We start from the raw sequence: 72089 nt of genomic DNA, 5'->3' as shown, positions 1-72089 counted from the left end.
AGGCCCAGATTTGCCCTATTTTTCTTCTTCATCTGACCTAGATTCAAATTTACACACTGTGAAATAGCTAATAAATCCCCATTAAGGTTGTAAAAGGTGAAGGTTCAACCAATGTGCAAGTCATCAAGTTCTAATGTAAAGCTGAATGAGCCTTGATATTAGCAGCAGTCTCAAAAAGTGAGGCTGAAAGGCTCTACAGGTTTCCAGCTTTTTTATGGCTGGCTATGCGTAAGGCACCTAATCGGAGACTACACTGTTAAGCCTCAACAACAGCAGTGACAACAACAGGCCTTAAGAAGAGTGAGAAAAAAAATACTGCTGTCCCCAAAACTTAAACGTCAGTGCTTTTCCCTTTGCGCCTGGAAGCCTGCCACCACGGCACATTTTATGCTCGACACAGTCTGTATATTTTACTGCAAGTAAATACTATTCAATAAATATTTCCCTATAAAAATTACAACTTCTAAACACAAACATTCACACAAACCCCTGCAAAATACATTACTTTTGTGCATCTCTCCACGTCATTGTCACCCTCCTGAAACAGGATGGGGTAGAGATTAAGGGTGGTGGGTTTGCTTCACTATTGAAGTCTAGGAAAAGTGGTTTGTCAGTCCAGTTTGAGAGTGCTGCTTTTTTTTTTTTTTTTTTTCACTAGCCATAGAAAGTATTACAATGATTTACAGAGACATGCTGAAAGTAAATTATGTTGTAAATGCCGGTCCCTTGGGTCGACAAAGAATCACAGGGAAAAAATGCAAAAAGTTTGAAATTCCCAACAGCAAAGGTTGACAGGAAAATATGGTGTTGTTTTTCTATGAGTAAAAGTAACTTTTATGTTGTGTTTTCCCATGAGAAATTATAAACTTTCAAAGGAATTTTAGTCTCTTGTATGCACACATAAGAGCAATTTATCTGGTACTGCCCCAGTGAAAACACTGTTAAGACTTTAAAGCTGTTAGAACTATGGCTGAACTTCATCTAGGCTGCTACTACTTATTTGTTCTTGCTGCCTCTTCTTGTCAAAACATTTACTCAGACTTCGAAGAGTTGCAAGTTGGCAACGTGTTAATAATATTAGAATGCATTTGTGTCGGCCATGTGGCTGCAATATTTAAGTAAATTCATCACTTATTTAATGAATAATGAATTCACGAGAGTAGCTATGGAGACATGGAACCATATGCAGTAAATTAAATGGGAACTTGTCAACGTACAGTAACAGTGAATGTCACCAAAGTAGTTGTGTCTGGTTTATAGCAGTGGTGGTGCACTTACGCTGAGGCTGGGGTGTATGTATTTCTTAGTAGGTATATTACAGCCACATTTTTCACATCTAAGGTGTAACAGTGATTTCTAACAGGTGTGGTAATAAAGTGAGGATTTACACAAGTTGCTCTTTCGTATATGCTGGAAAGGTGGAAGAATCTCAAGATACTCAGTCTGTAAATTAATATTTCGAAATAAAAGGCAGAGAACTGCAGGGTTTTTTTTTTCTGATGGGAAAGTGTCACCAAAGAAAGGGGGATGGGTGTTACTCAGCTCAGTTCTCACCTGCCCTAGAGCGTAATGAAAACTCCAGACATCAAGGTTGTCTTCCAAGACAATTAACAGGAAAAGTCAGGCCTAAAGAATAGTAGAGGATACACAAGAAGCTTGTAAACAGGAAATTTTAAAAAAGGGGATAGTGTGTAACTAAGTCCATCTTTCTGTCTGGCTTCAGAGCCACAAGCAGTCTTTTGGACATTGTATCAGGACTCCCTAAAGTAAGAGTGTCAACCTGGTGGCCTTATTTATGATGGCCAGTGGTTAGAAGGCCATCTAAAAGATGGTGGCTGAATTCCATGAGCCTGCTTACCTCTTTCCCACATGCAGGAGAGTCTTAATTCCCCCAACCTGCTCTTGGGTGTATCCTCATGCATCTTCTACTGAAGCCGCATCATATTGACTGGGGTATAACTTCCAGCTAATGTTTTAAAGGATTAAAAAAGGCTCAGCATCAAGAAAGGAGAAATGAGCAGTAGAGTACACTTTCAGGAGTTATCTTAGGATAGCACAGACTTAAATTCAGGTCTGTGGTGTCAGTAATATCAATCATACAGGTAAGGAAGAATTTCAGGATTGCTAGTATGCAGCTTCCATCTCTGGTTCTGCAATATCCAGAGCTCTCTGATAAACTGGCTTAAATGGCAGAATGGTTTAAGAAAGCTAGTGATTAATCATTAGCCAAATCTAGCTATGGAACTGCATAAAATTAGCAAGCATACAATATTTGGTTATGTATATGACTAAAAGCGTTTCATTTACCTGAAAAAAAATCTATGGTACAATCCTGGTGGCTAAAGAATTTGGTTCTTCCAGTGAAAGCTTCAGATGATGAGAGGACTTAATTTTTCATGCTTAGGTGCTGCCTCTTAATGGAGATATCCTGTTGCTGATTTAGCTGAAGATCCTTTTTGTGTGCAAATAGGTACATCATCGCTACTGTCAATAAGAATAAATAACATGACATTATATACAACACAAACACTCTGCTCCTGATAGTAAAAATGCAGAAAAAGAGATAGCCATTAGAAAACAAGAGCAGAGCTCATAAAGATTGCAACCATCTTTATTTTAAATATGTTAGAATACCACATCCAACTAAATCCTGGCTTTTACTAATATTTATGTTTAGGACATCTCCTGAGGTTTCAGAAATTTTAAATGCTATAAAACACTTACAGACATACGAGCTTTAAGGCCAGAGTTCCAGTATTCCAGGCATAAGATTCAGCTTTCCAGCAAGGTTTTCTTTAAGAACTCACGTTTGTCACCAAGCCTATTGACAGACTCATTACCTCTCTCACCAAGTAACTCAGATCCCATCTTCATGAAGACATAGATCATTCAACTGACCATTTTGAAAACATAGCTACTGGGATCTTAGTGACATTCATTAAAATATAATTTCTGGAATCCATGTCACACCTACAAAACATTTCCGTTATTTTTTCAGCTGTTGACTTGCGTTATATCTCGTCATGTCACGTCATGTTGAATAGCATTATTGCCTTCAGAAATGATGGGCTAGAGCATGATTTAATGTGTTTTGAATGATGTGACGCAATGTGACATATGTCATAAAATCAGTCATCCATTAAAAGAAGTGACAGATCAAATTCAAACAAAGCTTACCATACTTTTAGTGGCTACCCAATCAACTAAAAACAAATATTTCAAATTGTGAGCCAAATGTGTAGGAGTGTGACTCATTTTTGGTCAGTCCTTACATGCCTAACTTGGCAGTTTACATTTCTTCCACATTTCTTCACACTGTACTATCCATTTGGTGGGAAGAAAACTTGTTTATTTCTATTATTCATTCTGCACATTTGTTAGTCCATTACTTCTAAGTATGTTCTTCCAGTCCCTTTCATGAATAGCCTCCATTTACCTTCTATTGCTGGATCCATTTGAGCTATTATCATATTATTCAAGTAACAACATACAGAAAAGGTTGAATTTGTCATCTTGCAGTGTTGTACCACAAGCCAAACTATCAAGAACAAGGAAATTATTTTCTATAATTCTACATCTGAAGAACACACTATCTATTCAAAAATATCCTAGTGTTTTATTTCCACTCTACATCTTTGCTTATTAAAGACTTCTAATAAGTTATTTAAGATAGGTGAAAGAAAATAAAATGTACCTTTGCCTTGTAAATGAATTGCTGCATCTCTGACTAAACCAATATCAGTGTGGGAATAAGCCCAAACAGCTCTTCAAGGCTGGAGTTGGGACAACTGACAATATTCAGTAGTGCCATAGCATTACCATTGCAGTGTTTGTAGAGTGAAATACTGAAGTTGTTTCCAAAGGAGAAAGGCAGCATCATTCAGTGAAGGGATGTGAAGGATGATGAGGGTGCAATCCATTGTTGTGTTCACATAAGGGAACCTTGAAATGTCATGAAATCCCACTCTGATCTGTTGTCACTAGTGTTGGTTGTATAGAAAATTAACACATTTAATTAACTGCCTGACCAAAGCAGCTGTTACCTTATATAAAACCTTGAACACTGATGCCCGGCATATCCCACTAGGTGTTTGAATGTGCCAGTGGCATAAAACTGATTATAGTTTTGTACCAAGTGGCACAGCATGACTCCCCTTGCAACATGCTCAAGTCAAGATCTTCCTTAAATTCTTCATGGGGCATAATGATGCTCCAGCTCAAATTGCTTAATAATGTTGTTATTCAGGACAGCCAGCAAGATACACCACACACAGCAACTCATGTCCTGGCCAAACCAACTCTTTTCTCTGCTTTTGTTCCTGACATATGAAAGTATTCCAGCTGCCTAGACTGTGGAGATATTTGGCATATGATTTCCATCAGAACACTACAAGTACTATTTTATTTATATTCCATTTCTATCATTTATGGCAGATGGTTACTTGCCTTAAATTTTTAAAAAATATTTTGGCTGCAGAGTTCCACATTAAAAGTACACTATCCAAGTCAGAAGCAAGCTTAAGTTCAGTTACTTTTACAAAAGTTGATTCAGGTTTTCTAAGTGCTTTTCCTCTCCATGCAAGTTTGCATTGCATGCAAGCATACATGTTTATTTATAATTTTTGATGGTTGGAAATACTCTTCTTGTATACGTCTATATACATGTGTATACAGATTTCTATACACATTTTAAAGGAAAACCATTGTAGCTATTTCAGGCTCAAAAAGCTGAAATAGCTACAAATTATTACATTATTAAGGATTATATCTTGAGCATTTTCTAAATGCAATTCAAGTTCTAAATCAAGATTTGTAATACTCTAGACATGGAGAATTTTCTCCTTTGAAATTTTTACAATTATCTTTCCATTCCCCTTTCTATGCTGTGATAGCCACAAATGCGTTGCATCTACAGAGTATACACTTACATAGAAGACAGCAGGTTCTCAGCCAGTACAAACTAGCACAGCCCCACTGATTTCAGCAGACATATTCAGGCTTAATGTGCAGCCATTAAATAATGTCTAACTTACATACAGTATTTTCTTCCATAGGTTTCAAATCACTGTGAGAGAAATAGACCCCAATCCTGCAAACACTTATGTGTTTGTAACTACACATATGGGAATAATCCCATTAAATCAATGGGATTACTCGTGTGCAGAAAGTTAAGCATGTGTGTAAGTGCTGCTGGAGCTGAGCCTGAGGGATAAGTCAGGATTTTTGAACCATTTGTACAGTCAGTGTGAATGTTCATATTCCAGTTTTGTGGCTTCACATGCTTCTTTCAATGTCAAATGGTATTTGTGAAGGAAGAATTTGCCCTCTTTTTCATCAAGCCAGGACATTTTAAGAATCCATAAACAATCTATTGTCATAGCACAAGAACCACTTATAAGAAGTTCTCCATAAAGTTGAGCAAACTAGTTACAGCATATAAATTACCTGACAATTCTGGAGCGTTCTCTGCCTGCAAACTCTTTTCACATATCCCTTCATATTTGCAAATTTATGTAAACAAATTTGAATCTACAAGTTGTAAACAGTATGTGGTTATTATTCAGTGTTTTTTTCTTGATAATCTCAAGTGGAAGGATTCCTGGCCTAGATATATGAAAATTCAAAGAAGCAAATAGAAACAGCTCTTATGAACTCAGGAAAAAAAATGCATAGAATCATAGAATAGTTAGGGTTGGAAAGGACCTTAAGATCATCTAGTTCCAGCCCCCCTGCCATGGGCAGGGACATCTCACACTAAACCATGTCACCAAAGGCTCTGTCCAACCTGGCCTTGAACACTGCCAGGGATGGAGCATTCACAGCTTCCCTGGGCAACCCATTCCAGTGCCTCACCACCCTTACAATAAAGAACTTCTTCCTTATATTCAATCTAAACTTCACCTGTTTAAGTTTTAACCTGTTACCGCTTGTCCTATCACTGCAGTCCCCAAGGAAGACTCCCTCCCCAGCATACCTATAGGCCCCCTTCAGATACTGGAAGGCTGCTATGAGGTCTCCACGTAGCCTTCTCCAGGCTGAACAGACCCAACTTTCTCAGCCTATCTTCATATGGGAGTTGCTCCAGGCCCCTGATCATCCTCGTGGCCCTGCTCTGGACTTGTTCCAACAGTTCCATGTCCTCTTTATGTTAAGAACACCAGAACTGCACACAATACTCCAAGTGAGGCCTCACAAGAGCAGAGTAAAGGGGCAGGATCACCTCCTTCGACCTGCTGATCACGCTCCTTTTGATGCAGCCCAGGATACGGTTGGCTTTCTGGGCTGTGAGCGCACACTGAAGCCATCTCATGTTCATTTTCTCATCAACCAACAGCCCTAACTCCTTCTCTGCAGGGCTGCTCTGAATCTCCTCTTTGCCCAATCTGTAGCTGTGTCTGGGATTGGTCTGACCCAGGTGTAAAACCTTGCACTTGTCATGGTTAAACTTCATAAGGTTTTCATCAGCCCACCTTACAAGCGTGTCGATGTCCCTCTGGATGGCATTCCTCCCTCCAGTGTATCAACCAAACCACACAGCTTGGTGTCATCAGCAAACTAAAAACTACATACACAAATTGAAAATAACAATTCAGCTAAGGGAGGGGGTACAAAATTTCCCTGTGTAGGAAATAAATGGTTTGGCAAAAATTATTTTAGGAAAAGAGCAAAAATGCAAACAATACAGTGCTCTGCCTGGAAAGTCCTATTGTCTTTCCAGGGAGCAGCTAAGGGCTTCATCAGCTTAATATCAAATAAGGAAAGATCTTTTCTAAAGCTCCTCTTTCCTGCCATGCGAACTAGTCTGGTTCCTTGCACACTAGGCTAGGAGCCGTCTCGAAATGGGAGAGAATAATATACAGGTGTCAAGTGGTTTACAATAATACACTGTGGGAGAGGAAGGGGAAGAAAGAAAGAAAAAGTTTTGGCAACAGGGTTTCTAATCTGCAGAATACCAATGAAATCCCAGGTAACTATTTCCATGGAACTTGGCTGTACATAATCCTGGATACATATTCTCAAGGATTTAAACACTTCAGCTCTTACAGTCTTTCAGAGGCAGATTTTCACAAAAAGGGGAAGTTCTGCACATCAAATTCCCAGTTCTATTAACTGGGTGATGTTGAGAGCATCTCTTTTGTCCCACAAAGGTCAAGAATTGGTAACAAACTTGAGAAAGTCAACTCAGCCTTGGACCATTTAGATACTGATTCACTGAATGAACTGAGAATTTATACCACAGTTTTTCTGATCCTCATGGTCCAGAGTAAACCCTTGGCTATAGGCAGTATATAAAACAAATGCAAAAATATTAATATATGAAATATTACAGTGAAATATCAAATATTAGCATGTGTATGTATGTATGTATTAATATATACCTATTATATATGGCAGTGGAACCCTGATACTTTATATTCCTGTCATCAAAGCTGTTGAGAATAACAGAGGAAAGTATGTGACAGTAAAAAGCACAGAGTGCATAACAAGCTTGACTCATATATTACAGACATAAAGCTGGAAAATTGTGTGTGGTCTTCCTCTGATGCCATACCCAAGATTTTTATTGCAAACACCTTTCTTCAAACATCCATTTAACATGCATCCATCTGTCAAGCGATGTTTTCCACAGCAGTGTTAATGTGCATGTGCCCCCTTCCACTTTGGTAGTTCACACCTTTAACTAGGGCTGGAGCCAGAGTGCAATAAACAACCTTCCACAGTTTTGAGTATAAAAGGCTCAAAATGTGAGAGACACTTCATCAAAAAAAACAAAAGACCAAGATAGAGTAGTTTGTAGGTTGGAAATGCATGGGGAGTGATGAGCTTTAAGACCTTTCTTGCAAATACCTCTCCTAAAAAGTAAGAATGATGAATAATAGTTCAAAAGAGATAACAGAAAGTAATATCTGATGGGAAAGATGCATTCACATGCTAAAAGTAGAAGCACTTGCTTAGCTCCCAACCAGGTGCTGTGTCTTAACTTGTTTAAGAATGCTTCTGGTTATGTTTAATTAGTTATGACAAAAAATCTTCAAAAACTGTTCAAGCTTTAAGTTTGCCTACAATATTTCACCTTTGTTCAGAAAAGAAGTTATCAGTGAGATATAAAAACTTGAAAAAATATAGTATGAAAGTTACTTCCTTAATGAAATATTAAAAATGCATCATGAATACTGTTCTGGCATTAAAAATAAACAATAACGTTTCTTCCTAGTTACGGTTCACTTCAATTCTTTAAAAATTAATTATTACCTCTTTAAATATTTGATTAAATTAGATTTGGGTGGGTTATCGCTATCCACAAAATACACTTTGTTGTGTATAAATTTGATTTCTTCAGTTTCTGACATGCACAAGCATGTTATACAGTTGTTTGATTATTAGAAAGCTACATCCAACTCTGTTTTGGAGTCTGCAAAATACATGCTATTGAATCCTGTCACTTTGAATGAAAATGCAGTATTATGTTAGAAATCTCTAATAAAAGAGGAAAAGTAAAGCAGCAAAATTGCATTATATGATATTTGGTATTTTTACATCTTATCATGTTGCTATGTCTCACACTATAGAAAGGCCACATTATTTTTAATAATGGTTAACTAGGATTTGGGGATAATAGCTTAGAAATCATAAGAAATTGCTAGGCATATAGAATCTATTCTGCTTTCAATGCATGAGGATTTATGAGTATAACTACTTAGCTATCAAAGGGAGAATAAGCCCTGTAGCATGTCCTAAGAGAGGTAAGACAGTTATTTCTCAAGTATTATGATAAAAGTAAATTAGTATGTCCAACTGGATAAATAAGAAATGTTACTGGGTGAGTGCAGGGGCTGATAAGAATATAAAACATTAGTTTAAAAGTGAAACACATTATTAAGGTACTTAATAAATAATATTTCTAATTTAAATTAATATTAATATTATTATTTGTCTAGCTTGATATTATATATGTCTTCCTTTTCTGCCCATGTTTACACAGAGAATTAAGGCTGTCGGCATGCTTGCTTTGCAGTCCGTTTTCCCATATGACTAAACAACTGAACAACAGCAAAAGTTTCCTCAGTGGTCTTCGTGGTCTTCCTTCTCCCCTGAGGATGCAGAGGGTTTTAGGGTGAAGAAGAGAGGGGTTGTCAGTCTTTGACCTCTGTACTAGTATTGCCAACAGGAAAACTCAGAGGGGAAGGGATTGTTTTAGCAGGGGGGGTGAGGACACACACCAACTAGGAGTGGAGTTGAGAGTTGCAGTTCAATGTGCATAGACTAGCAAGGAGTCAGCAGGAACTTTTGTCATTAGAGACCAGAACCAGGTTTAAATGTGTGATATAGGAGGTAAAAAAAAAAAAAAAAAGAACCTGTTCTGAATTTTCTAAACCACAGTTGCCTGAATTTTAATTAACAAATTTGATTATTTTATTACTAGCATGTCATTATAAAAAAAAATAAAATGTAGACACAGGCTTTGGGGCTGAAACAGCTGAAAAGATGCATGTAGATTGTTTGAAAGATCAGCAGAAGTGGCACTTCACCTGAAATAATATATTTTGAGGTTCACAGCAGGCCTTCCGTTTCATGCTTCGTCCAGAGAGAAGTGATTGAGTTTGAACCTAACAAGAAACAAGAACATTTGGATTTTGGGGATATAGCTCTCTCCTTTCAACTACATTGAAAATATCCTACTTAATCCTCAGAAAGCCAACATAAAAAAAAAATAAATAGAAAAATCGTCCTTCCCTTTAGATTAGTATCACAATATCACAATGCTAACATCTGGCTCCTGAGCATGTATGATGGCTGCTTTGAAAGCATAATTAACTTTGTGGTGAGGTGCTCTGTTCATTGTTCAGATATTGCAGATGACACTTCCTCTCAACTGGCTTCACAGCAAGCTCCTGCCTTGTGCCGTGCTGGGACAGTGCAGGGAGTGTCTTTGCACTGGTTTATACAGAAGACTTGTGGTCTAAATTGATCATTCATCAAGACTGGATGAAAAATTTTGCAACACCGTATCAAAAATTGTGCAAAACTGAATTGCAAAAGTTAAATATTTTTTCCCTACAGATTTTAAATAGACTTTTTTTAAGGGAAAATACTGGTTTGTTTTCAGTGTTTCTAGAGTTTCTTGCTTTTAACAATAGAGTTTAATGATAGAGATTGCTAATTATATATGCCTCAAAATACTGCAACAAGCACTAAAAATAAGAGGTTTATGTCAGAATAAAAATAAATGTCTTCATGTGAGTGTTCTTCACATGCATCATCAGGATCCCATACTTTTCCTCACTGGCTACGCAAAGAGTTCACTTCAAACACCTATGTAACTGCTAAGGTGGGTAGGATTTCCTGACTCATTATACGTTCATTAAAATGCCTAAATAAACCTAACCACTTCTCTTTTGAAGGAAAGTGCCCATCAGGATGTGTATTTCTTATCTGCTACACCTAACAAAGGACTCGTCTTCCTGTACTTCATGATGCAGCTTTACCTTTTACTGACTTTTCAGCCTGAGATACCTAACTTAACTTTACAGAAAGATTGAGTTATTGGCATGAATTGCTCCCATCTATCGAAGTAACACAGGCTTCTCAAACTAGAACAGAACTAGAGTGGACTGAAGAGGCTGAATGAAGCATTCATCTACCCTTTCCTCTGAAGTGGAGACACCCAAATAATAACAGTGAAATCCGGAGGAATATCAACTTATCGTGTAGAGAATGAGAAAGAAAGTGTCTGGAAAACCAGCCTGCAGATTGAACTCTTCCTGCTTCAGAGTCATCCTCGGGTGCTTCAGCTCAACAGCTATAGACAGCACTGAAGCACTCAAGAGCAGTAGGGCAGGAAGCTGGGCACAGGCAATAGTGCAAGAAAAATGTTTTCATGATTATAAATGTAATAATCCAAGCTCTATTTGCATATTTTGATTTTCTGTTCAGTCAAGTTGGATGCCTGAGGCACTTTATAAGGTCAGCTGGGGGACACTGGGAAATGGCGTATGAGAGGCAATGGGGAGAGATCACCCTTGGCCAAGAAACCTGCCCAAAAGTGGAAATAAATTGTTCATGTTTGGGGGAAGAAAAAGAAGGGAAAAAAAAAAAAAAGAAGAAAAAAAAAGAAGGAAAATAAAAGGAATGGAGAGAAGAAGAAAAAAAAAAAGCAGGTTTGGATGGGAAAACTGTTTCCACAGCCAAGAAGAATTATTTAAGTTGGCTAATATGATGTGTCCAGTTGATCCTTTGCCTTTCATATTCCTACTTGCCTGCCTCCCTCCTCCTCAAGAACATCTCAAGAAAGGGAAGGAGCAGACAGATGTTCCTGGCTCGTGCTGGTGGGAGTTCAGGGGCACATCTGAGCTACTTTTCTCTCTTCAGAGGCACCCAGCTGGGAACCATGACTCACAGCTGGGTCATAAGGGTCCTGCCATCAACCTGGGAAGATGATGAATTCTCAAAACATTTGCAACTGCAAAAGAAAGTTAAAAAAAAAATTACATGAAGGAAAAGAAAATTTATTCATCTGCTCTGCAACTTCCATTCCAAAAGCAAAGGAAGTATGGTTGTAGATCTGAGGAACACTACAGTTCTTTATAAAAAGTCTGCATTGCGTAGTTGGACAACCAGTAATAAGAAAAATATGACAATTTGCAGTGTCGTGTGGTTCATAAAGAAGGAAGAGGAAAGTAGAAAATGGACTGGACTACAGAAGAATTATGGGGAAGATGAAGGAGCTGATGAACAAGAACGAAGCCAAGAGTGTTATCCCTTTGTGTCCAAAGATACTTTTCATTCAGTTCTTCGTAGGGCAGTAAAAAAAATAAGGCACTGTAGGAAAACTTACTATATCGCTGATGTTAAAAACTCAGAATACGGCAGCTCCCTATTTTTTTTGTCCACCTTTCTTCTCTAACCATTGCCATGTGAAGCAGTATCCCAGCCTGAACACATCATGCTATTACTTTTTGTCTCTCTGCAGCTCATATTTCCTTCATTCTCACACTGTATTTAAAATCACCACACCATTCATTTTTTGTAGGAACACTTTTACTCTGCTGTATTCATCCCAGAGAAGGAAAAAAAAATTAATGTAATTTTTTTCTGGCAGTGTTCATTCTTGCACCTTTTGCCTTTCACAGTGACAGGCAGGCTTCGTCTGATTCATTCAGAAAGAAAGAATAAATGCTGTCACATCATTCTTACTGGTATATTTCCTTATTACTAATATATTACTGATATATCTATCACGGTTTTTAACTTGGGACCTCTTTTTCCAGCAACATGTTCTTCTGTCAACAGGTTTGTTTCAGGCATAGAAACATAGTTAGACACAAGACCTTAAAGCTTTTTTTTTTTCTTTAGTAGAAGTGCAGAAAAGGATCTATGTGTCATGACACATGAGGATTAAGCCTTTTTAAAAATACAAAACAAAACAAACCCTAAAAATGTTATTTCATGCAATAAATCTGCACAGGTTTCTCAACACAAAGCTCAAGAGACTTTCTGCCTTACCTGTTCTCAGATGAAGTTAACATAGCGCTGTCCTCCTGTTGTCCTTTCTAGCCTTCTAACAGACACACTTGTGCAACCAAAGCTCATCTCAGTAACTTCTGTCCTACCTTAGATAAGCATACAAACCCAAAACCCACTTGCAGTCTCAAGTCCCCAAAGCCAACAAGAGAAATTGTGACTTTCTTTGTTTGAAGGATTGGGATATTTTGGCTTATTTGTTTATTTATTTTTATACATCTAAGATGGGAGCATGAGTCAGTGCTGGAATTAATTACCTGGTTTGCTTTATACAGAATTTTTCTTTTAATGGGTAGTAATAAAAAAAAAATTGGAAGTAAGCTCACACATCTAACTCTGTGTCTTCTGGAAGTGATCTAACTGTTGGATCAGTGTGTCCCTGGCACATTTGTAGAACAAATTCGTATGTTGGCTTCCACAAAGCACTGATAGTGTCTAAGCTTGCCAGCCCTTCCGTTCTACTGCAAATGAAACAAAATTCGAACTTTAAATTCAGCCTCTGCAGCCTGTTCCAATACTGAAATTTAAGTGTGCCGGTAAGAGGCCACCTCTCTGTTGTGGGATCTGGTTAATCAAAAGGTTAAATGGACCCCTTTTCAGATGTGGATTGGATACTATAGAAACCATGAAAAAAAACATATTCTTTGGAAGAAAAATAAATAAATAATCTTTTCAATGTGCCAGAGACGTTTTCAGAAGTATCGATCTCTTGTGGTTTCCATAATTTAAAACACCTCCTGGATCAGGTAAGCTCAACAGACTGGCACACCCACCTGGCCCAAAAATTCATGCTTTATATATATATATATTTTGCATAAACTGAAACAGCAAAATGTTCACAACAGATTTGCTTAGCTGGCCCCACATTAGTTGCTGCTGTGCCTACAAAAACGTCACCAGAAACAGTCTTAACACTAGGGTTTTTTTTAATGAAGCTCCTAATTTTTATCCTGTACAAGGTTTCATCTTATAAATTATTTGAAAAGGCTACCCTGTCCCTAGAGAGTTGATACATGAGATTGTACAGGGTATAATAAATAATATTTTTAAAACTCAAATAAATAAAGTCTCTGAGTTTTATTCAGAGAAAAGTTTTACTATATTTATGACAATTTAAATATGCCTCTTGAGAGACAAACCACGAAGATAAAGAATACAACAGGATCAGACAAGAGAACACTTGCATTCTGAACACAAAGCCATTTTAAAAGCAGACAGATCCTGACACTTGCCCCATCTTTGGATGACCAGAAAACCCATGAATACATTACTAAATAGGCTTATTACAGACTCATTCTGCTTTATCATATGCTTACAACAAAAATTAGTCATATTTCAATTCATGAAAAACAGGTGACAACATATTTGAATTCTGTATAAAATAATGAGCTGTATTTTCATTTGAGATGTGTCAAAATAAAATACCGCTGGGAGAAAGTGTGTCTTACTGAATCCTTTATAATAAGCAACATAACCAGCAATGTGTGAAAGAAGAGAAATTCAAAACCGCATACTACGAATCACCTTTAAAAGGTGGCAAGAGTGGGTTAGCTTTTAATTCTTTTCCAGATCTTCCTATTAGGGTAGGTCAGAGAGGAGAACCTTCAAAAAGACTGGGGTCTATTAGGGAAACAGTTGCTTTATGGCACATACCGGTATTTTGGGTAATGTAATGCTCAGCAGAGTGCTCAAACCCAGAGTGGACATGCCTGGGGTTTTGGCTGAGCACAGACAGACAGGTATATTTGGTCATATCAGTCTGATAGGACCAAATGGGTTTTGGGGCTTTTTTTTAACTTATTACAAACTTTGCTGATCTTGCATGGGGAAGCTAAAGGTTTTCTTGTACCTAAGCTGTTAAACCAAGAATGAATGAAACACGACCATACTTTTCTTCCTATATCAGATGCATGGTCACTGAATGCCCCACTGAAATGATCTGTGTGCAATAAAAGCTTCAGGTAATGTTTTGGATTTTGCCATGAGCATTCACACATCCGTAGCAGACACTCTCTTTTAACTCACATCACACCTGTACTGTAGGTATTAACTGTGCCTGCAGTGCATCAGAATATCTACTTAGTCCCTGCAATAACTAGCTCTCAGACTAACTCACAGTCAATCAATATTCATCCAAGCACACAATAAGTTTTCACAGTGGGAGTGGGATTTATTTTGAGCATTTTGGCCCTCCCATGCAAGCTGTGTTTTAAAGGCTACCTGTGATCTAGCTCCGAGTCCTCACCTTCTACTTAAACCAGTTTCTTAACTTTAAGCACGATAATCAAACTGGCATCAGCAGAGAGGGTGAATGTGGCCTTCAGTGCACAGCACCCCTTTCTTTCCCATTTCAGCTCATCTTTCATCCCTTTTCCAGGTAGCGAGGTGTTCCCATGCCTTGCCACAGGGTCATGAGCAGATCCCTCCTGACCACCACTGCGTTGCGGTGCCCCCAGTGCTGCTACACTGGCCTCCAGCATTTTACCCACTGGCTCAGCACAAGTGTAACTCATTAGCAATGTTCTTGCACCCTCCTGAACTTCTCAGTGTAACACAGTCTCTCTCCAAATTCAGATGGGTGACAGTTGCTTTTTCTCCCCCCACTCCCTTTTGTCAGCAGGATAAAAATAAGTGGTTTTCACCCAACCAGCTAGCCCTGCCTAATATTTGTAGTCAAAATAATCACCATATATGTCAGTGGAATACAAGTTTGTGGCCTTTTTTTCTTTTTCTTTTTTTTTTTTTTTCTAATAGCAGTTACTCCAGCTCTGAGCTGTATTAATTGCCAGTGAGGCCTGGGGACAGACAGTTTTTTCTCTCCTTTTCCTGAGAATATTGACCTCAGAATTCCACCTATACCAGTCAGCATCCCTGACAACACAAGCTGTGCTCATTTCAAGACCCATGTTCACATTCAGGGGCAGCATTGCATGACATTTAGAAAGGTTGACTATTTTGCCATAGAATAAGAAAGACTTACAGCTTCCATCTTCATTTGGAGAATTGGGAAGGAAGAATATTTGCAAAGGAGACATTTGACAGGAAAATCAGTATTAGCCTGTAGGGCAGTAATGGAGCCAGATGAATCCTGTGCTGGCTCTTAAGGCTGAAACCTCACAGAAACAGTTTTAAGGAAACAAACCCTGAAGTGTTTATTTATCCTGTGCCACATTACAAGCAGTGGTGAAGAAAATAGTAGGCAAAAAGAGAAGCAAAAGATTAAAGCAAATACTATTCCCTACAAATAACTTGTATTTTTCAACCTGCTCATACTAAAAAAATAGTGACTCCTCTACCTAGGTTGCACATGCTTCCTTATTATTCCTCGGCCTGAGCACCCAAAAACCTTTATCTATTGCCAAGAAAATTTATAGAGACATGGTTTTGGCTGGCAGACAGAGGGGGGTATATGATATCCAAGCATAGTTTGGTAGAATAGTCAGGGAATACTATTTCTAGACTAAGGCTAAAAATCATACCTGAGGTTGAAGGTAAAAGCGGTTGCTTGGCAAGAATTAAATCTCTGTCTCTGCTGTTTTGTTTCCTCAAACAGATTATGTAAGCAAGTCAAATCACACCTAAAATGTGTCTCAGTTTGTGTTTGTTCTGCTTTTTTATTGCCACATTTGAAAATTAATAATTCAATGTTCTAATATTAGCTGTCATCTTTGCTGTGATAAAATTAATAATTCATCAAACTGATATAAAAAAATGGCACCTTTTTATGCTGGATGAGAAATATGCTTCGCTACATTGGCGAAGCTAAATTTGGTGAGATTCTCCACTTTATTTCAAATCAAATCATATTTTACCAATTAGTACATCTTTTTATTGTCTTCATTCACTGTGAAATTATCTGTAAGGAAGACCTTTGCATAGATGCATAGGTTTTATTTTTACCAATGCATTTTCTCCAGATGAACCAAAGGAAGTTTTGTGAAAAGGCAAGAAACATACAATCATTTTTATGCCCTTTTCTTCTGATTATGTGCTCTCAGCTTTCCCAGGGAGCGTATCCACCATACCTGCATTGCTCTGGCCAAATTCCAGTTTGGGTAATTACATTTGCCTGCCCAAACTCTTCCTGGAGTTTCATTTGGAGAAGGTATTCTCCACTCCCTGCCCTGAGTTGTTGTGCAGTGTTGTGAGTGTTGTTAATCAGGTGCTGTGCTCCTCTCAGCAGGAGCTGGCTGGGCTCCAGCAGTAGGTGAAGCAATTTCTGACTGTGGAGAGCAGCTTGTGCAAAATTTGCAAAGTGTTCAGAGATCCTTTGGGGTGAGAGGCGCTACGTAAATGTAAGGTCACTGCTGCTATCTAGGGTGCAAATGCATCCAGTGCTATGCTCAGAAGCTTAGGGGGATAAGAAAAATAAAAACAAAAAAAAAAAAAGAGAAAAAAAAAAAAGGAAAAAGAGAATAAGAAAAAGACATTAAAAAAAAAGAGGGAAAAGAAAAAAAAATAAAGGAAGGGAAAAGTGAGAAAGGTCTTTTGAAAATGTTTCATGTATATCCTGACACGTTTGAAATTCATTTTGCTAGAGCATGTGTCTTCCCCAAAGGGTAGATTCATAATTTTAAAGATGCTCAGGAAAATGTCCTCCAAAGAAGAAGTGTGTCGGAAGGATGGAGTGGGGACAGATTGTGGCTGACTGAGGGCAGGTGAGTAGATCAAAATGTAGCCCAGAGCCCACTCTACCATGCTGTCTGCCCCCGCATGGGGCAGCTATGGCTGTATAGGAGGACAAAGGACAAACACGTGCTCATACCACCACTCTGCAATATGCAGCACTGCATGTGTCCAGCTTCCTGGGTCAGAAGAACAACATAGCACTGGTCAGCCCAACCAGGAGACCATGAAGCACCTGCTACAGTGCTTGAGAACCAGTATGTAATAATGTGCACCACTGCTGCATCCCACTTGCTGCAATTCAAAAACTCCTGAGCCCTCTTTTCAGAAAGGGGTACTACATCTTCCTGCAAGCCTACATCCACATCCTTCCATTTTTATTTCATATTTGCATTAAAATATTAGATGACATACATTACATATTTGCTTTAGTCCCAGTACCACCTTCAAAATGTAACTGCCTCTTCCCAATACCATAACCAAACTACCATTAACACCTCCTTTTCAATTCATTTTCCCTCCTTTTTACTTTTGCTGCTACTCAGATAGTGCATGAAAACCTGATTGGGGGATTGGGACTGTGATCACTCTCACTTAAGCATTCTTAAAGGGACAGACTTTCTAATGTAAATGGAATCCGAAAGGTTGGATTCCATGGGGAAATTTCAAATTGACAAATTTTCTGAATGGATCTCTCCTAACCTTGTTGCATATAATATATGCATTTATTGAGCTTAATTTTTGGTTAGTATCAAAATGTATTGATCTGCAAGATAAATATTGACTTGACCTCGCTTTCTCTCAGTCTATATTTACTTCTTGAGTCAATAAGTCTAGAAACTGATCTGACAGGAGTCAATAATGGTTTAAAATTCTCAAAATAGAAGCTTTGCTCTAAGGTTGCAATTCTTTATTTTAAAACTCCTGCCTTAAATACATAAAACGCTCAGGAGAACTTAACACTTTACTGCACAAAGCCATTGGGGAAACATGCAAATGTCAGGAGACCTTAATGTGACTTCAGGCCAGCTATGCCATTTCAGCACTGGCCATGCTCAGCTATAAATATTTCAATAGTGATCTACTGCAGTCCATCCTTTGCCCTGTGTATCCCAAAAATGTGAGCTTATCTCTGGAGGCTATGCCTGCATATCACTGATAGGGTTTGTAAAGGCTAAATTGTCTTTAGCCTTGGGAAAATGGAATGGTTGCCACTGGGTAAAGGTTCTCATCATAAGAATGCTCTCCCTACCTTAATTTCTCTGCTTAGTGAGGTGGTAATTAACCCAGGAAAATTTTTAGTGTCAAATGTGGTCATGCTGGTAGACAGCTCTCCAATGTCTGGTACAGTCTTCATTCCTATTTTTCTCATGGTGGCCTAACAGCAACGGTCTTCATGATTCAGAAGCTCAGTTTCTGATTTTGGGGGTTCCTCATGGAGTACCTTCGTTAAGAAGTCATTTGATAGCACTTGTTACTTGAGCACAGGGCTATTCTAATATCTGAGAAAATGCTGTGGTGTAAGGAAGATACTGTCACTGTTAAGTATTGAGCTGTCCCTTAGAAACTAGTCACCCTTCCGTAAACTACAGGCAGAACAATAAAAAACAGACAAGAAAAATACACTGAAGGTGTCCCCAATACTGCTTTTTATAATGAAACTGTCAAATACTCATTTTCTCTCCCTGCTGAAACGAACCAAGGGATGTGTCAGGCATTTTTTAAGTGTTGTTGAAGGGGGTGGGAAATAATCTGTCTATATTTTTTTTTTAACAGGAAATCATCCAAAATTTGGTATCAGTAATTTTCTTTTAGATTTTGATAGGTTTGAGGCTTGTTTAGGGTTGGGTTTGGTTGTTTTTTTATTGGGTGATTTGTTGTTGGGTTTTTTGTTCTTTTAGAGAAAATCGTGTACAAAACCATAAGTCTGCATTAAAAGAGTCTTATATGCTGATACTCATTTATCTGCATATTTTAGAAGTGGGTGAAGCATGAAGTGAAGCATGTAATATACTTAAGAACTCATAGGTATAATTAAATGGTAATGAAAACAGTTACTTTTCATTCTTGTTGTGTTAATATTACACAGGAAGGACTACCAGTGGCTGGAAAACAATTTTCCAAGTTGTATGGGAGGAAAAAGGAAGATGAAAAAATCTCTCATTCCTCTTTCTGTGGGTGCAAGAAAACATACGAAAGTGGGCAAAGCAAAATTCTTAAAGCCAGAGAAAAAAAGCCACTCCAGAATACTTAACAACCCAGGAGACATTGCACGAATTGCGTGAGATATGGTTTCCAGTCCCCAGCTACAGGGAGCTTGAACGAAGGTTTTTCTCAATCAGCCATCCTGAACCCGTTCCATCCTGCTATTTGCTTTAATTAAACACAGATTCACAACTCCGGTAAATTCCCTCCTCCTTGGGCAAAAGCTTCAGTCTTTTGCTGTGCAAATAGTTAATAGAGTCAGCCATGGAGTAAGTCCGACTGGAAAGACAGAAAGGGAAAAGAAAAAAGCAGGGCAGGGCTCAGCCACCACTGAGTGTAGTTAAGGAAGAGGCTGAGCTAGGTCTCCCCCTTTCCATGAGCCTGCCCTCACTGCTTCTGTGATTGGGCAATCCTCTTGCAAAAGAGGAATGATCTTCTGCAGTTTCTAGCTAAGATGAGAAGTCCTTTCCTAGAACTGGAAAAAAAAAATAAAAAAAATAAAGTCATTCCTGGTCTGAACAGGCAAATTTCTATGACAAGAACTCCTGATTTCAGGAATCTGTAGTCTTCCTATGCAAAAATAATTTTGCTGTAAACTTTTCAGTCTCTGTGATTTTAATTTAGCAAAGACCATGTGTAGAAATTCAGTTTCTGTCCCCACTTACTTGTGGGTGTTGAAAAATAACCTTAAAAAAAAAAAAAAGGTTTACTCTTTACTCAGCAACTTGAACAGATTTCAACTAATTTTGTAGTTAGGAGGAATGCTCACAAAGGCAGAGATTTTTTTGACTGAGATCATCAGAGCCCAGAGCTGAAGCAATTGTGCGACTGAAAAATGTATTCAGGCTTATTTCACAAGAATCATTTACTCCTTAAATTCACACCTATGTATAAAAATACTAAAAAATAAAAAGGGCTCAGAGAAACTCTTTATCTCCCCTGATATCTTAAAGATGATTACCTCAACTGAGGCCTGATTTTCTCCAGAAGCCAAAGGCAGAAGAGTGCTTGTCTGAGGCCCTTTAATTCAATAGGCCCTAGAATTGTGCCTTTGCATCTGCATGGCCTGATGCTTGCAGAAGGAAGAGACTGATTTTCATTTTCTGTGCTCTAACTTTCGAATAAACAATAAGCAGATCACAGCCTCCCTCTTTTGTGCGAATGAAAATAACCATTTCTTAATTGTTATTTTTTTAAATATTACAAAAAGGGACAATATGCTAAAAATATGCAGCGAACAAATATCATCTGTACAGACTGGAAGAGAACCTTCATAAATTAACCTTATTAGTGCATTACTGTAAGCGAATGCCAAAAAAGCTCCTAATTTGCATTAAGATAGATTTTTCAGGTTGGCTGCATGATTTAATTAAAGAAAAGATTAAGAATCATTAAACAAGCTGCTCTACCTTGCAATAACAGAATTTATATCTGATTCAGGTTAACGAAAACACAGATGGTGATTCAGTAACTGTTGAGTTGCTGTAACAGAATGAAAATGATCCCATTAGTTCTCTGGAAATGTGAGGGAATTTGAAAATTAGCATGCAGATACATTGTATGGTGCTAGACAGCTTGGTCTGCTTGGATCATCACTGATTACTCTTTGTTTGGGTTGGCAACACTGAACTTAATAAATGAAAAAATGTTCCAGTATACCACAGTTGGAAACTGTTCAAGGTTGAAATAGGTGTGCAGACTTTCAAGAAGAGAGAGTTAAGTAAACAAATGTCAATCAATTTGGGGCTGGCAACATTTTTTTCTTCCAGAATGTCTGTTCTTGAGAAGCAAGTGTCATCAAAATTGAAATCCTTTGCTTGATACATATGTTCATGTGGTATTTATTATTACAAAGGTATTTTAAATGCATATCATTCATTTACAAAGGAAGCTCTACAGTGTTTTGGTACTAAAAGTGGAGAAGAGCCCTTAGGAAAATGGATCAGGGTAAGTATATTACTGACAAAGAAATAAAACTTGCTGCAGAAAAGGTTATAACAAAAGGAGATACAGGTAAACCCTTTCCTAAAAGTATTTCCTGAGTATTTCAGTGAATTCAACAAGCCACATAAATGATCATTGTCACCCCATCTGGGAAAGAAGAGCCTGGGCAAGTGCAGTAGTAATTTCGTTCAGCATATGAAATTTTCAAGGCACTCGCCCAGAGATAACTGCATTATACAGTTTATAATACCTGAATCACAGCAACCTTATGACTCTAAGCAGGAGATTTTTATGATGGCTCTTGCTGAGAACAGTGCATATACTAAGATCAACAACAAATTCTTCGACATATATAGTGACTCATTTTGTTTCATTAACAGATAGACAGCAGAACAGGCAGATATCTTTGAACAAATAGAGATTATTTTTCCTTTTCTTTCTGACTTCTTAATTTTATTGCAAGTGACTTCAAAACCAAAAGGTTGTGCATAGGGTATTACAAAAAAAAGGAGGTTGTAACACTCAGACTTTTAGGTTAAAATGTTCTTTGCTTATCACGTGTTAAGATCTTTCAGAAATGATGTAATGCACCAGGGACTATGGTGCTACATTTGCAAACCACCTTTTTTTTAATCATTAATTGACATCATATAATAATGTCCAGCTCACTACTCCCAAAGTGATGGTAATTAATCTTGTGGAAAAAAAAAGACATTTTTAGCTTTTAGCATAGAAAGGTCATAAACAGGTTGTCTTCAGTTTGACTGGATTTTAACAATCTGATCAAACTTTTAACATTTCTTTAACATTACCTTGGTTTTCTTAACACTTGAATATTAAAAGATTGTATATAGGAGATAGCCTTAGCAACTTGGCAACATTTAAAAGCACTGATGTTATTACAAACAAGTGTGTCTAATTTACAAATGAAATCTTTGCTGTTCTTCCATGACTAGCACTTTTTTATGTCTTTAGAAACTGTTTGGTACATGATGAGTGATGGCACTGCGAAACATTGATTTTTTTTTTTTTTTCCTCTCATTTCTGAGCCATGATATGTTCTCAAACAAGGTAAACCACAGGCAAAAGATATCATTAAATATTTTCCTAGCACTTCAGCTTGTCATATACTGGCTAAGTGTCCTGTCTTTGTACTGATCACGCTGCTTGCAGTTTTCATATAATTGCAAATCCATCTCCCTCCTTGGCTCCTTGAGCAAAAATGTAAAGGACTGTGAACTGTAAGCAGAGTCTTCCCTGTGAAATTGTACAACCGAGGAAGATTTTAAGGGGTTATGCTATGCATGCCAACGTAGAGTGTTAGTTGGAAAGGATTGGATTACTGACTAAAGAGAATAGATCAGGATATTAACTGCCAGCTATCAAATGATCACAGGATATTTTGGTAGTTGCTGCTGCAAAAACTGAGCAGATCTTTTTAATATTCTGTGTTGTTTCCATGAAAGCTACAAGGAGCAAAAGAGGATATTTGATTTATATTTGTACATTTTTGTTTGGATGAGAACTGTGAGAACCCAGTGGTTTTTGGTTCATGGGAGATCTGGCACATTGCTTTTTTGGTTTCAGTTCAAGCGGGTTCACATCCCCTGAGTTTCACTTCAACTTTTGAGTTTTAGCAAATCCAAAAAATTCAAAACAAACCCCCAATGAACCAGCTAACTTTCACATGGTTTCTACCCAAAACTATAAACTTTGCCCCTTCACAAATGAAAGACTGCGTTCAAAGAGATTCGCTTTCCAAATGCCATTAACTGGAACTATTTTTAAGTCAAAAGAGAAGATGACCCAAATTCTTTTATTTCTCCAGGATGCAGGGCCCAGACATCCAACTGACCTTCTCAGAAATCCTATTTACATGATAGTTCTGTGTGTAGGAAAAAATCAGAGCAAGGGCTTGAGTCCTGTCCTGGCATCTTTCTTGAGAAAACATGAATACATCATTCCTGCCTCCACGCTTAAATTCATTTGCACTGGGCATTTCAGTGACAGGTTAAGCACAGCAGACTTTCCGGACATAACTCTGGCCAGAAGAAGCCATTCTCCTAAAAGAAAGTTTTCTCACATTCTGTGGGGTCATCTAAAATGGAAGCTTCAGCAAAGACTTTGGATACTTGACCTTCTTGTAAACAATGTGTCCTTGGCCAGTTCAAGAACATCTCCCATGTAAATAGATCATAGAAAATCGTGCATGCAGTTCTGGCCCCTTTTAAAAACAAACAAAAAACAAACACCCCCCCCCCAAAAAAAAAACCAAAACAAAAAAAAAAAAAACAACACCACAACAAAACCAAAGCAAAACAAAAAAAAACCCAACTTATAATGAAAAGCAGAGAAACCTCTGAACATTCAGGAATAACTTTCACAAATATCCTCAAAGGAGAAGATTACATATTCCAAATCAAACACCTGTGAGACCTACTTATTCCAGTAGGCCCTTTTAAAAAAGGCTATTGTTCGTGTTACTTGCCATTTTCAATTTATGCTTCTGCTAAATCATCATGCTTTACTCAGCTGGTTGGACTCAAATGTCTGTATTCTTTTTTTTTATATTCTTTTTTTTTTTCTGGATTTATATGTTGGCTAAACCAAAAATTAATCGTTTTTACAACAGAAGTTTGTTACTGACATCAACTAACTTACCATTCTTTGGTGCTAATTAACAGTGTTACAGTTACTTTTCCTATAAGGAAATGCAGGTAAAGGCCACATTGTTTAAGTATTAAACTGGAATGCTTAAACACTTTCTCTGTCTTGCTCGCTCTCTTTTTTTCTTCTTTTTTTTTCTTTTTTTTTCTTCTTTTTTTTCTTTTTCTTTTTTTCTTTTTCTTTCCTTCTTTTGGAAGATGTGTCTTGGTATCTTCAGGGTGTTTGGTAGGCCTGAGCAAGAAATTACAGCATCTGGCAGCTCTACCCAGGTTATCACTACGCATCTAACACTAGATATATAGCTGACCTTTCACAGGATACTGGAATGTGCTCCATTATCTCTGTAGAAGCACTTTGTGATCTTGGTTAGGATCCAGTTAAGGAGCCAAAAAACAATACTGTGGAAATTACCTGACCAGTTAAGTCTATAAAAAGGGAGTTACAAACAGCATAAGCTAAAGCCAGTAATTCCTACAAATATTCCTTAAGTACCCCATGAGTTAAAAACAATGTAATTTAGAGTAATGAGGACATTTTAATGTTTTAACGTGAACAAATAAAAAAGTATTAGCTATATTTGTCTGAAAATCTGTCAGCTTTTAATACTTGAGCCAGCCTGATTGTCCATGTGTTTGGGATCTTGGATGCTGGCAAAGAGCATGTAACTTTACACCCTGCACTGAAACAACCTTGTGGGTGGATAATGGGACCCCCGAGAAGCACCAGGCAGTGCCGAGCAGTGCTACCGGATCAGACCTCAATTTATGTTCCCATGAGACTCGAAGGAGGCAAGAGAGCACATGTTCCACAAGTCTGTAAACATAACACAGCTTCAAGCAGAAGTGATGAGAAAATTTCGGAGGGTTTTTTTTCAGTCATTTACTCCATGTCACTGGTGAAAGTTGGGAAAGTAACATTGTTGCAGTAAAATGGAACATAGGCTCTTTATGAAACAGAATGAAATGTTTATATTTGCCTATTATGGTGATGGTTGTTGAGTAAAAAAAAAAGCAAGCTAAGATAAACATATTAATTATGTGTCAAACCACAGAACCTCTCTTAGGACACTGTGATGGGAAGACTCAAATACAAGAGCTAACTTTAATTTATTTCAATATATTTGTTCATGACCTCTGTTAAACTTTAGGGACAAATGAACCTCAGAAATAGTATTTGGTACTGTGACCTTCTGCATTTCTTCCTCATGCTTAAAAAGAGGATGATGTCCATCCAGCAAAGAATCTAGGTGGTGGCAGTATATGTGATCCTTGTGACTTAGATGCATCCTTGTGCTCAGGTAGGTACCAGAAACTAGTGTCTCTATGCCTAAACTGCACTGGAAGCTATTTAGTTATGGAAGGACAATAATATCCATCATTTCCTACTCTTAGTAAGAGAATTTTGAATTCACTGAGCCCTACAATTCCTCTTAGTAACCTAATAAAAAGGATAATTTTTTGATTTTCACAATCAAAATTCAGAGGGAAAATGCAGCCAAATTAGAAGGGCAGAAATAACTTTGAGATTCTTTGATCGAGTGTATAGGAAAAGTCCTTTAATTAAAACAATGCTCTGGTCAAGCCGACACTTCTTTTTAATTGCAGCTTTCTGACACCCTGTAATTTATTTTATTTTAATTCATCAGGGTGTGTGAATGTTTCAGAGTGCCCCAAAGGAACCCAGGGCTGTCAAAAGATGCAGTGCTGCGTCACCACATAGCTGATGGCCAGGAGCCAGCTCTGTCAACACTTGGCTTTGTACTGTCCGGGGGAGAGAAGCTGATTCTTCAGCAGTGTCTAATCAGTTTCAAGCAAATCTGGAAGATGTTACTAGAAGACAAGATGAGATCCAGGCTACAGCAGCCTCTGCATAGAAAGAAGTAAAGATTTCATTTGAGAACAAAATTAAAGAGGTGGAAACAACACTTGACAGTTTCAACATGATTATAACTGTGAATAAGAAGGAGTGCCCTACTGGTTAGGAAATGGTACCTAAATTGGTTCCTAGAGAAAGTACCTTCTTATGTCCCCTCTACTGTGACAACAGAGATACCAGGGGATTAGATTTCCGAGTGGACAATGGAAAATTTAAGTTCAACAGATCCTGTCTAATTCTTTAAAAGAAACCAAAGACAGCTAAGTTAAGAGAGTAAAGATGACAAGGAATACTTACCTAAAAATCACAGCAGGTTTATATATATATATATAATTTATATATATATATAAAAGGCAAATACATACTTTCAATCTGTGGGACAGCTGCCACCTGAGTCCCTTGAAATGTTTCAGAAACTAAATGTTTTCATATGCAACACAGCTACCAGGGAGCTCAACATTCATCTTTCCAGTGAATCATCTGGAAACCTCCTAAAAGACCTGGATCATACAGGTGAAATTCTGAAAATTTTCTTTGGGCTTTTTCTGGAAAACTCTATTTTTTTCTGGCACTATATAGCAAAGGTTTGCCACAAGAGAATGAAGGTAGAAAGACAAACCTCTCCTTCTGCGGGCACCTGACCTGGCCCACAGATCATTACCCCACGTATAAGTAAGAAATACACTTTCTCATTGCAGGACTTAGCTGCAAGAACAAGTGTGTCTTCTCATTACTTAGAACTGGAATGGAAATAGAAAAGTGGTAGAGGAGATCCTGACACCTTCTGTCGCTGCTACTGAGAAGGCTCTGCAGAGGTAAGAGAAGATGTGTCTCTGAGAGAGTCATGTGCTTGACCTAAAGTACAAACCAGAAAGCAATCCCTAACATTAATTTAAACCAGTCAGATAAGGAGTTTTATAAAACAGCTGTTACTGGGAAAAAGCAGGGGAGGATGGGGGGAGGGAGGAGAAGGAGGAAAAAAGAGAGGTTTAGATCCATAGAAAATTCTTCTACCAACCTGAAGGAAGCCTTCAGTTGCTGTTATGGGTTATGAACTAGAGGGAAGAAGTCAGGAAGGAGCGGAAATATGCTGCTTTTGTTGCCTTTCTCCCAGCTGCTCAGTGGAAACAGTGATTTTCCAACATCTGCACCAGTACAGATAACCCCTCAGCAACCAAGGCAGCAGCATCTCCAACAAATGCCCCATCATCTTTTTTATTTTTTTCTCTCCTATCCAGCATGCTATAATTATGAAATTTGGTTTATTTTCTTCTTATGACAGGGAAGAACAACAATTTCCAGTGAAAACAAAATGCTTTCCTTATTTCAGAGACTTAGAGTACCAGGATGTATTCTTCTTCCTAATCATCTCAGAAAAAAAAAAAAAAAACACCTTTTTTCCACACTTCAGATATTTTACAATATTTTGTCTGTTTTCTCTCAGAGATCTCTTTCCTTATTTTCTTCACTTTGATTACTACCCATGTTACTGATGACATGGACATTGGCTCCAATGCATTAAAGGGAGCAGAGTTTATCCTTTGGCCTGTAGGGTTTCATCTATTAAATTTCCCCAACTTTATTTCAGTAAAGCCTGGTGAAATATTCTTTCACCTGTCGTGGCAATTAACCCAAGATCTGAGTTGAGAGAAATTCCCCTACCTCTCTGTAAAATACTGTAATTCATCTTTTTCACTTTACATGAAGATTTTTTTCATGGTCTGTGAAGCAGGTCGGGTTTCCTTAGATACTTTGTCAGTAGCTGAATGGGTAGGATATCATAAACTCTAATTTGCAGTCTCCTGTAACTTACTGTATAAAAAAATACTGAAAGGTTACTATCCACTTCAGTAAAACCTTTAAATGGCTGCATGCTTAGCCAGCTTTGGTCACAGAGTCTTTGCTTTAGCAAAGTCCTGCAGGAATCCTGACCTGACGTCTACCAAACAGTGGGGGCCACAGAGCCTGAGTGAGGTCCTGGCTCACATCTGGATATTTTGGATTCTTGAATTTTCCGTCTTCTATTGCCTGACATCACACATTGAAGTTATTTAACCAAACTCTACAGTCACTGGATCCAAACCTGTTCAGAATTTGTATGTCAGCAGCTCTAAATACTAGTGTTCCAGAGCCCTGGTACATTTTTTTAAATTAGTACACAGCACTGCATCATACTTTAATAATTGCTTTTAGCCTCTTTCCATTGTTCATTCCTCCTTTCAAATGAGTAATTTCATTCCCTTTCTTCTCTTTTACTCTTTTCCCACTTCATTGTCTCATCAACAGGAGTGGTCAGGGCATGACCATTTGAAAGATATGAAAGCTACTGTTCTCGCTTTCTCTACTCTGTTTCCCTCACCAAGGTTTCACATTGCTCATCAAAATATTTTTGGCAGGGATGGCATCCTCTTCATTTGCTTCTGAACCTTGCCCATCCCGGGAGGTGCAGAATCTGTCCTGCCAGGTACAAAATACCCTCTAGCAGCACTCTAAGCATTTTGTTTCAAGACAGACATCAAACTGACTGTGGACCCCAAAAGTTGCTGGAGCAGCTACAATGGAAACTAGGAAACTGGCAAACATGACAGACCTTCCCTGGGAAATGTATAGGAGATCTCAGTGCGGCTCCTAGCAGAAGATTCCCATAACAAAACCTAACACCACAACTGACACTACAAACCTTATTACTAAACTAAATTACAGCTTAGCTGAGGAAGCAAAGAGTGAACAGACATAAGCTATGGTAAGAAAAACTTAGGCTGAAGGTTTGTCTCACCCTGTTTCAAAACAATACTGTCAGAAACCATGAGGTAGTATGGCTGTGTTGCTTACCTTGGAAGAAACAGAGGGAATGCTACAAGTTCATCTGCTTCTCTCAGTTTGGACTACCACAACTTTCTCATCTTTGGGAGATGATCCCAAGCAGCCACTGAATTCTCCATGGTGAGGAGCGTGGGCTGTTTTATACTACAGTTCTCAAGGGGGAAAACTGCCCTGCAGATAAAGACTTGAGTCTGCAGCCATCTTCCACCAGCACAAAGCATACAACTGCGCAAGAAACCTTTTCATAACCAGGAGGAAAATGAGAGAAAAAGACCAACCCAAATTCTTAAACGTATTCAGACTCAGCTGTAATTCGGACCAAGAGATAGACTGGCTCTTTCTTATCCCTGAGGCACATTCACCCCTCTATATAATTAAGCTCTTGGGCTGTTTTGTTAGTGTTGAGAAGCAGGCTTTGCCAAAAGTCATCTGGCTTTCTCCCTTAAAACAGTGACAGTTTTTTTTCCCCCTCCTTGCTAAAGAAACCTTTCAATTTCATTGCTTATGTGCTTTAGGTATAATTATTTTTTTTTTTACCTTTCACAGTGTTGTTTCCTACCCATAAAATTATACAAAAATGGTCATCAGTGAGCTTGCTGAAAAGACCAGCCACCATACACTGCAAAGAATAACCTTAATATTTATAAAAAAAAATAAAGACCATACTTCTTTTAAAGATCTTGCTCTAAACAAACTGAATTATTCATGCATAGAATTGTAGAGCATTAGAACACCTGTTTTCAATCATGCATAATGTAAAATCACTCATTACCTCACAAGAGCCTCTACATCTCCAGCAATCAAATGGCATTGAAACAGCAAAACAGGTGCTTGGCAGGTGGATCCAAACAGATGTTGTGGGCTTGGTTGTCTTTTCTTGTACAGGTGTGGTGATCTTGTTTTCAACGGCATAATTGCTATTTGAATAGGTGATATTTAATTCTTACATGCTTTAATATTTATTTTTTCCTTCTTCAATTCCTTTTTCCACTTTGCAAAGGCACAGGCTCGAAGCAGCTTATGAGATGTGCGAAAGCTCCCAGCTGAAATGTGAGGCAGAGTAGCGCAACGGAAAGTACAGTTCTTCTCACCCAGGCATTCCTACTGACGTGAATCCTCGCCTGTGAAACTTTGTCCCCTTTAGATAACCTGTGTAAAACCACTGCAGAGACTGCCAGACCCTCAGCTAGGGACAGGGGTTCCCTTCCTGATGGATATTCGCACATCAGGTGTACAGAGATAGGATAAACCTTCATGGTGAGACAAAGGGGCACAAAATCACAAAATGGGATATTGAGACAAAGGGGCACAAAATCACAAAATGGGATATAGAAACTTTTATAAGTAGTTTTAAGTAATGTTAAGTTTGATGGCTTTGTAACAGTAGCAATGGAAAATTACTGAGGTGCATGATACATAGAGAAAAAAAAATTAGAGTACAACTAGAGAACATACTAAGAATTCTCACAAGATAAATCGTTATAGTTGGCCTAGTTTTAAGAAAAACAGTCTAGAAGAACAGGACACAGGGATAAGGAGTATCTGGGAATGGCAGGTGTCCAGAATGGGCTACAGTTAAACTAACTAATAAGTAGGAGGATAGGAGGATTATTATGTCTCTGGTGCTAACGAACCAATTAAACTGGTATGAGCATCTACTGCGCGTGCTTCAAAGGCTGCCAGAAGTGATGAAGATTGTTGGAAGAAGTAACCGACCCTCAGAGACCACCACCACAATTCTGTACGCATGCGGGGAACTCTCTGGAAAATGATGTAATCCATACGTAGCCTCATGAATATGTATGTATGCCCAGTGACTATATAAGGGTGGCTTGTATAGCAATACAGGGACACACGTTAGGAGGATTTATCCCCCGTGTCTCCCGGCGCCGCAATAAAGAATACCTGCTTGTCAGCTTGAAAACTTTGTTGGCAAGTTTGTTCCTGGAGTCTTCTCCGAATCAATGGAAATAATTCAGACCTGGGAATGGAGAATATTTCTGCATGTTTTTCCAGGATTCAATGACACATGATTCAAAGGTGTCTGAAAATGCCAGCAGCCCTATCACCCTGATGTTGTAAAGGAGCAATACTTTACAAACCTTGCCTCTGCTTCTGCCCAGACTCCTGCCTTTCATGTGGGCTCAATGGGAGAGTGCCGCAGAGCAGTGGCCTTTGCTAAACCAGCCTGTGGATGCGGCACTTCACAGAAGCTGCAGAAAGTACTGCAACTGCAAGGAAAAAAAAAAAGAGAGGAAAAAAAAGAATAACGACCCCCCCTGTTAAATTTACAGAAAATGAATCAGCAGTGGCCAAAAAGTACTTTGGTGCTTATAGCCTTCAAGCAGTGATTACCAGTTGGCCAAAGCAGACATGTTCCCACTCCGACTTCAGTTTTCAGCAGCAAAGTGGAAAATCATTACAAACAGCTTTAAATTTGACACCTTGTCTAGCTTCTCAACAGACTGGCCAAGGACTGACAAACTGTGGTGGCTGTTTATTGCTCTGACAAATTACTTGCACCCAGGTTGCATATGCTTCTCATGGCCTGCTGTCTCGGGGACAGAGACATAGACATGCGATGCAGTAACTCACATCAGCATTTCACCCAGGTGGTTTAAGAGTAAAACAATTTTTCATGGTTAGTATATAGTGCTTCTAGGATGTGTTGTCTATTATGGACCAGAGCAGTAGTTTTTGGACAACAGTGTGTCACCATGGGATTCTCCCTGATGGCACAGTGGTTTGCTCAGCACTGATGTGCCCTTAAAGATGTGCTCCAGCTCAGTGCAGAAGAAAATTGGCCTCTGGACCAAATCCAGAACATGGGCAAAGGGAAAGCGCTTTCCACAGATAGGTGAAGACTACCCAGTGGTACCCTGAATAGTTGATTCAGGGTGCGAGTGGACTTCTCAAGGCAAGGAAATTTAAAATCCATTTTGGGCCTAATTTTTGGATGTCATAGCTCATTATTTAAAAACAGCCAAATGGTAGGTAAGAAAAACTAGGTCTTATAAATTGGGTAATATTAAGAAGCAGACAAACTATATACAATATAGTCTGTTTGCTTAGGTAACAAAATGACATCTCCCTTACACCCATCACAAAGGCTGTCAAACATCTCATGTTGTTCAACTACTCAGTAACATATAAGGAAACATTATTACAATTTTTATTTTCCTTTTGTTAATTTGGATGCATAAATAAGTAGATAGTGGGATTGTTAGTCAGAGTACCCATAGTTCCTTCCTCTCCTCCCACTCTACCTGGCTGTGAAGGAGAGCAAAATACAGCATGATATTGCTACTAGCAAGGTCCTCCCACAGATAGACTGATATGCTGGAAGAATATATACATATAAAATATGTGTATGTATATATATATGTAAATACTAGAGATAATAATAGCAATATTCATGGAATATGGTCACCATCAGTTCTTATTCCAAGATGACAGAAAATACTTTGTATAACCATACTAATTCAATTATTTTGCCTCTGTATACTGTAAAAATTAACTGTATTTTTTCAGTGTCAGATGTCTCATTTTTATTTGAGTATAAGCATCTCTCATTATTTTCAAGCAATAATGGTGAAAGAACCTGGCAAATTAGGGGATTTATTCTGGATTTACCTCAATGAAATAGGTGCTCAGATGCCAGGGTAATAGGAACAGTTAACGAATCTGTCCTGAACCAAGTATGACAGAATTTAGATGACACAATTACCTTAACAAGTAGGATACTGAGCCTGATAACTACACATAAATATGTACTGCATATATCTATGTAGATCATACTTACACAGACAAGAAGTACCTCTAGCATTAATTTATGTAGCAATTAAAAAAAGTAAAGAAAGACTGAGAAAAAAAAATTCTAACAGTACACGATGGCTTACCTATCCAAATTGAGCGCATGCCTCAAAACAGAAACTCTTCCACAAATAGCAGTACCTGTCACAAGCTCTGTGCACCCTCCTTCACACCAGTCCTTCATCCTTCGCCCAGGCTCCTTCTGTAGGGAGCACATGGAAAGGAGAACCCATTCACAGCTGAAAAGCTGAGTGAAGGCTTAGGCTCCAGAAAACCTCCCTTCAGAACATTTCCTTAGAGACTGTGAAATTCTGGGTCGGATATGTGTGATTTCTGATTTAACAGAAGTTACTTTAAAAGGAAGAACAGCATAGAGAAACAAAGGAAGAATCAGTGGATCCAGGGTAAGATTAAATCTCAGCAAACACTTCCCAAATTCCATTTGAGAATAATCTCTGAACTTCTTTTTTTATCAGAAAATATAAACTCTTACATTTGACAGAACAGGTCCATCTCACCTGCTCCAGCATAACCTCGGCCTCAGCATCTACAGATGTCCCCCAGTGCTCCTCCTTTGACCACCCATCCAGCCCCAGGTGCTGGAGCTCGTTCTCATCTCAGGATGAGGTGTTGGGGATTTTTTTGAACATTTCCACAAACGACTATTTGATCTGGAGTGCTGCCTTCAGGAAAAGAAGCTGCTCTCATTCTCCTTGTAAGAATGTTTGACCACATTTTGCTGCAGGATCTTTTCCTACCTCATTGTCTCCATGACTGAGCTTCAAAGGACACCACACTGCTCTTCCCTTTGACATCCCTTACCAGCCACACCGCTTGGCTTGTGATAGGTCTGTTTTTCTCAGCAATATCTTTCTGTTCATGCCTCATACTTAGTGTCTCAGCTGATCACAGAAACAGCATGGATTGGTCTCTCCAGGATGCTTCTGATCAATTTTCTTTTCACGTGAAGCATGAATTATTAACAACCAGCAGCCACTCAAAACCAACTCAATTCCAAAGTTTTCCACAGTTTACAAAAAATCTAAATAAATTAATAACTCCAACATTTTCCTCAATATTTCTAAGTGTGGGCTGTGTAAAATCAAGGTGAGGGGACATGTAAGATAAAGAACTAAAATGTATTCCATTCACAGGCCAGTCAGCTATTATGTGCCTAAGGATAAAGAATTAATTTAATATCACTGTGACACTGTTTATTAACCAATAAAGTGGTCATATGGATCTTCTCAGAGATGTTACAAGGTGGTTATGAAGTATGTGAAAAAATAAAGCTTTTTCCCAGTTTCAATGCACCATACACATCCCACTCATCTGAGATGTGCATTCAGAAGCTATAGACTCATACTAGAATCATAGAACTGTTTGGATTGGAAGGGACGTTAAAGGCCATCCAGTTCCAACCCCCATGCCACAGGCAGGGACACCTTCCACAGATCAGGTTGCTCAAAGCCCCATCCAACCTAGCCTTGAACACTGCCAGGGACGGGGCAGACACAGCTTTCTCTGGGCAACTTGTGCCAGTGCCTCACCACCCTCGTAATGAAGAACTCCTTACTAATATCCAAATCTACCCTCTTTCAATTTAAAGGCATTCCCCCAGTCCTATCACCCTTTTAAGAAGTCCCTCTCCAGATTTCTTGTAGGCCCCCTTTAGGTATTGAAGATTGCTATTTGTTCACTTAGTACTGCCTCCGGAGCATGGTGGGCTGCACACTCATCCCTATGGTGTGAACAAAACTAGTGGCTTACAGATATTTTGTTTGTTTGTTTGTTTTGTTGTGGGTTTGTTGGTTTTTTTTTTCCATGAAATCAGGTTGTCATGGGTCAGCAAGAAAAGATGAAACCACTGTTAAGAAATCCACAAGCTGGACTTAAATGGGAGTTTTTCTCCTGTTTTTATGTACTGGGTACTGTATGCTGTGGGGAGATCAGATGGCAGCTGACAGAGGCTTAACACACCTCCTGTGCATGCACAGAGGGCTAGGAAATATGGATGGATGGGGACTATTCTCCAAAAGCCTGTCGCACAAGGTATTGAGAAGTTGGCAACTTTAGTGCTTCTCTACCTTGTGCTCCCAGACTCCCAACACAATGTGCCAGGTTTGCGGTGGGAGAGATCAAACCCTGTGGCTGGATTTCACACTTTGCAGCAAAATTACTACCACCTAAACCTTGCTTACAACGCCTAAAATGAAATCTTCAATCAGTTTAAACATGCTTTAGTACTACACATATTGCTGAAGTACAGTATACCTCTACCATAGAACAAAGTTGCAAATCACCCAGTGTTGCGAAATTTAAGCAGGCCTGTGGTATCCAGGGGTTGATTATCCACATTTACATGGGCTTTGCACCCTCTGACTGCAGTGGAGTGACTCCTGCTTTTCCCCTATGTCAGCATGGGGAGACCCGAGTCCCCCTGTGAACACTGAAACTAGGCACTGGAAGTAGTTATTCCAGCTCTTTTAGGTACACACTGATAGGTTTGTCCAGACATGTGCGTATACACACACACACACACACACACACGCTCATACATATTTATATTATATATATATTAATTATACATGTATTTACATAAATGGGAATGAAGCATTAAGTACCCCACTGGGTGCAAACCCTGCAGATCAAGCTGCATGCAAGTGCAGGCTCCCTTGATTTTCACCCGATAGCAGCGGGGCTGGGGCTGCTGGTGGCTCATGGCGCGGGGCCGCCCCAGCAGCTCCTCTTTCAGCCCGACAGCTGCAGATCCCAGGTGGTCTGACATTTGAGATAGGGGCTCCGGGTAAGACTGAAGGTGTTTTAGGAGAGAAGGAGGCTGCGAATAACACCGAGCCCTCATCCAGATGGAATCATTCACAGAACAACCTGAGATACTCTTTTAGTGTCCATATGTCTCCCAGGTTCCAAAGGCCATGCTCCATTGATTTATTAGAAATCTGCTTTTTTCAGCATTAGTTATTTCCTAAACAGAGTATAATGTGAGATTCACTATCATCTGACACACTCTTTTTTTAAGAATCAGTTTTTCGCATAAGATAGTCTTCAGAAATGCTTCAAGTAAACGTCATATTAGAAAGTACTTTGGTGTGGGAGTCGCCTCTTCATGTAGCCTTTAAACAAATTTCTTTCTGACACATTGAGTGACAAAACATTTTACAGGGCATTTCTAAGATGAGTAAATGATTGAAGCCATGGTACCAGTAGAATAAAAGCCATCAGATACAACTATGCTAACAGTTTGCCTTACGCTTATTTCTTCCTTTGTATTAGCCTGAAAGAATTATTTTATTGTTTTAGCACTGCAAACAGTTGTTATTAGTGTATCTTATTTATAGTCAGTTCTTTGAAGCACTATAGTAATATAGAAAAATATCAGTTATTTCATCACACTGGTGAATTTAATGAACCTGAAGGTGTGTGTTATTTTAGCACTTGCTGTAGCTCCTGTGAAAACCCAATGGTGCTAAAATCTGTAAACCTGTCACTGCTTAAGTAATAACCTTGTTAAAAGCATCTTCATTTAACTTATTTCAGCTTTTGCAGAATGCAGGTTTTATTTTATCAGTGTAGGGAATAGGTGTTTCCAACCAAACCACTTACTGTAAATATAGTTAATTGTAGTTCATTAATTTATTCTCAGTGTTATTGCTTTTATTTTAACACTTAATTTAAATTAAGCATTGTCTAGAATTGAGTTCCTATTTTCGATTTTTTTAAACAAACTCCTAATTTATATAAAATATCTTTGGTTAGAACAGTAAATTTTATCCTGCAATATGGAAAATGCTCTTTGAATTCATTAATATCCCTTTATGCTGCAAGAAATGAGCTTTCTTCCTTAACAGTAGGCAGGAAAACAAAATGAGGTGGTTTTTTTTAATCTTACCACTGTGAGATAGGGTTTCTTCAGTTCATTTAAAAATATAGAAGAAATGAGATATTGGTGGCATGTGTTCCAAATTATCAATTGATCCCTGCATATGTACATCTACAATTATTGAAATTCTGGCAATAAAAAAAATGGGAACTCCCTGCTATTTAGCACCATTCAGCAAAAGAGAAGTGTAATGTCCACCATCACTTTCTTATTGCATCAGTGATACTTCCTACATTATTACATTGTGGAATTGTTTGAGACAAATGCTAAAAGTACCTGGTTCCTAGTAAATTCTTACAAGGTGGGCAATTATCCATCTATTAAATACTTTCTTCTTTGAGACCTGCTATGCCACCCAGTGCTGTATGGCAGACACAATGCATCTCAGGGATAAAGTCCACAGAAACTGTTGCTGACTATCGATACAGGTCCCTGCTCCTGAAGGCAGAGAGACCCAAATGTGGTGGATGCTTTGAAATAATTATCAGAATTAGCTACCCAGGTTGCTTCTATTAGGTTAGCATTTCATTGGGGGTTTATTTATCCCTCACAAGCCCATAATTTAACCCTTTTTCTCAATGCGGTTCTGTTTCAGTGTTTATTGCTCCATGCTCCAGTGTAGGACCACAACTAATATAAATCAGAGCACCATCATCAACGGGAGTGCACCATTCTTGATGTTCACTAAGCACAAAGCTGACCTTTGCTATTTAATCACTCCTATCATCAGAAGTTTCTGGCCCAATCTAACTTTGTTTCAGTTTACAAACAAGTCAAAAATGCTTGTAAATTTCATCTTTTTCCTGGTTTTGGTTCCAAAACCCTAAGTGGGAAGGGTGGCAGTGCATTGTTTCTTGAGTGGTGATAGTACCTCTGCTTGGGTCCCTCACAGCCAACAAGAGTGATGCTGTATGAGTTATTCCATACTTGGATATTAGGAAGAAAAGATGGGTGAGAATGGTCAGTGTGCAACCTCTGAGACAGGAATGAAGAACAGAAGTGGGACTGAAAGCATCAGCATCCCTCAGTGCCTTTACAAGCATCTCAAAGCCAAGATGTGAGCATCTAGATCTGATCTTGAACTGGGGAAAAACAGCAAAGCAGATCAAAGAGGTGAGGGGTAGGAGAAGGAAAGACACACTGCCTACGTGCTGTGTCTACTCTACAGCAGCTTCACAAAAGAATAGATCTTTGACAGACCAAAAGAGTGTAAACATTTCTTAAGAGCTATGGCCAGAGAAGGAGGAGGGGAGCCAAGCTACCAGCTCCTGTACCTGACTATAGGATCAGGATTTAGGACAGAAGTTAGGATGCTTCAAATCCCAACATCTGCAGGATGTCTTCAGGATCTGAGAAACCTGACTAAGTAACTGAAAAGGAATCCAGTTATTTAAACTAAGGCTGGGATTATGTTTATATTTGTTTTGCTTGTAACCTTTTTGATAATTGCCAACTATGATTTAGATATAAAAGTAAATCCTCTATAAATACATGCATTATTTTGGAGCAGTTTGTGAGCTTAGACCTGGGAGCTCCACTGCCTCAGAGCCATGGGTTCATGAACCCAGTGTGGCTGGGGTCAGCATCAGCGTGCTTCTGGAGCTCCTGCCTAACTCTGTTTCACCCTTCCATAAATGTGTTTGTGAAACTGGATTATGAGGTCTTACTTGTACTGGACTTAGCTGTATGTGCTGTTAAAAGGAACCTTGAGCTTTTTCTGACCCAAGACCAGAAAACCTTCCTGAACCAAACATCTGGCCTGTTTTCAGAAACCCTACTATTTCTCCTGACATGGTATGATACTGTAATCCATGCAGAAAAAAGAAAAGACAACACACAATGTATACCCAGCACTGATGAGACAGAACTGAGTACAGCTGTTGGAGTGAGGATGGAGAAAAGCAATAATGGCATCACCATTCTTTTGAACCCTGCAGAACAGGGCAGTCCAGCAGCAAAGCTGGGGAAGGGAATTTACCTTTCTGTGAAGACCATCATAAACCAGCCCAGCGATGGGTTTCATACACATTTATACTGTATTGACTTTAGCTGGTTTATAACTAAAGCTACGGCTATTTATCCACAGTATTGAGAGACAGAATAATTCCAGGTAGATTTTCACATTAATGATCTTTTTATAATATAAAGCCAGCACAACATAGATCTGTATCTATTGCTAGTACCAAACTGGAGTTAAGTCAATATTATGTTTATGGCTGTAGTGATAAAAAATGTAAGATAAAATATAAAATTATTGAGCAGAAAATTTGAATTTAATAAGATATTTTTTAAGCCAGAGTACATTTATCCCTCACACTGACACAATTGTAATATCCATTTGACCCACATAACTTTTTTTGTTTATGAAGTTATATTATTACAGACCAATTACACATTCTTTAAAGAAACATTATTAATTATTGAAACATTAAAAAGCTGAAGTCATTGTTTTTGTGCACTTAGCATAGCTTTTAAGACAGATTATAGAGAGAGAATCTTTCAGTAGATAGTCTTAAAATATTCACCAGTGCTGGAACAATTTAATGAAATTCACATTTATTTCAAGGATTTTTTTAATTAAATCTATTGGTTGTTGGTATCCGTAAACCCTTAAGAATAAACACCTGCAGTGTTTTATTATGTAAAAAGGTAGTTTAATTGCATCATATTTATCACAGACAAATCAAGCCCTATTCAGAAGATAATAATGACACAGTAATTGGACCAGTAATTGGTTCAGGATGATTCAATATTGTACTAATATTCATAAATACTGCTGTCTCCTGCTTTGGTACAAGGCTGACACTATATTATAGATTGGGTATGGTGCAATAAATATTTGTGAACTGGGTCTAGTAGTGCCTAGGTCTTCAGTTCAACTGTGTCAGTAAATAAGAGGTATCAAGTAATGTGTCCTACATGAGCAATCATTCCTAGCAGGTGATGCAGGGAATGTTGTGCTTTTTCCACTTCTAGAAATGGCTGGAAGAAGCAACAATTCTTTTGGCTCCTTGCATTAAGCTTTGCTATTTGCCTCAGAGATGTTTCTACTCCAAATAAACTTGGTCACACTCAGAGTCAGTTGCAAAGTAAATCCATTTGGTGTAAATCTTGCTTTCTTTGACTTTCTGACTTTTTGTTGTTTTTTTTTTACATTCCTCACAATGGGAGAAAGGGAATAATTCAAAGAGGCCAAATATGCAAAAAATGCCAAGCATCTAACTTCAAAGGAGAAATAGAAGGGTGGCTAAAGAAACCCAAAATTGGTCACCCCAAACTCCACAGCAAGTCAGGGAATACACGTACTGTGGTTTGTCCCTGGTGCGTCATGCACCTCTTGCGACGGCTACTGATGAGCCCCCATGCGTCACCAGACTCCAGCAAACCCCTGGCATCTCCTGGGCTTATGCTCCCCACAGAAATCAATACTGCTATTGTTTTCTTTAGCCGTATCTTTTTCATGCCTTTCCAATATTTTCTGTTTGGCAGGTCTGGAGAACTACTATCTGAAATCGGGTGTTCACATTGCTCCCTGCCTCCTCCACTGCAGGGATCTTTCTGCAGCATCTCAGGAATCCACACTTTCTATTTTGAATCTGAATGGTTTTCTTTCATAGAAATCATGAACTTTTTTTGCTAAGTAAAATACCTTGTGAAAATAATCATGATAAAAAGACTCTACTGGCTCCTTTTTACTGCCAAATGTGACACGTCAGCAGTTAGGTCTGAACTTCCTAAACACAGGTAGCCCTAAACGGTACTGCTTAGGTTCAATCTTAGGCATGTAAAAAGAGATGTCAAATTTCAAAGGCACTACAGCTTCACTGGATTTCATCTGAAGCTTTGACCAGCACTTTCTAGACTGTCCTGATGTGATTTGAAAACCTGCTTAGTTTTATGCTATAGTGACTTTCTTATCATGTTAATAAAAGGACTAACATATCCCAATTGTCCAAAATAAATAGCATACCAGTACCCAACTGTAATCTACTTTTTGCTCTGTTTTTACTTGTATGTATAATATACCACTTATTATCTTAACTTTGGGGGGGCAGGAGGAGGAATCTAATCAAGTATACACAATAGCATTATGGCAAAGCATAGATGGTAGGAGGTTGCAGTCCTGCAGCCAGTAGCTTGTTTATCATGGGTTGATACAGTATAACATGGCGCATAAAACCACTCACATGCCATTTAATGATAACTGTGAAAATCGTGCCTGTCACCACTGCATTCAGCAGACACTTGGCGGACCTACGGCAGTTACTTCGCCAGTGCTGTGGTCTTTCAGAGAGAGCCAAAAGGGAGTGGAGCCTCATTATCCTGGAAACAATGATCGTTATTCACTAGCCAGAGAAACTTGCCATTCATCAATGCATTATACAGCACAGAGTTGGAATAGAGATAACATATCCCCTCTGTCACGAGAACAAAAGCTCATGGTCTATGCTCCTGCCTTGGAATAATGCCCTCAGCAGCCTAAACTAATGCATTTGTAAGCAGTTACCTCTTTTCCTTTAATTGCCTTGTACTGGAGGGATGGTGCAGTGAGGACCGGGTACCAAGAGAAGATGGACAGTATGATGATGAGCTGCTGTTGCTCTAGCAGAGACACAAGAACGCTGCCTGGCTCCAGTTCTCCTTGATGCACAAACCCACTTTCTGACACTTCCATTCCAAAACAGTACCTGAAGGATGGAGGAAAGGAGGGAGATGAGGAATGCAGATAGCTGAAGAGACAACTCATATTGCAGAAGGTACATAGGGAACCTTTTAAGACTATGTAGTGGAGCAGCCATAGTGTAGGCATTAAGGCTGAAAGCAATCTGTACAAATGAAATGCCATGGCAGACTGACACCAGGGGAACAGTTCACTCATAATGGAGTCAAAGTAATGGAGCCCAAACACACGAGTTAAGCACTTGTCCTGCAACAGTGACTGCTATGGAAAGGCATGAAACTCTGAACCATACTTTTCTAATTTTTTTCCCCCTTGATGCCCCATCCCCAAGCCTTTTTTTTTTATCTTTTTCACTTTGCCTGAGTCTTACCTTAGCGTCGTGCAGGGAGGAGGGAAAGGTGAGAAGACAGGAGAGCTATCGCTGTGCACAGCCAGGCAGGCAGGCAGCAGAGGTAGATGAACAGAATGTGTTGAAAGCATCATGATCCAGCGCCAGGAAATAACAGTTAGCATATCCCTGAATGACATTTACAGGAAACCTATGTTTCCTTTTCAGGGCCATAAGCTTCAACAAACTGGTGTGTTCAGTCAGCCCTTCCCCATGTACAGTATGGATGCCACAATTTTCTCAGCATATGCTCAGCTGCGTCCTTCTGATGGCATCCATGTTGGCGCTTTTCCATCTATAGGCATGGAGGGATGTCTTCATCTTCTGCAGGAGTCTGGGGCTACTGCCAAAGGCAGGCATCCAAGCACCGCAGGCAAGGAAAGTGGATCATTTTGGTTCCTGAATAAGGATTAGGCTTTGCAACACCTGAGCAGTGAAAATCCTGCAGAGCCTTCATGGCCAGAGCCAGGAAACACCGCAGTTCTACTGAATATTGCTGAGTGGAGTCCCGTTTAACCAAGGTGAATATTTGCTGCAGAGCAAATTCGGGAAATTTAGAAAGCAAATGACAAATAGGCAGCCACATGTAATATCGGTATAAAGCCTTCAATGTTTTTGGCTACAATGTTTTCTCAACACGTAAGAGATAAAACATTCATTATCTTAACTCACTTTCAGCTCTCACCTCAGGAAAAAACCACACTGTCTGTGCCTTTAATCCAAGAACTGGTTTACCTATGTGAAGAAGACATCCCTTTGATCTTTTGTTATATGCTACTGAAGAGCCCAATTATACACCATCCTAAGTAACAATACCAGTCAAATCCCTTTTTTATTTCCTTCTTTATTTTTAATCACAAACAGTAAAGAAAATAAATAAATAAATAAATAAAAATTGCTCTATTTTTCTCCCCGAGCTTATCTGCCTCTTGTCTTTTCACAGCATGGGCCAAAATGTACTCTTCTTTCTTGAGAAAGGAGGATTTCACTGAAGTAAACAGGATACCCAGAATTAAGGACAGGATTTTGTCTACACACTATCTTATCCAGTGTACTTTATCATTTCTAATACACTTAGGAGAGGAGAAGGGGATTTATTTAGATATTAAATGGCCTTAGAAATCATTCTCAACAAGAAATAAAAAATTCCTTTTACATAAAATCACATTATAGAGTAACTGTTCAAGTTAATTTAAAGACAACATTTAAAAATAAAAGCCAAGTCACAGCCATACAGAAACTTGCATCTCTCCTGCTTGAGAAAGAAAAGCTGAAATATTTCCTCTCCTTCTTTCTGATCAGCTTGTTTTACTGAAGCAAGAAGGTAATCATATTGATTACCAGTGCATAAAAGCCAGGCATACTCAAAGCAGCAAGAGGTGGTATAGATGTGAGTTAAAAGCATTTTTATGGCTCTGCACCTGAACAGGAAAAATCTTCTTAGCTCTGCCACAGGAAAGAAGTTGTCTCCTACTTCTGAGCCATTCTTTTTTTCCTTCCTCAAACATGTGCCTTTTCCAAAGAAATGATGACAACACATGGCTAATTAACAGCAAAGAATAATTGAACTATGGCAATAACTATCTACCTTTAAATCAAAGGAAGAAGGCAACCAATACTAAAATTTAATCTGTCCTCTGGGGCTGAAGACAGCTTACAGGTTCAAGTCAGATAGCAAATGTAGCTAAATGGCAGTCAGAAAAGATCATGTGACTGGGGGCTAAAAACTAATTAATCTCCATAAAGCTGTAAGTGAGGTAGGTAAGATGACTTGAAATCTGATTACATTATTGCATTTAAGGAGGGAAAATGCAGCATGTATTTTTCATGCTGATTTTAACCACCTGAGCCCTTAATGACATTTTGTACCTTGAAAGAAAACTCATATTTCATTTATATTTAAAAAGATCTACAAAGATGCTATTGTCATCTGCACAGAAATTATAAATTCAGACTAAAAAATGCTGCTATGGATCCCAAAGCGCATTTCTAAACTCTTTTTCCAGTGTAAGTCAGAAGAAGATTCCATATAACTATGGAAACATTAAGCCAAACATATAATAAAAGCAGAAATAAATTTTAAATAAAGAATAATTTTACTATATACTGCAATTCAGGAAGAAAAGAAGAGCCTGCATTCTAACTGACTGCTAAAGATGCATGTGCTTTATGCCTCTGATTTGTAAACAACCTCCAACGCTAAATTTTGAATTAGTGGGAACAGAGCATTGTTTATGATTTCTATTATTTATAAATGGCTACAAAGCAAAGAACAAACAAACAATCCAAAACTCCAGGCAGACAGGAGATCTCAATTCAATGAATCTCATCAAAATATGCACACAATAGACCCACTTAAACTTAATACTTTTTTACTATAGGGGACAGATGTTAGAATAGAAAGGAAAAGAGAGAAAACAGAAAACTGCAACCACATACCAAGCTGAAACAATCCCTGAAGTTGATTTTTTAGGCTTCAGTCATGGCTATGGGTTGTTGTGCCTATTATCTGCTTCTTGTGTAGCAGCATCCGTGGAAATATTACAGAGTGGAAAACACTGCAGACACAAAAAAACCCAAAACTGTAAAAAAACAGAGGTGTTATCAGAGCCAATTATGTGTTTCTGAGATATGTTAGCAGCAGCACCTGCTAACCAACAGTGCACTGCAACTGTCTGCTTGTGCAGGGGACTGAGACAGGGACAGCTTTATGTGATAAAAAAGTGTACTTTTAAAATGTTCATAATATCCTTGATATATACTACTATGCAAGTATATAGCAGCAATAAATAAATGGCATTTAAGTTAACAAGTGTACATTTATGGGCATAATAATGGCATTTTGCACTTCTGCAACACCTTTGATCCCAGAATTTCTGACTCCTTTGCAAGGATTAATTAATTAAGCTTCAACACGCCCTTGCACCAGATGTTATTAAAATACTTTTTATGGCTTACAAATTCTATGAAAGACATGCTTGTATTTCATGTCTTATTGTGCCTCCTATCCAGAGCAATTACTTGGCTGTGTGGTGGGTGGGAAATGATGGTGGGGTCCTCCTGTGTGCTTGGGCTGAGAGATTCCCTTGCAGCGTTTAGCCTCTCACTGCTGATCAGGAAATTTGGGGATTCACATCTGCCCCTTCCCTTGAGCAGCCTTTCCCTTGAGCAGCTCCCTTGCTTTGCCTGTATTGCTCCTAAAGTCTCAGCCTCAGCCTTTACTTCTTTGCCTCCTGTGGTGCTTTTTGCTGAGTAATCTTCCTGAAATGCCCAGGGATTTCTCAATTTTGCTAGTTAGACTTAGGAAGACATTTTTCCCACATGGTGAAACTGCCATGTGGCTGTAAAGTGCCCTCCCTCCCCACTTCTCCATATACCTGTTTTTTGTGTCAGGAATGAAGTCATTACACTTCTACATCTTTGTTCCTGGTTTTGCCAGAATCCAACATAAATTACAGTTCAAATCTTGTTTGTAAGTGATTTAAGGTAGAGCAACTTGGCAGTAAAAATTGCAGGATGAGAGCATGTGTTCGTGAAGTCTGGCACAGATGGATGCACCTCCTTGCATGAACCCTTAGCCTCTATGGGAAAAGACATGGGAATTTGCTCTGAACCCTAACACTCTTCTTATCATGTTTATCTAGAGCTGGCTATACATCCTTCCCTAGATTGTGACTAGAAGAAAAGTCCCACATGAAGCAAAGTTTGGACCTATAACTTAATTAGACCTGGGAGAAGCCACACAGATGCTTGAATTAAGGATTTCATTATTGTTGGTCAGTTTCTAAACCATTCTTCTAAACCATTCTATTTCCTCCTGATTCCAGAACGCTGGTGAATGAGGATGTTAATTTAAACCTCTTTTTCTACCTTTTTTTTTTTTTTTTTTTTTTGCTGATTTTACTGAATTACCTTATTATTTACTGAAACTGCTTGTCTTTGCTGGACATTGGTCAAATTTTAACAAAATTGGGCTGATGAATTCAATTACTGGACCATAAACTGCACAAATCCATGGACAACCTCACTTCATGCACATCACCTTCTAGAAGACTAATAAATGCCACTAATATATGCCAACCAATACCTTAGGTTGATCTCCTCTTAGCCTATATATATATAATGTACCCTGAAAACTAAAATACTTTCTCCAAAGCTGTCCACATCACTAAGTTTCCAGCAGTAACAAGGCTTTTAAAGGTCAGGGACTCAGAAAGGTAGTGTGGATGGGCTTGAATCTTTCAGTTAAGTTTACCCTTAAGCATCAGTGACAACACTCAGGTGTGCACTATGGGTATTCAAATTTCTAAAAGCAGCAGGAGATGAGCCTTTTTTTGAGACCCACCAACCACAAATGTTCTGGTGAACAAAATAACCCACTATGATAACAATAAGAATGATAAGGTTTATGGGCTGTGGCCATGCGGGGTTTGGTGACACACATACACATCTATCCACAACTATTATTGTGATACTGACAAAGCTGTAGACTTTCACCAAGCAGATAGCTTTTGACATCCCCTTACCAATATAATCTTTTCTCACGGTGGTCAGCACAATCTCAGAGTTTACTTTATCTGAACTACCGTCTTGCTGCTGTAATAATGGCTCACCAGAAACCAATTTTAGGTTTCCTGTATTATCCTCCAGACATTAAGCATGAACCACGTCACAACTTGTACTTTTAACAGATGTGCTGTTGCTCTCGGTAGCTGCAGCGCTCCTTTAAACTCACTATTTCCTTTGTAGCTGTGCTCTCTTATTCAGGCCATAAAGAGAAACTGTCTGACCAGTGGTCATACATAACTCAGCTTCAAAGCATAGTTTTGTTTTGCTTTTCTATAGTGCTGTGCCATAACGTTTTGTCGCACGGGGTCTCATGCCAGCTACTCTTGGGAAATTTGCTACTGACAAGAACTGAGCAGAGCCTGTTCCTTTAAAAAGTACTTTGTGGATTTATTTTTTGAGGAAATAAGTTTGTTCCTTCTTCAGTGGAAGGAGAGGGAATCCCCAGGCCAAACTTCAGATTCCTGACATATTTTTCCACCTACTCAACTGCAGTTTTTCCCCAGTACATACACGTTCCCACACAGTTTGCGGACTTTGCAGCTTCCATGTGCCTACAGAGAGCAGCACACCCTGGAGAACGGGAAAGACAAAACCTACCACAAAAGTGTGTTTTACATAGTTGAAGGGAGTACTTTAAAAATAAAGTATGATCTTACCTTTTTCAGGTCACTTAGATAATGTAGCTGAGGCCAGCTGGGCTGAAAAAGTGTTTGTACCATACGGATGTTAATATCACAGCTCTGTGTATTTAAATATTTAGCTACACTAAGGTGTTGTACGACCAAAATACCTAGACTTGATTAGGCTTGCATCTGAAATGATGTCATTTAAGATGCCAAGAAGTAGCTTTCTTATTTTTTACCTTATCTCTTCTCATAAATTTACAATTTCTAGTCAAAAGTTTTAAAGCATCTAAAATTTTTTTTTTTTTTTTCCATAGAAAGATAATATTGCAATCAAAGCACTTGCTCTTGGGCTGCATAGTCCTTGGTTTTATATACTTGAGGCAAAATATGAGATACAAATCTATCTGAACACTCTTTAATAAGAAAGATGGGAAGTAAATTCTGGTTTAATATAAGAACCAATTCAACTATTAATCATGATTACGGATAATTCTTGATGTGGCATGATATCATTCAATTTAAAAAAACAAAACAAAACAAAAACAGAGGAAGTGACAGCATGTGTTTTTTTAAACTGTACCATGTAATAATATCATGCAAAGAAAGCCTTTATAACCTATTCTGTGTATAGGTCATAAATTACCAATCAGACATGTAGATACCATTTAATATTTTAAAGTCTTGTTGCATATATTCTTTTTCGTTGTTCATGCTTTGTCTTAACAAATACACTTGGTCATAATGAAAATAAACCTGCTGAAGTCTCTGTGGCCTGAGACAAGCTATAACACATTTCTGCACCACAGGGTGGGCTCATGGGATACCTACTGAGAAAACGCATCCCCTTTGCGCATGCCCAGACTATTAAAATGAATTGACATGTTAATGCTGACAGGAAAAGAGCACAAGAGAGCTTGCTAAATTACTGCTCAGTCAGGCACTAGGAATTCCTGAGTGGCTAACTCCTGAGCAAAACCTGCAGCAAGGAGATGGGGAAGAAAGGGAGGGGGGAAGAGAAGTGGGTGAAAAAAGAAACTTTATTGTCAAATGCACCAAAACAAACAAACACTAAGGGGTTGTCACGTTAGTAATGCACCTACTCATAAATCATATGGATTTTAATCATACCTGCCACCTCAGCCTGCTTCTCCCCTGAGAAATTGTTTTCTTTTTGCTCCCTCCTTCACTCGCTTTCAATTATCTGGAAGCTGTTTCTCCTGTTTATTTATTTATCTAAAGTTCACGTACAGTATGCATGCACAAATTTCCTCTGGGGGACTGAGACTAGGCAGATCATACAAGGATGCGGTGGAGCGTAGCAGCTAACATCTCAGATGAATGTACTCAGTCTCAGAAAACCTGCTTTGGACCACGGTGACAAGAGAAGGGGAGGACAGAAAGTAATTAGTGTGTGTACCATGATGGATTACGGCTTAATATTCAGGCATTTCACCTTTTGACTGTTACAGGTAGGCCCATAAGATGACAAACAAAGTCCACATTCTCATCAATGAGAATTAAAAAAAAAAAAAAAAAAGAAAAGAAGGGGGGGAGGTAAGGGAGTGAGGGGGGACCAGCAAGGTTTTCAGATTTTCACTCAGCCATGTTCTCTGTTCGGTGTGTAACTTGTCATTAGTTTAGTTGCATTTCAGACCTATTATAGTTTGGAATGCCACATATATGCATAAACACAACTATGAGAAACCTGAGGGACAGCTGCTTAGCAAATTTCTGACAAGCTGGCATAATATTGTTTTTATGTCTCACAGCTTCTATATGTAACTTTAGCACTAAAGAGCAACTCACTCTCTCAAATTTTAAGGAGAGAGTGAACTGCCAGTGACCTTTTCTCAGCTCTGGGAGGTGAATGTGTCGCACAGATTCATCATGACATGAAGATCTTATAGAGAACTTTAAAAAAAAAAAAAAAAAGCTATCATTTTCACAAGCCAGATTGAAGGAAAAATAGACTAGGAGAGTTCAATAAGGAGTTACAACTACAGGTTAAATAGAGTTTTAACTCTAAACATGGATCTAGAGCAGGTTTTGAACTGAAGCTCTGCATGTGTATGTTAGGTCTACAGCAGCTTTTTTAGGGATGCTTGAATCTGTAGTTGCTATGCAGGGTATTGCTCAATTAAAGGAACATCTAGACAGCTCTCCCATTTGGAACACTTGTAGAAATTAAATGGATCACATGCAGTTTGACATTTTGCAAAATAAAAGAATAATTGGGAACCATATTGGTTTTGCCTTTTAAAGTGAAAATTCAAGCTAGCCCTGTGAAGCTCAGCTGGAACCAGAATTTGGAATTTGGGTACAGATTTCATCCCCCCCACTGCTTTCTCAGAAAACTAGAGTTTTTCTTTCTTTGATGCTAGAGTTAACTCTTTCACTGCTACACACTTCTCATTAGACATTTGGTGCACCTCTAGTCCAACGTTTTGAAGTACTGAGAACTTAATCAAATTCATATGAGGGGAAATGGTTACCTAGTATGGCAGACTCTTTAGTTCAAAATTTTCCTCTACAGACCACAGTCTCATTAGCAGACAAGTTCACTGCTTCATGTTCCTAGAATACAGACTTTCTGGAGGAGTTCGACTACCTGCTAAGGTGAGACAGAGGGTGAGGGTGGGTTTCTAAGACCCCCCAGTCTCCCCTCCAAAAACCAATGAGCCCACAGACTTTCACACCATCTCTATCCTGTGCAAACACTGTCAAAACTAAATGGACCGAAACCTTGAGATCAAGGGGTTTCTGGTGCCCTGCAGGTCTCCAATCCTTTCATGTAAATCAAGTGCATGCTGTGGGCAGAGCAGATCATTCACCAGAGAAGCCACAAGTTCTGATGTATGCGCAATCTCTTAAATATTTTAACATCCCCATTAAATGTTGTCTCATAAGATAAAAATTAACTTTTTCTCACAGTCACTAGAGCTGAACCTGAGACAAAACCACAGATGTTCCTAACCTAAGTTCAAAAGTCGGCTTGAACCATTATTTTCCCGAAATGTGTTTCAAAAGAAATCCAAGGACATGGCCCTTGTCCTGATTTAATGGACACTGCCAGAAGCTGCACTGGCATTGAGGGACCCTCAGTCCAACTCACCCTGGACCTTTGGTCCAACTCATATATCTACACTTATGTGAAGGATTCATGTGCTCCACAGAATCCACTGAAGAGTCTAAAACTCATATAAACTATCCCAAAGACACAATGTTCCTTGCCTAATACTGCCATGGTAGCATTATTACCTGACCTGGATCACGCTTACGGCCTGGCAAGGAACATGTTTCCCTCTCTCTCCAAGTTACCTGAGCCAGAACATACCACAGGTTTTTTCCTATGATCACAATTTCTTTTTGAAAAAACATGTACAATTTCTGCCTGCAAATTCTTCCACCTGAAGATCAAAGCCCTAAATTTCATACAGGTCACTTCTCTGAAATGCCAGCTTCGTTGATATAAATGACATATTGCACATTTGGTATAACTTTAATTCCACTTTGTATTTTAATTTGCAATCTCAGATAACAAAGAAAGCCAAGCTGACAAAAGCCATCTTGTAAACCCATTGGAGTGGTGTTTTCAATGGTTCACATAAATCAACCCATAATAGACTTTATTTAAATCTCTAAATGTATAAAAGGCTGCAGTTTGTCAATATGGCATTTCAGGACACGGACTCAAGTTGATGCAGAGACTCAAATCCTCGCTTATTGTCACCAAGCCCTTTTTATCCCCTTGTTTGGTACTTTCCCAACCTGCACATACATGCGACATTCAATCTCATTGACCACTGTGAAACTCTCCAGGTAAATAGTCCAATCACAATGTTACAGAACCTCTAGCCTCCAACTGAGATTCCTGCCACAACTACATCCTGACACATACTCTCAAGGCTGCCTGTTTACCTTCCCTGTCCTTCAACATTCCAACTCGTTGCCCCAAGGCTTGTCAAGCACCACAGAGCTCATTCCCAAATCTTTTTCATGCAAATCTTATCACGTTCACTCCCCACATGTCAAAGCAAGATAGACTAATAGAATCATGGAATCGTTTAGGTTGGAAAAGAACTTTAAGATCTTCGGGTCCAAACATTAAACCAGCACTGCCAAGTCCACCACTAAACCATTTCGCACATCTACACATCTTTTAAATTCTTCTCAGGATGGGGACAACACCAGTGCTCGAGGCAGCCTGCTCCAATACTTGACAACCCTTTCGGTGAAGAATTTTTTCCTAATATTCCATCTAAACCTCCCCTGGCACAGCTTGAGGCCATTTCCTCTTGTCCTATCACTTGTTGCTTGGGAAAAGAGACCTACACCCACCTCACTACAACCTCCTTCCAGGTAGTCATAGAGAGTGATAGGGTCTCCTCTGAGCCTCCTTTTCTCCAGACAAAACAATCCCAGTTCCCTCAGCTCCTTCTCACAGGACGTGGGCACTATCTAAACCCTTCACCAGCTTCCTTGCTCTTCTCTGGACATGCTCCAGCACGTTAATGTCTTTCTGATAGTGAGGGGCCCAAAACAACACAGTATTAAAGGTGCAGCCTCACCAGTGCTGAGTACAGGGAGACAACCACTGCCCTCATGCCACAGACCATAGTATTTGTGATACCAGTTACGATGCTATTGGATGCCTTGGTCGTAATTCTCATTTATTAATGAGAATATAGGAAAGTAAAATGAAGCAACATAAAACAGTACACAGGAGCAGGATATAAACAAAGTTGTGACTCTACTAGTTGCCATCAGTCATAGTGAACCATCTTGGACTACCTGGCCACTGTAGGGGTAGATAGTGGGTCTGAATTTTATTTTAGCAAGGTAATCACTTGCAAACAAACACTCACAAACAAAAATAATTAAATGGAATTTACCTCCACAGTACTGGTGTTACTCTAATCTGGTCCTTATTTTCCTACACACTCTTCTACCAGCTAGTGTTCCAAACCAGGAACAACACAATTTTTTGACTGTTTTATCCTCAGAGATCTATGAGGGTTTGTGAGTTATCAGTCATCCAGATGTTTGCAAAAAGAGCATCTCTAGAAAATAGTCTAGGTAAATAATTTGGCATTGCTAGCAATAAAATTATACTGTATGGGACTTTTATGAGTTAAATGGATTTAGATTTAATAAAAATACCTTACCCTCAGTTTCATGTTACTCAGATGGCAGGAATTAGTGCCAAAGTTTTGACAGACCTTAAATTAAAACAAACAAGCAGACAAACAAAACAAACAGAAAAAATCAAACACAATCCCTAAGCTCTTTAGTTAGCTTCAGTTTCTCCCAACCTTGCAGTAATGTGTGTTTTCCTTATGCGGTTGGGGGGGGAAATGAATAGTTACCATGGAAATTGCCACAAATCTTTTTATTTCAGACTCCTTCAAGCTACAGAGCATGTTTATAAAGACACACATAGAATCCACTCATCATTAAAGCTAGTGATGAGAACTTAGGCAGCAATATAACTACAATGTTTTCCCAAGTTTTACAGTGTTTTTCACAATAATTTGCTCTGCTCTCTTTCTCATTACAAAGGCAATATTAGAATTATAATGACTTACATGCTCTGTCATACTATACTACTCTGACCTTTTCAGTATGCTGCTTTTTGAAAGCCTGACAAGGCCACCAGTTCTGCACGTGTTAACATGGCAGAAAACTGGGACCAGGGAAAGAAGGAGAAGTGGCTGACAGCAACAGACTCTCTGCCAAATTCTTTTAAGCCTTAAATAACCTTACTCTAACTCATCATTTTTTTGTGTGTATTTCAACAGATTTCCTGTCTTTCCTCTGGCACTTTGTATGCCTGGAATTGCACCAGTCACCCAGTGCAATGACTTATCTGCAGTAGGTGCATTGCAAAGCGAGAGGTCTACACTAATACTCTGCTGTCTGGATATGTTTGACTCTCTGAGTTATTCATCAGCTCAGGGAAAACATCAGAATTTGGTCCCAGATGACCAGAGGTCTCTTTTCTCAGCATTTATTACTTCTTTTTTTTTTTTTTTTTTAATGTGTATTGTAGACACTAGGCCTGTCTGCTTAGACACACACAGCATTTCCTTTTGAAGGGTAGGAAATTTTCTTCAGCTGCAACCCCTGCCACAAATTCCTCTGTGAATGACCAGGAGAGAGAAGGAAGCTCCATGTTGTAGGGCCAGTGCACAAGCTGCTGCACAAACATGGAGTCACAGGGAGACACACTCATATCAAGTGGATTTCTCCCACTCCTGGAGCATGAAGAGTCAGAGAAAGGTCCAAGAGAAAGCCATTGCCAGCTGTCCTTCCCCTTGTGTACCTTTTTTTTTAGTGGTACAAGGCCATATAGTTCCTTGAAATGAATGCTGAAAGGGCAAGAGCCTCTTAAAACCCTTGTAAATCTTATGATGGAAGGAAAGGTTGCAGAGATGCTAAGATGCACATAGTGGACAGGATTCCTTGTCTCCTCAGCTGGCTACTCCCCATCCCAGACTTTTGATGTGCAGCACTGGAAGCAACCCAAGGAGCAGCCAGGCTGATACTAATCTCTGGTTTTAGTGATTCAAAGGGACCCCTCAGCCTCCTTCTTATCAGCATTCAGCCTGACCTCCCTCAGACACTCCCCTTACACTGCAATGCTCCCTGCCTTCCTACAGCTGAGATGGGGACCAAGAAACTTTCAGCCTTTCATATTTCCATCTCACATCTGTCCTCTGGGATATTACTTGCAGATGTTTTGAGGTGTTTTCAGACTTATACATGCTTAAGGTTGCCTTTATTTTAATCTTCCAATTCTCTGAAATAGGCTGCTTTGTACATTAGATCTGAAACATTATGCTCCTTGATTATGCCACTACAATAAGAAACAGGGCTTCCACCACTTTTCTATGGGATCCTATCCCACTGTTAGGCATTTGCTTTGCAAAATACCCAATGTGGTGACTGAAGAGTTAATGATCTCCGAGCCTACTGCTTGAAGATTTTTTAGCACACCAGGTGCCTTCTGCACTCTCACTGTTGAGGAGAGCATGGGAACAGAGATGAATCATGGCTGCAGCTGTGCAAAGAGAGGGGTCTGGAAGTTGGTGAGGGAGGTGGTGCAACAATCGCTATCTCCCCAGAACCCTTTTCTATTTACACAATACAGAGCATGCACTGAGGAAGCCCAAGTGGACCCTGGCCATCCCAGCATCCACAGTCTAATATTGCTCAGCACCAAGGGTCCCATCTTCCTGGGGAATGCCACAGTCATCACATTCTAACAGTCCTCAGATACCTGCAGATGCTTATCACTGTCTCTTATAAGATGCTCTGTTCAAGTATGAAGACTTTCTGTGGCTGTAGGGAAGTATAACATTATGCTATGGCTCTCAGTTCCTCTAATTTTCATGAAAGTCAGTATTTAGAGCCATAGAATCATAGAATAGTTAGGGTTGGAAAGGACTTTAAGATCATCAAGTTCCAACCCCCCTGCCATGGCCAGGGACACCTCACACTAAACTATATCACCCAAGGCCTTGTCCAACCTGGTCTTGAACACTGCCAGGAATGGAGCATTCACAACCTCCCTGGGCAACCCATTCCAGTGCCTCACCACCCTAACAGGAAATAATTTCCTCCTTATATCCAACCTAAACTTCCCCTGTTTAAGTTTTAACCCATTAGCCCTTGTCCTATCACTACAGTCCCTAATGAAGAGTCCATCCCCAGCATCCCTATATGCCCTCTTCAGATACTGAAAGGCTGCTATGAGGTCTCCATGCAGCCTTCTCTTCTCCAGGCTGAACAGACCCAACTTTCTCAGCCTGTCTTTATACGGGTGGTGCTCCAGTCCCCTGATCATCCTTGTGGCCCTCCTCTGGACTTGTTCCAACAGTTCCATGTCCTTTTTATGTTGAGGACACCAGAACTGCACACAATACTCCAGGCGAGGTCTCACGAGAGCAGATTAAAGGGGCAGGATCACCTCCTTCAACCTGCTGGTCACGCTCCTTTTGATGCAGCCCAGGATACAGTTGGCTTTCTGGACTGCGAGTGTACACTGAAGCCGGCTCATGTTCATTTTATCCTCGACCAGCACCCCCAAGTCCTTCTCTGCAGGGCTGCTCTGAATCTCCTCTTGGCCCAACCTGTAGCTGTTCCTGGGATTGCTCCAACCCAGGTGTAGGACCTTTCACTTGTTATGGTTAAACTTCATAAGGTTGTTATCAACCCACCTCACAAGTGGCTCCTATTGCTCATCTTCATAGTCCTCTTCTCTGAGTGCATGTTTCTCTTCCTTCAGGGAATGGCTGGTTTGATTTTATTTTTTTTTTGGGGGGGGGGGCTGGTTGGTTTGGTTTTTTTTTTCTAAATGAACACCAAAGGACATAATTTGCTACCATAATTTTTTTTTAATGTTTGTTCTATGAAAGAGTGCGAATAGAGGAGGCAACCTGCCATGCAGAAGAATGCAGAGGAGACTCTCACATGGCATCAGGAGAATAGCCAGAATATCAAAAGGCATGGTGACAGGAAGGAGTCAGGTGTCTTTCTTAAGTTCCAAGCTCAGGCACAGGTAGCTCAAGAGAGGAATGAACCATCCCAGAACTGTCCCTGGGCAGTGGGAGTTCACATTATCTTTTAATCAGGATATGGTCTTTCAGAGTCAGTGAAAAGCTATCCTCAGATCTAGTCCAGTATGGTTTTGTGAAATTCATAATATAAATGACAAACCTGTGGGGTTTCAATCAATTTGTCAAAGAAAATAGTTTGGGTTTGTTGTTTTTTTTTTTCTTAATAAAGCATTAAAGGGGAACCATTATGGAAAACACACTGTACCACTTGCAGGGCAGGAAGTTTTTGACCCATCTGAACATTTTTCCTGTGCTTAACTGTACCAGAGAAATCCCTAGTGATAACCCCTCTCTCTATATAAAAAGTTTGTTCTGAATGAGATAAATATGTTTTCTCTGATACACCACCTCCCTTCTTCCACAGAAGCTAAATATGTTACATTCAGTGAAGGCAATGCCTATCTCCCTTGCACCAAGTGGTCTCATAAAAGAGCATCTCTACCTACAGCCCCATTACATTGGAAGAAATAGAAATGATTTCATGTCAGTGCACCAGGTATGTGGGAGAGAAGCTATAACACTTCTCTGTCTTCTTTTCTGTTTCTTCTCTTACTTATGAAATAAACAAACAAAAATTAATGATGAAAACCCAGCCAACCAACCACCAAAACCCCAAACAAACCCAAACTCCCTTCAGAGGCTGAAAGAGCAGAAAAGAAGATAGCCATGTGACAGCACAAGTCCCCTGGGACTACCAGTCCCAGGACTATACATGTTGTTCCCAAGTGTGGCTCTTTGACATTTGTAGATGCCCTTTTCCATATTTGATACCCCAGAACAGTGTTACTACCTCTCTGCTGCCCCTGTAATGGGTGCTTCTGTATCATCAGCTGGTTTCCCCATCCAGCAGAAATTAGGTCCTCCTTAGAGCATGATGTTCCAGCTGCTGCTGGGGATGAGGTAACCATTCATGGGACATCCCAAAATGATCCCTAAGTGACTCCCACTACCATGTATCCCATATCGAACTTTTTTCCTTTGCTGCTCTCTGTTTCATGAGTTTCTTTTCACTTTCCTCAGTGTTTACTGTATTTTGAATGGTAACGTGGCTACAATCCATAGGAGAACCATGGGAATTGGCAGGCAATGAATGACTGGCATGCAAAAGGGTTTTTTTGGTTGTGGGTTTGTTTTGTTGCTGTGTTTTTTTTTTCTCAATTTTTCCCTTCTTCTTCTACTTCTCCTTCTTGAAAACAACCTTGGCGAGCCATCAGATGAAAAAGTCTATTCTTCTGCCAGCTCCTGCCCAGTGCCAGTGTCAGACTATTTAAAGCTCTCTGAGAAGAGGTTTGGGGGAAGGTTGCATCAAAACAGCATATTGGGCTGCATCTTTTCCCTCCATATAAAAAAAGACCCCAAAACAAACAAACAAAAAAACCCAAAACCTAAAACAAACCAACAAACCAACACCCAAACCAACAAACCACTACTACAAACAAACAAACAAACAGAAAAAGGGAAAAAAAAATCAAACCACAGAAGATATTAAGCTCTCTTTTCTACCCAGACTTGACTTAAATATCCAAACATAATATCCTGACATAAATGTACACTGTAGGAATCCATAATAAGGTACCGCAGTTAAAACTATCAACGGCATTTTCGATGCAAGAGCATAATCCTCATTGTTACTGGAGAGCCTGGATCTTGCCACAACAGAGGGGTTTTTGTTATATTACATGCCTACCAACCAAGTCCTTTTCTTTTACAGCTCCCTATGGTAGGGAAAGGAGAAAGAGTGGATTTAAGTTTCCAGGGAGCTGTCGGCCTTTGTAATAAGGTACATGGCTCACTGCTAGTTCACAAAGGGGGTTAGCACTAGAACTGCAGTGAACTATTCATCCTGCCAGCGAGCTCAGGTGAACACAGCACTCAGAGCCAAACAGGAATGCTTAGTCCCATTCACCCAGTAGCTATATAATGTACCACAAGCTGAAAACTGTTCATTGAGCCAGCAGGAAATTCAGACGTTTAGCAAGCGCTGGAACCAGAGTGCTGTGATGGATGGTAATATCCAGACCTCAGGAACTGTATAGCAATGCTGGGCTGAGTGTGGGGCAGGCGGGCTGCCATGGCAAGGAGCACATTGCTTTCGAGATCAGTGAGCGAGGCTGGGAGTCACAGGAAAACGGGCTGAGGTGTTTCTCCTCTTCTCATCCCTGGGAAACTGCAAGCAAGAAGAGATGAATTTGATTTATTTTCCATTGTCAACTACAGGGAAAGGAGCAAACCCAAGAGCAGAATATGCAAACAAAACAAAAGACTTAACGCTAGGAGGAAAAATGCTTATTCCCAGGAGAGAAATGTGATACTCCTACCTTGCCCGCTACCCGCACTCTGAGACCCACTCCCAGCTGCTCCACATTCTTAGGTTTCATCACTCAAATCTGAATTACATGAGAGCATTAACACCAGCCATGCTGCTCCTGCTGCTCTTCTGGTGTTGCCCATCAAAGCAATGCTCAGCCATCACCAGAGTGATGAAACCTTGAGAGGCTGGCACCTACCATGGCAGCAGCAAGCACAGAGGCACAGACATCCAGCAGGCTACTGACTGAAGTCCAAAACCTGGGGGTCCTAGAGCATACAATCCAAAGCTGAACTTCTTGCAAGATGAAACTGTGTCCAGAAATGGCCAAATAGGAATTTTTAGTATTTTTACCCCCTCGAGCCATTGGGTTCATGTGGAGAGCAGAATCATAAGCTGCTTCTAATGCTTGGATTCCCTGAAGAAATGGGGAGTCGAATTTGGCCCATCCACTGCAGCCTACTGAAACCTTTCACGTTGAGATCCCCCTGGTCACTCTTGACACCTCTGCTTCATTTGACAGTTGTGAATGGGTCATTAAAAGTATAAAAGCTTATGCATATTTGTAGTTTAAAGGAAATACAGTACCCTACCCTGTATTTCTAGAACAGTCATTTGGTGAAATCAAATAACTTGTTAGTTGGGGAAACTGAGGCATGATTACATGAAGAGACTGGCCATCCATAGGGAGAATTTTGTAGGAGGTGGTGATATTCCCCGTTTCCACTCAGATGCACTCGACCCCAGCCACACGCTGCCCAAAGCCAGCACGTTGGTCAGTACTAATAGTGCAGACATGAGCTCTATGTGCAGGAGCAAGTACTGTTCCTACAAGCACCACTATCTGCCAAATCTCCTCCTGAACATTTTCCCCCACCTGCTGATCTTAAGCCTTTCCCCCAGGACTGTAAAATGCATCTCCGTAGCTTCATCATCACCTCTTCAGTGGTTTGGCATGGCCATCTTTGTTTTCCCAGGATCCTGTGCCTGCTGAGAGGGGCGGTGATCACCCTGGCTGCCATTGCCTCTCATCACCACTTGACCTTCCTGCCTGTTCGTTATCGCTGTTGTCCATCCACTGCCAGCTCACACACAGCACTTAATGAAAAGGATACAGAGCAAGCAAATCAGACAGTGACCCAGAGCTCGCAGGGGGCGGGGGAGATGAGGTTCCGATTCCAGCTCTGAGCCTTGGCTGCAAGAGAGGGATTTACATAATAATTAACTCCGGTATTCTTGGACAACTCACTTTCTGTGCAACAACTGCAGATGATTCCCCTGTACACCCTTAAAAATCTGTCTAACTAACGAGTCCAAAAATCAAACACCTGTGTGTCAGCACGAACAGCTGTACACTTGCCACTGCTCCTCTATCTGCAGAGGATGCCACATGCCAGTTGCTTTACTTAGAGCATGTGGGGAGGCCAATCCATTAGAGAGAGAACACAGCATAATTAAGAAGCAACATGCTTTCTTGTTCCTGCTGCCCTAATTATTTTTTTTTCCCTCCCCCTACTTACTTTGTTTAAACAACTCCATCAACTTTATTATGCTGATCTTCAGGCTTGTAGGGCTAGTGAACTTGGGAGGCAGGATCTGTTTTCCCAAGTTCTCACAGCACTCATCAGCTGGCGTGTTGAAGTAGAGAAGCTTCCAGTTGAACTATGTTTTTGGGTTTTTTTCTTCCCCCTTCGTCCTCCCTTCCCTTTTTTTTTTTTTCCCTTTCCCTGAGAAACATCCTCAATAAGAAAGTTCATCTTGGAATAAATAATAGGAGACAAAAGAAGAGTGCAGGATTCCGCACACTTGCTGCACACATTCTGCACACTGTATGACAACAACAAATGATTATATCCACCCCAAAACATCCTCAGTCATGTTTGTTTTCATTGCATTCCATATATCAGTTGCAATCACTCTCTATGTCTTTCTTTCTCTCTCTTGTGTGTATGTGTGTCTGTGTTCTCTTTACAGACAGAAGAAACTTTTTGCTAAACAGAGCTTTATCTTCAAAACCTGTGCTGAGTGTGATGCACACCATATAGAAAAGATGCATGCTAAAGAGAAGATTTTAAAATCAAGCTAAATGTCTCAGGGTCCTTTTGAGCCATAATATGAATTTATCCTCATATGAATAATTTGCACTAGTGTTCCTGATTTGGCAAGCAAAGAATGCAACATAGCTTCACAACCAATAGTACCTTTGTGCTCTTAATCCTCCAGGGGCTACCTATACTTGTCTTTCTGTGCATTGGATCACTGCTACTGGAGGTCTGAAAAGCATCTCCAGCAATCTTTAATTCATGTGATTAAAAATTCAAAAGAAGCCTTTGTACCAGCTGTTAAACTATGTTAGTAAGCTGTAATTCAGAGTTCAAATCCCAGCAAATTGAAGGTTAGGTTAACAGGATCATTCAGTGGAACTGCATTATATCGTAGTACTAGAACAGTAGGTGGACTGTTTTATACATACTCATTTGCAGAAGATAAACTAAAGATGAGCAAACTCATAGCATTGCAAACCTGGCCTTGGGTTTATTTCCCCCCTCTCTTTCTGTGGCATGATTTTTATTTTCTTCTTTTTTAGAGCCTGGCAGATGAAACCAACTGTGAGTTTTGTTTAATCTTTGCACAGATAGAAGCAGAATAAAATCAGCATGAAGTGTTTTGTTTAAGATTATCTGGAATCTGAGAAATGTTTTTCATCTCTGAGACTAATTAGTTTAAATATTACAAAGGTGAAATGAGTTTGATGGTCTTAAGTCTACTGTTCATTCTCCTCCAGTGAATAGAGAGAAAACATATGAGGAAAGAAATTCACCTTATTTAACACAGTTTGATATGATTATTATTTGCTCAGGCTGGTCCCAAGATAAACTTCCAGAAAGTCTGCAAGAATCAAGCTTAAGTGCAAATAAGGCTAAAAGTATTATATTCAATTACAATTAATATTTATTATTAGCACTGCAACAGTCATTAGTTGTCAGCTGAGACTAAAACACTATTGTGGAAAGCACTGCATATAAAAGTGACATTATCTGCTCTACAGTGCTTACAGCCTCTGCAGCTTTACAGAGCTTGCAGGGAGAAGGTGAGAAACAGGATGTAATATCATCTTTAGTTTGCAGACGGGGAATTATGGCACAAAGTGTCTTTCCCAAAACCACACAGGAAGCATGCAGAGCTAGAAGCTGAATCCTGATCTCTTGAAGTTTTTAACAAAAATACCATCCTTCCTGTTCATCGAAAGACTCCCACTTCATATATAATAGGCTGTAAAGCAGACCCTTAATAAGGCCATACTCCAAAACTAGATGTGGTCCTACACTTATGGTACCCACAAAACCAAAACAAACCAAACCAGAAAATCCCAATAAAGTGTATGCACTTGTGTTTCTGATGATGACTTTGATAAGGTAGGCTTTATGCAGAAGAGGGGACCTCTGAAAAAAGAAAACAAGGCTAAGAAGGATTGATATCTTGCTCAAGGTGGCAACAGAGGTAGCGGAAACTGGCCTGTTGGTGTTACTGGTAAGGTAATATTTGAGGATGGCACTTCCCAATAAAAGCAGTTAGGAACACCATGTCTTTCAAATTCAGAAAAGATACCAAATAAGAAAAACTGCTGAGAATGAGTTGGAGATTCTGGTAGAAGGAAACTTGAGCTGAAGGGCCAGGTGAAGAGAAGATTGTTAGGAGAGAAGGTTTAGGGCAACGCCTTTCTTGCCAAAGCACAAGAGTTATTGTATAAGTAACAAAGCAATAAAAAATAAAACAAGACTTTGGAATTTTGCCTCCATTGCATTGATAAGACATCAACTACTGAAAGCCCCAACATGCTTTGCATGTTATCATGACAGCGGTGTACTCACAGGTTTGAAGATGGAAGACAGCTATTTATACATTTTATGTCCATGGTGCCTGCAAATTACTTTTTTGAGTTTGTCTTTCTCGTTTCCCATCTGAGACAGTATTTCTCCTGAAATAACAAAAAGTCCTAGCCATTCATCCCAATTAAGGTTTCAAACAAACTTTAAAAACCCCTAAAAAACAGCAAAAACAAAAAAATCTCCACACAAACAAAACAAACAAACAAAAAAAAATACCCCAAAACCAAACAAAAACCCCCAAAACCATTTGTGACAAACATGCATTTCTTTTCCTACATGTGAATGATGTCTGATAGCTTTCTACCATTAAAACCCTTCATTGGCAAATCAATCCCAATGTGGGTCAGATGTCATGTCGATACACATGGCACTCCCAAAACACTTCTAATGGTACAGGAAATGCAGTGTTTAAAAATAGCTTTGTCTAACCAAAGACTGAGTAAAACTTGTGAAGGACTTGGCCTTGTAATTTAGAGTCATCATCATCAACATGCTTTCACTTGGATAGCACCTTTCATTCAAAGATCTCAGAACACTTAATTTAATTACGCCTTTCAACAATGCCATAATACAGCCAAATGTTATAATAACTGCTTGTAGAGGTCTGAATCTGAGAGAAACAGAGGTTAAATGAGTCTCCCAACATCCCAGAATGAATTAATAACATCGCCAAGAAGAGGCTGCAAAGCCAGACCCATAGCCTTCTACCTCACCGCAAACCACACTCCTTTGCATCTCTCCTACCACAATTCACAGACACGGGTGGGTTTTTGTGCCTGCTGGGGTGCTGCTGGACCTCTTTCATCTTCCCATTAAGGTTGAGAGAACTCTGTGAAAAATAAGCAGTAATTTGTTAGCAGGGCTAGCTACACCCTGTAAAGGAAGGTGATAATGGGAAAATTCCCCCCAAAAAACAAGATGAGAAAAGGTCTCAAGGTGCTTTCCCCCTCATGTCTACTTCCTCTGTGTTACCTTGGGAAGTTAGAGTGTTTGCTCTTTTCCCATGACTAAGATCTGTGGGAACTTTTACAGTACATTAGTGGTCTATTTTATAATCTGTCATCCAAAAGACTAACGCTCGGGGAGCACGCAGTCACCTTAGCCCCGCCTGGGGAATTTCTTCAGCCCAGAGGCAGCAATGTCTTTTCCTTGTACCGGCACAATATGCTGTACGTCTTCTAGGAGGTCCTTTTCATTCAAATACTGACTTGTCCCGATTCCCTTACCCTGGGAGATCTAAGAAGCATACAGGCTGCAGTGGTATGGCTCCAGGCCATACAGCACACACTAAGCATTACCATATGTCACAGAGGCAGCTAGACAAAATCTTCCTTGAAATAAGAAGAGGAGTGCTGGATACATGCAAAACTGTGCTAGTTTAAGACCAAATAGCAAGGGTTTTGTAAGACAAAATTGGTTTACTGCTGAACATCAGCAGCTACTTTAAAATTTACAAATACATTCGTGTTCTACAGAACATAAATGAGAAGCAATTGATTTCCTAGACAGCTGCCAAGACATGAAGTGGGTATTTTTTTTTTCCCAGGCATGTTAAAGGGTTTCAAACACCTTGACCCACAGGTGGAGCAACTGCTGGAGCACTGGGGTCTGTGGCTCTCACCCCACTGCCAAAGGAGAGCTGGATCTTATTGATGTGAATTGCCCTGGGCTCTGTGGGAAGGATTTGGTGTCTATTACACTCAGGATTTCCCTAGCATGGAGAAGCTCCAAGATTAAATATTTTGCCCTTCTGTTCTTGGGACTGGCACAGGTAAGAATTCAGTTCAGGAGATACATTGTGCGCAGGGCACATGAGATCTTATCAGGAAGGCCACATCGCATATTCCTCCAACTCTTCAGTCTCATGAACACAAATATTTAACGTCCATCCCAGCCCCAGATTCATAAAAGACCATATATTAACTGCTTTCACTGGTTCCCAATTAAACTGTCTCCGCAATGGGATTGATGCCACTCATGACTGACGTGACATCTTCAATTTGAGGATAAAATAGTTGTTTGGACTAATTTCCTTGTAGAAAAGCCCTGTGCAATTGAACAGTGTTGAAAACAAGTGGGGCTGGGCCAAATTAAAGCAAGGTCTGTGTTGCTGATGATACCCATTTCACTAGTAACATGCAACTAAAGCACAAGCTCCAGGAAGCGTATCAACAGGAGTACTTATCAACATCAATTTTCACTTTTAAAAACCAACCCCTGGTCCTTATTACGGAGAAGTTCAAAATGTGAGTTTTAAGGCTGAAAAATAAAAAGCAAAGAACAATTCCAATTGTATTTTTTAAATCTAATTATTTTAAGTGTGATTTTGGAATGCTGGGAGTTGAATGCAACAATGTAAATTACACAAAAGTTCCTACAAAAAAGTTTAAATGACATTTAAACAGCTTGAGGTTATCTATATCAATTAAGCATGTAAAAATAAAATATGACTGTTAATATGTAAAACAACATCAAAATATAATAACTGTTTTTTCTTAAAGGTTAAATGAGCTCAATCTTTTGCATGTGCAAATAAGTTTCATTGCATTGCATTAATTACCATCATCTTGCTTGCTCATATTCTTTGAAAATGCAAGTCTCTGTACTTTTAGCATGAGCTTCAGATTTAAGCTACTTGCCATGAAAGACCTTGGCTATGACATAACCCATGTAGGTAGAGCAAAGCCTGCAGACCAGCCTTCACTACTATACACTGCCTGGGTCAACATACAGACCCGATGGAAGGCTCTGAGCTCTGCAGATATTTTCTTTCAGCAGTCGTTCATAGTCTTTGCAGCACATAATGAAACTTGCATTTTAAATTTATTTTAATGAGCTGAAATACGCGGTCCTAATTGGTGTACACATAGCTTGCTTTTAGTTACGAGATAAACAATTTACTTTAGTATCAAGGAAACATCGGCTAAGATTTTATTAGACTACCAAATATGCATGATAAACCTACGCCTCTGTTTGTTGCAACAGCTATGGTAAAATAAACTCCCAGTGCATACCTCGGTGTAGAGTTGAGCTCTTTGTTTCAATGCACCCTGCTCCCACCCACAGCACACTAGCCTTGCTGCCTCCATTGGCATATTGCACCCAGCCCCGGGTGGAGCTCGGTGGAAATACTGTGTGTGCTCCTACAGGTGTTACATTTTTTGCTCCCCACAGTGACCAATAACAGTGCTATTGGACTAAAAAAATATATCTAAAAACAATGTGCTGGCATCACTGAGAACATACATAAAAGGCCAGTGAGGTCCCCACAGCAAGGATTGCACAATAACCCATTAAAATAAACATTTGCAACCACAGATAGCTGGACTGAAATCCCTGCTCTGATACAAATAACATCTGGACAACTTTTGCATGCATCTTCCAGCATAAAACACCCTTGAGAAAAAATAGAAGGCAGGCTAAAAGACAAAGGACCACTAAAGATTTTATTATGCTATGGGTGTGGTGCCATAAATTTGAGGGGATTCAGGCAAGAATTGCCAAGCTTGAATTTAAACAGCATGTTGTTTTTAAAAGTTGTAACATTAGTGACGAACAAGTCAGTATTCTTACATAATTAATCCAGTGTGAAACAGAGTGACTGGAAGACATCCAGTGGTTTAAAAATAACTCAATCATCTTTAAGATCCACAGTACTATAGGATTTAACATTAAGGCACAGGAACTAAAGGCATCTTGGTATGGAGCATGCTGTTTTAATTCCAGAAAAGCTTTATTAATTCACCTGAACTGAGCTCACACTACAACAGTCCTGCGCCATGAAAAATGAGGGAGGTTCATCCTGAGCTGATGAAGTTAACTCCTCACCACGTAGTTATCTCTAGCTGGACATGTTGATAGGAAAATTCAAACGAAAAAAGAGCTTTATAGAAAGTGGAAGCAAGGACAGGCAGCCTGGGAAGAGTACAGGGTTATTGTCCGGGAAGCTACAGACCAGGTCAGGAAAGATAAGGCCCAGTTAGAATTAAACTTGGCTAGGGATATTAAGGATAACAGGAAGGGATTCTACAGGTACATAGCAAATAAAAAAACAGATTAGGGAGAACGTAGGCCCCCTCAGGATGCTCTCAGGTGAACTACCTACACAGGATTTGGAGAAGGATGAGGTTCTCAATGACTTCTTTGCCTCGGTCTTCTCTAGCAAAGGCTGTGACCGCACCACCCATGTCTTGGAAGGCAGACGCAGGGACTGTGAGAATGGAGACCTTGGGCCCACTGTAGGAGAGGAATTAGTTCAAGACCATCTTAAAAATCTGAACGTGCACAAGTCCATGGATCCTGATGAAATCCATCTGCGGGTCCTGAAGGAGCTGGCGAATGAAGTTGCTAAGCCGCTGGCCATCATATTTGAAAAATCATGGCAGTCAGGTGAAGTTCCTGACGACTGGAAAAAGGGAAATATAACCCCCATTTTCAAGAAGGGGAAAATGGAAGACCTGGGGAATTACAGACCAGTCAGTCTCACCTCTGTGCCTGGCAAAATGTTGGAGCAGATTCTCCTTAAAGGCATGCTAAGGCACATGAAAAACAACAAGGTGCTTGGTGACAGCCAGCATGGCTTCACCAAGGGGAAATCCTGCCTGACCAATTTGGTGGCCTTTTATGATGGGGCTACAGAACTGATAGACAGTGGTAAAGCAGCTGATGTCATCTACCTGGACTTGTGCAAAGTGTTCGACACTGTCCCACACAACATCCTTGTCTCTAAATTGGAAAGACATCAATTTGATGAATGGACCACTTGGTGGATAAAGAACTGGCTGGATGGCCACACACAAAGAGTTGTGTTCAATGGCTCAATGTCTGGCTGGAGACCAGTAACGAGTGGTGTCCCTCAGGGATCGGTGTTGGGACCGGTCTTGTTTAACATCTTCGTCGCTGACACGGACAGTGGGATTGAGTGCGCCCTCAGCAAGTTTGCCAATGACACCAAGCTGTGTGGTTCGGTTGATACAGTGGAGGGAAGGAATGCCATCCAGAGGGACCTTGACACGCCTCTGAGGTGGGCTGATGCCAACCTCATGAAGTTTAACCGTGCCAAGTGCAAGGTCCTACACCTGGGTTGGAGCAATCCCAGGAACAGCTACAGGCTGGGCAGAGAAGAGATTCAGAGCAGCCCTGTAGAGAAGGACTTGGGGGTGCTGGTCGATGAGAAAATGAACATGAGCCAGCAGTGCGCTCTTGCAGCCCAGAAAGCCAACTGTATCCTGGGCTGCATCAAAAGGAGCATGACCAGCAGGTTGAAGGAGGTGATCCTGCCGCTTTATTCTGCTCTCATGAGACCTCGCTTGGAGTATTGTGTGCAGTTCTGGTGTCCTCAACATAAAAAGGACATGGATCTGTTGGAACACGTCCAGAGGAGGGCCACGAGAATGATCAGGGGAACGGAGCACCTCCCATATGAAGATCGGCTGAGAAAGTTGGGTCTGTTCAGCCTGGAGAAGAGAAGGCTGCGTGGAGACCTCATAGCAGCCTTCCAGTATCTGAAGGGGGCATATAGGGATGCTGGGCATGGACTCTTCATTAGGGACTGTAGTGGTAGGACAAGGGATAATGGGTTAAAACTTAAACAGGGGAAGTTTAGATTGGATATAAGGAGGAAATTATTTCCTGTTAGGGTGGTGAGGCACTGAAATAGGTTGTCCAGGGAGGTTGTGAATGGTTCATCCCTGGTAGTGTTCAAGGCTAGGTTGGACGAGGCCTTGGGTAATATGGTTTAGGGCAAGGTGTCCCTGGCCATGGCAGGGGGGTTGGAACTTGATGATCTTAAGGTCCTTTACAACCCTAACTATTCTATGATTCTATGACAGACGAAAATGGGACCATTTTTTTTTAAGTGGTATTTCCTAACTGGCAAGCCTAGGAGAAAGATAAGGTAAGTGAGAAAGGTAAAGGTAAGTAAGAAAGATAGTGAGAGTCTTTGGAAAACACACAGTCGTGGTGTGAGTTTGAATGGACTTACCTTTCAGTGTTATTCATTAGTGGCGTTTGCAGCTGACAAGCACGAGCAACTGCAAACTGGAGATGCAGAGTGAGTGAGCCTCAACATAATGATAAACAGCCAAACACTCCCCTTATTCACTGTGTTGACCTAAACTTACTACCTGCATTTGCAAACTGAGGGCCTGATTCTGCAAGTTATTCAAACAGAAATTTCCAGCAAAGCATCCTGTAAAAGTAAGACATGGTTATAGTCACTGTTCCTGCACACTTGGAAGCAAGTAGCAGACGCAAACATATTTGACCCTTCTTCCACTTGTGTTTCCAAAACTGGAAGGGAAGATCCAGGCAAAGCTGTCTCAGGCAATAATGATTTTTCAGTTCCCAAGTGAAACTGGTGCACCTTAAAGCGCCTAATTTTGGTGCAAGCTCCTGGGCTGCATCCAGCTGTCTTGCCTGAGCTCAGCTCTCACCCAAGCACCCATGAGTACTGCAGGATAAGTTGCTGCTGCAAGGTGTTTTAAACCCTGAGGCAGGGTTTGGTGAACTGGAAAACTTAACAAATCTAATTCATAAGGCAAAGTGACATGCAAATCCTTACATCCATGCCAAAGACAGGGGATGTCTCCTTTGTGGCTTGTATTGACCTTTTGCCTGTTCCTGCTAGGAGAAGGGTTCAGAACCATGTGCTCACTCCAAAATCACAAGCGCCAAAGACTTGTTGATTGTCCCAAGTGAATTTCCATGCTTAAAGCATCACAGGCCAACCCCAGCCCCCCACTCTGTGTAAGAATAACATGTTTCTTGCAGAACAGAAACTGGGGGGGTGTCAGGAAAAGCTAAATCCTTTGTTTGAAATTACTTCCCAGAAAGTTGCTTGTTTGGGTGAAGTAAGATCCAAATTTGAACCACTTTTGACAAATGGTGGTGCTGAACCAGGTTTCAGGCCACCTCTTCCATATTTGTGTCTAGCTACAGAGCAGAGATCCTGGACTTCTTACAGCCACCAACCTAGCCCTACCAATATATCATGCATCTAGGTCTAGCTGAACACCTTGATGACATTTCTTCATCCACTGCACTATACCATTATGTGAAAGCCCACCAGAATTAGGTTTGCCCCAAAGATCATGTGGATTCCTGATAAGGGGAGATAAAAAATACTTTCAATAAACAGAAGGTGACTCTTTAGCAGTACATTTCTTCTTTGCCTAGTTTGACATCCAGGATGAGAGCAAATACATCAAAATTGTAATCTTGAATGATCAAAATAAATCACATACAATTGATTTTGACTAATGTAAAACTAACTGAATACATTTCTGGAAACAGTACTTATGAATTAGTAATAGTGATTAAGATGAATTAAACACACAGACTAATTCTGCCCTACAACATGCTGAATTCCATGGAAACTGCGTGCATTTAGGGTCTGAGTCTAGCAAGTTATTCTGAATTATTTTTTATCTGCTGAATCAAAGTAGTATGTTAAAAACAATTTATGTGACTAAATAACATGCTATACTTACTAACATTTATTGAACTTTGAATATTATTTTTTCAAATTAACAGTATATTTGATTAACAATAAAAAAAGTGTCTTCGTAAAACCCATTACTGCTGGGCTGCAGAAAGTCTTAACTAAACAAAGGTGCAAAAAGCATGAGTTGAAACAGTATTTTTATTTCAGTGGATAAGGACAAATACCAAGAATCACTAACCCTATATCCTGTTTTGCACTTGTTCCCATTTACCTGTAGTGAGAAGTCTGATCCACAAATTCTCCGTCCACTCTGAAAAAAATTAGAGTGAGGGAGATGGGGTAAACTGAAATACACTGTGTGGCATTTTTGTAAGGATGTACAGAGGTACATTTAAGAAAGAGAAAAGAGTGATTCAAGCTAGTTCAAAACATTGAGTGAACAAATGGTGTTTAAGATTGGGCATAAGAACAGAAAGAAGGAGTAACTATGGAAGTGGAAGTAAATAAAAAATGAGCTATGTTGCCATATGGGTTTCTTAAAGGCAGCATATGTCAGGTTAACCTTCTTTGCCTGGTATTGGTTCAGATTAATTCAAATGAGAACATCTGCAAAGAAGGACTTCTAGGTGAGCAGAGAACAGCCTGTGTTATCAGAGATTAAAATAACTAGGGACACTCAAGGTAGTAAAACAAAGGCTGAGATGCAATTTCTGTCCATAAATAAACCAATGGGGTTAAAAGAAGAGGGAAAAAGTTTTGCTGTTAACACAAATATGAATGGCATTTAATGAGCTTTAGGAGAAGCTTGATGAACGGACCTGACAGTGTGAGCTCTCCAGCAGATATCCCATGAGGACAAGAGAAAGACGAAAACAACCGCACCAGAGGCCACTTAAAATGAAGCTTGATCAATTCACGTGTGGGATTATGAAACGTGGGCATGAGATGCAGTGCTCACAGGGTTCCTGCCAGTCCTATGTTGCCAACATAATTTTAAATAAAATTGTTTAAGTACATAGCTAAATTTTTAACACCTAGGAAAATAAAATAAAAACAGAAAACAACAACAGCAAAAAAAGCAAGAAAGTTTACCAAGAGTGATGAAACATTTTTTTTCCATCAAAATATTCCCACCAAATATTTTAAGTACTATTGCTATAAAATATTTTTTCATTAGAAAACTCTTTCTTGCATTGGTTTCTAGAGGCTCAAGGAAGAAGCAAGCAGGATGTCTGGAAGGGATTTACTTAGACATTTGTGCCTCACTGTCACTGATTGATCTCCTCTAGAGAACCCAGGGCATGCTTGGGTTAGTCTTCATGTTTCTGGTGATTAAACAGCTCTTCTTCTCACCTTTTGCTAAACCCTAATAACATACAATCTAGTGTCTCCCTGCTAGATGTTAACAGGAAAATGCACTGTTTTCTCTTCTATAGATGCCTGTCAAGAGGGAGGTTCTAGTCCTCTCTTTTGCTACAAACTACATAAGGACAGGGTCTGACTCATGGCAAGGACATTTGGGGCAGGCAGGCACTGGAGTAGTTTTTTGGAGACATCAATGGCTCTTCTATGTATGCTCTGAAACAACGGGTTGGGCAAATAAGCTGCTGCTACATACTCATAGTTGATCTTACCTTAGGCCAGCTGGGTGCACCAGATGCTCTAATTAGCAGACCATATCAGAATTTTTCTGTTGAAATTGCTTTTCTAATAGAAATATCCTTTCCAGGAAAAGGTTGTTGGAAGAACAGTCACTGATCTGAAGATTTTTCTTTCTGTGTTATTAAAACACAGCTTTCTGTTTAATTGGTTAAAAAGGTTTTAATCAACTTCATTTTTATCAGCGACTTCAAAAATTGTTGTGAATTTCTAAAAATATTATATTTTTGGAAATCCTTTCTTCTGAAAAATGTTGTGGCTTTGGATTTACATCCAAAAGTTGGATTAATTTCTTTTCTAAAACCCAAAAATATGAAATAGGAAGGGATTTCCAATTTTTTGACAGCCATGGTGTTTAGTGGTAGTATTATAATTAGTAATTTTCATTCCTTTTATGTAAAAGCATTTACAAATACCCTAAATTGTAGCAAGGTCTAGACACAAGTTAGTTTTGATACAATATGACAATCAAAAGCAGAATCCTACTTTTTTAAAGAAAAGAAAAGAAAAAAAAAATGAAACAAACTTTGTTTTGGGATCAGAACTTGTATGAAAACATCATTACTGGACAGGCCAGAACATCTTAAAAGCAAATCCTTATAGTGAAATAACAAACCTGAAAATAACTAAGTGCATTTAAATGTTACCAGCTTTTGGAAGTTGTTATCAGGTAACATAAAGAGAGTGATATACTCAAAACTTGTCCCTTGTGCTTCAAGATAACGTAGGCTCTCCAATAAAGTCAGTAGATGGATACACACTATATACGACACAGGAGCTTGCTGCTAATTAGTAGAAGCCAATGACAAATTAGAGAGAAAAATGAAAAGTCCTGATAAAATAATCTTCAGTTTTCAAGACAGATTTGATTCCTTCTTAGAAACATATAACAAGAAAAGAATTTACAATAGCCATGACCTTGTCCTTGCAAGTAAACGGCACAAAGGAACTGCTTGGAAATGAAATTCTTAACACTGACTGATAATTAGATGCCATAGTTTGAAATTCCTATGTCAACAAGTAAAAGAAATCTAGAAGATATTCCCGAATGCAAAAGGCATGACATATTCAGAATGAGAAGCCTCTGAAGGAAAGAAGCAGTTGATGGAGTTCAACAAAGCTTCCTGCATCTGCATACATACTTGTTGGGGGTATCTCGGATGTTAATCCAAGTACCCATCATGAGAGTCAGTGATAACCCAGGTGCTGACACTGCATCTATATTCCACTCAGCAGAACATCTGCTCTACAGTGTTTTAATACATACTATATGAAACTAAACTTACTAGTTCTAGAACTGCATAGGCTAATAGGTGGTATGAATATACATATATATTTATAATTTAAGTTTCTGTGATTCTGGAGGTTTCATAATCTGGAGATTCATAAGGTAAATGAACTTTGGTAAAATACTGCTGTGTTAAACTGAAAGAACGGTATCAGAGGGTTTGCTTAAGCTTGTAAAGGCAGAATTCTTTTCCTATTACCTGTGCTGTTCTTATCAGGGGAAACTTCCCCTTCCTCTCTTTT

The 72089-nt window shown here is 39.5% G+C and overlaps 2 long non-coding RNA genes across 2 annotated transcripts; one reads left to right on the top strand and one right to left on the bottom strand.

Moving 5' to 3' along the window:
- Positions 1–25739: 25739 nt before the first annotated feature.
- On the bottom strand, positions 25740–31329 carry LOC133217889 (uncharacterized). The gene is made up of 5 exons (XR_009726995.1): positions 31258–31329; positions 30765–30893; positions 29435–29705; positions 28672–28900; positions 25740–25829 (listed from the first exon to the last, which is right to left on the bottom strand). It is a non-coding gene; the product is annotated as an uncharacterized LOC133217889 (long non-coding RNA).
- LOC133217890 (uncharacterized) lies at positions 30633–33551 on the top strand. The gene is made up of 2 exons (XR_009726996.1): positions 30633–31274; positions 32952–33551. It is a non-coding gene; the product is annotated as an uncharacterized LOC133217890 (long non-coding RNA).
- The last annotated feature ends 38538 nt before the right edge of the window (positions 33552–72089 follow it).

The sequence above is a fragment of the Neopsephotus bourkii genome, unplaced genomic scaffold (genome assembly GCF_033783945.1).
Source record: "Neopsephotus bourkii isolate Nb327-2 ecotype Australia unplaced genomic scaffold, CSIRO-AGI_Nbou_v1 NB_1181, whole genome shotgun sequence".
Classification (NCBI taxonomy): domain Eukaryota; kingdom Metazoa; phylum Chordata; class Aves; order Psittaciformes; family Psittacidae; genus Neopsephotus; species Neopsephotus bourkii.
The sequence above is the reverse complement of the archived record's forward strand: the minus strand, read 5'-3'. Positions and strand labels throughout refer to the sequence as shown.